The sequence below is a fragment of the Cibotium barometz genome, chromosome 5 (assembly GCF_041138505.1).
Source record: "Cibotium barometz isolate CiBa-2024 chromosome 5, ASM4113850v1, whole genome shotgun sequence".
NCBI lineage: Eukaryota > Viridiplantae > Streptophyta > Polypodiopsida > Cyatheales > Cibotiaceae > Cibotium > Cibotium barometz.
Window position 1 is genome coordinate 22,413,243 of NC_141050.1, and position 64,251 is coordinate 22,477,493.

A 64,251-nucleotide genomic window follows, 5' to 3' on the forward strand; every position below is an offset into this window, starting at 1 on the left:
TTGGATTAATTTTTTATTAGGAATGGACTAATAGGAAGAGGGCTGGGTGCACATTTTTGACTTCTTTGACCCTAGGGAGCATAAGCTGCTTTGGTTTGCTAATGGGACCTAATTACTACTCTTGTCTCCCTACCTCCTGGGCCCAAACTTAGAGGTCCCCCCAACGTAGAATCGCACAGATTAAAAACCCTAAAAATTGAAAAATTTTAATTTTTTTCCAGAAGTGTGTTTTCCCTCTCAAACATTCCCCCAACATACTCTAGGTTTGGAAAGCTCATTTTGAACCTCTTTCTTCCTCTTCCAAGCTCTCCATTGCTACAGAAACTCCATACCTCTCAAGCTCTCCCTCCTTCTCAAGCTCTCCCTCCCCCAACATACTCTAGGTTTGGAAAGCTCATTTTGAACCTCTTTCTTCCTCTTCCAAGCTCTCCATTGCTACAGAAACTCCATACCTCTCAAGCTCTCCCTCCTTCTCAAGCTCCCTCAGTCTCAAGCTCCCTCTCCCTCTTTCTTCCTTTTCTAAGCTCTCCATTGCTATAGAAACTCCATCCCTCTCAAGCTCTCCCTCCTTCTCAAGCTCCTCCCTCTCAATCTCCCTCTCTCTCTCTCTCAAGCTCCCTCCCTCTCCATTGCTACAGAAACTCTATCCCTTTTTAGTCTACTCTAGGTTCAGGAAGCCTATTCTCAAACTCTAACCCTCTTTTAAGCTTTCCATTGCTGCACTGAAAACTCTGAACTTCCTCTCCTCTCCACTCCTCTGTTGTAAAACAAGCTTTTCTTTTCCCTTCTTCTCTTTTCTTACCACTTTCTTACCACCATGGCCTCTTCCAGTAATGTGAGAAGACCTAGGGAGAAGGTGGAAGAGCTTGTGCTACATAACACAAGAGATGAGAATGGAGTTTGGGCTCCAACAAGATTCAGGGTTGGGAATTGGGTCTACATGTAGCCAAGCTCTAAAGGACCACATCGAGTGCGTGACAACTGGGGAATATGCTACATCATTGGAAGGGGCAGCACAAGGCTTCAACCATACTAAGCAGGAAGGACTAGTTGCCATAGTGCAACATGTGTATACCCTTGGAGACCTGTACATTCAAGGCCAACGACCAAGGTTTCCTTCAAATTGTCAGTGTAATATAAACAAAGCTTTAACAACATGCTAATATTGGATTTTTTGTTTCAAATTTTCTTATGATTCTCCATTTTCTTATGTCTCTATCTGCAGATATTTTCCCCTCTAATTATATTGAGGAACAACCACTCCAAAGCCTCACTGGAGTTTTCTATGCTATGTATGCATCCATTGGAGAGGCAATGTTTGTATCTTAAAGCCCAAGTGATCTTGTATAGAACAATATCTTTTTCATTTCTCACTCATATTTTGTAGATAAAAAACCAGGTTTATTTGGCAAGCTAGAAGAGATCCCCAACCCCTCTCTTAACAATCCCGAATGGCCCAAACCTGATGCTTGGACCATCTTATGCTTAAAGTTTAAGATGGTAAGTGATATCAAAACATCACTCAAGTTTTTACAGATTGGGAAGCGTAAGGAGGGAACAACCATGGTCTCAGAATCATGGCAAATAGGGGACCTTGAATTTTCAGCAGCAGCAGCAAGGTGCATAGCCCTACCAACACATAGTAGGCATGTGGAAGAGCTTGAAGATGAACTGGGTATATGGGAAAATAGCCTCTATTGTTCTGATGCACGTGAGGAGGGGTAAGAGTTTCAGGATCGAGGTGAAGGCAATGATGACGAGCTTTTAAGTCAACAAGGAGATGGAGATCAACATGAAGTAAATGTCACAAGAGAGGCAAAAAATGAAGACATTATAACAATTTTAGATTAGATGACATGCTTGTAATTTTGTAGCAGGCTCTTTTTTAACCAATCTTTATTTAATTGAAATCTTAATATTTTTGCAAACTGTGTTTTTTTTGTCTAGCGGTCTAGTGTGAAAAGGCCAAACTTTAAATTTTAACTATAAATAACCAAAGGTGCCTTCTTTCTCATTTTCACGCGATAGAAACCAAGCACAAGCTCACACTATCTCTTTGCATTCACATGGCTACCCACTTTGACAACTTCTGTGAGTTCCTGTCCACCACTCCGTGGGGCGGGCAAGAGCGAGCTCTTTGTCATGTTCCCTTGTGAAGTCGACTTTGAAAAGTCGCTCGCCCTTGCATCCCAACATTATGAGACGCAGATTACATACATGGAGCAATACTTGGCTCCCCACTTCATCTCCTTTCCCCATTACATACATGGAGCAATACTTGGCTCCCCACTTCATCTCCTTTCCCCATTGCCCCGATGATTGATGGGTGTCTATTGAGCTGCTTAACATTCAACAATATGCCTGCCCCTACATCAAGTGCCTTGAATACTTCATCGACATCTGCATCCCCGCAGCTTATTGTACCTTCAATAAGCAAGAGGTGAAGAGGTTGGGGAAGGGCAATTTAGGAACTAGGTTCCTCTCGTGGCTCGCCACTTTTGCATTCCTCAAATCAGCAATGAGGATTCGGATAAGGAGGTAGAGATGCCTGCATTACACTTGGCAGGGTATTTGAGGGATGACAAGGAAGTGAAGGCACTAGGTACAAGTGCTGGTGTGGAAGAGCAGCTTGCATCAAAGTACTTTCCAAAGGGTGCACAATCTACAGTTGAACAGCCAACTGTAGTAGAAGATGCGGGGCCATCTTCCCCACATGAGGAGAGCAAGGTGCTGCCAGAGCTTGAGATCAATCTCTTGAGCACCATTGTGGTGGAAGGTGAAGAATACTTATTTCTTCATGACCTTGAAAAGGCAGCTGGCTTGAGAATGGATGAATGCTTAGGCATTATATGCTTGCGATGTGAGGTGGACCTTGATACGTCCAACCTCGGTCCTCACCTAGATAGTATTATATTACCCCTTGGAGAATCTACTGCAGAGACAGTTGCTTTGGTCACAAGGAAACTGTGGTTGAGACCGCAGAGCAAGCCCTAGTTCCAGAGGAGGAATTCACAACCTTACAAGACAAGCTAGAGGCTGAAAAGGATACCCTTGCTGTGCTGGAGTGATGGAGGAGACCAAAGCACCTAAAAAGGATGAGGCTAAGTCCTCGATTGACCTCTTCACTCCCACCAGCACTTTGGCAAAAGTCTTTAAGACATTGAGCAAGAGGTAATAATCGACCATTTACAACTTAGAAACATTTGTAATTATGTATAGGAAAATATCTTGATTTTTTCTTTGATTACAGAGGGTGGTTGAAATTGACACAGTTGCTGAGAGAGGCGGCGGCGGCAGCAGAGACCAGGCCAAGGTCCATGGACATGATGCTGCGTTGGCGCACTATCTTGGTCGGGTTCCTGTGGTGGATGGCATCACCATTATCCACAGGGAGGACTACACCCCTCAATCTGTCTTCACTCTCTTCTTTTTGAAAGCCCTCTCTAAGGTGCTCTCTGTGTAGCCTCTATGGCGCAGAGCACAAATGTATAGTTCTGATTAAAAAGTCCATTGCCTTCGATGTTTTTGGTTGTGGATTTAGGGGGAAGCTTATTGCTCGTATAGGTATAGCCAAAAGCATAGGCATAGAGAATCCACAAGAAATAGCCCAATCATTTCTTGAGCACACTTTGCCCAATAACAAGAGAAGGGAGCTCAATATTGTAATTTGTAAGAAAGCTTTTGTAAAGATGATGTATCACTTCTTATTTATGAATACAATACAGTTTTTGCAAACTTATTTTCATCAAGTATATCATTGTTTTTTCTAGTTTGTACCATCAATTTTTTTGTAAATGCATCAGAAATGACCCTGGGAGCCTAACGGAGCAGTGCCAGAACAATGCGAATTTTGAGCCTGCAGCGTTGTTGTAGAGCCCAAATTCGCACTGTTTTGGCACAGCTTCCCCAGCCCTTCAAGAGCAATTCTGATGTATTGGATGACAAATAATGTATTTTTACACATGATTAAAGGTATTTTTATCTTGTAAATTACTGTTTTTCATAATCAATGTACTCAACTTCATTATAAATGCATCAGAAATAATCCTAAGTGTGGCTGGGGGAGCAGTGCTAGAACAATGCGAATTTTGAGCCTGCACCGCCGCTGCAAAGCCTAAATTCGCACTATTCTGGCATAGCTTCCCCAGTCCTCCAGGAGCAATTCTGATGCATTGGATGACAAACAATGCATTTTTACACATGATTAAAGGTGTTTTTATCTTGTAAACTACTATTTCTCACAGTTAGTGTACTCAACTTCATTCTAAATGCATCAGAAATGATCCTGAGTGGCTAGGGGAGAAGTGCCAGAACAGTGTGAATTTTGAGCCTGCACCGCCGCTGCAGAGCCTAAACTCGCACTGTTCTGGCATAGCTTCCCTAGTCCTCCAGGAGAAATTCTAATGCATTGGATGACAAACAATGTATTGTTACATATGATTAAAAGTGTTTTTATCTTGTAAACTACTATTTCTCACAATTAGTGTACTCAACTTCATTATAAATGTATAAAAAATGACCTGAGTGGCTAGGGGAGAAGTGCCAGAACAGTGCGAATTTTTAGCCTACATCGCCATTGCAGATGCCAAATTCGCACTGTTCTGGCACAGCTTGCTCAGTCCTCCAGGAGCATTTCTGATGCCTTGGTTGGGTGACAAATTGGCACATGATAGACACTCCATGTTAAACAAACATGATGACACTGAGACATTGTAAGAGAAACTTAAAATTTTAATTATCAGAAGGTTACAAATGAAAGCCAAATAGGCTTTGTTACAAAGGGGGGTTTAAAACAAAAAGAGTTGCTTCAAAAAGAAGGTTAATATCTAAGATATCTAGATCGTGCCTTGCTTGCCTCGAATACGCCGAGCTAGTTGCATGTCCTTGGCAGAAATTGTAATCCTCTTTGCATGTATTGTAAGGAGGTTGGTGTCTTTAAAAAGCCCAACAAGGTAAGCCTCGGAGGCTTCTTGCAATGCTTCAAGGGCAATCCCCTACACACGGAACTTTATTCTATATCGTTGGATAATCTCCTTCACTGTGCGAGCGAAAGGGGCTCTTCTTATCAACAACTCAGTGTTCATCTGATAAAACTTGATTTCTTGTAGAGCCCTGTGCCCTTGGCGCATCCTTCTCCTTGGAGCTCTCTGTGTTGTGTTGGCGCATCCTTCTCCTTGGAGCTCTCTGTGTTGTGTTGGTGCGTTGGTGAGGTTGGGACTTCCTTGGCTTGAAGAGCTTGACCTTTCTACGCTTGTGCGCACTTGCAGGAACCTCCTCTTGGTCTCTCTCATAGTCTGAATCCTCCTCCTCCTCCTGTTATAGTACCTGTGTGTATCAAGTTCCTCCCCCAGGTAGGTAGGGGACCATGTCCTGGTAGTAGGGTCTTGCCACCTATAGCGCTGCACAATGTAGGAATGTTTTCACCAACCCAGTCGAACTGCTCATCATCGGCCTCTCTGTCTTGATCTCTGGGGTGGTTGCATTGTGGGGTCTTCTTCATGTGCTTGCTCCCACTAGAAGGGCATGCATGTGTGTGTGTGTGTGTGTGTTGGTGTTGCTGTGGGAGGAGGGTTGGTGGACTCTGGTGATCCCATTGGGTGTGTCCTAGAATCCAAGGGGTCACTCTCTTCCGTGGTATCGCTAGTATGTGGTCGTTCGTGGGTGCCTTGCACTGTGTTTTGTGAAGGTATGGTAACACGTGCGATGTTCTTGGTGCGTGCCATATCCATGTACAACTATGCCTATTGTGCTAACGTGGTGATGTGCTGGTGTTCTTACGTGGGTGCCTACGTAGATCTTGAGCTCAAGCTCTCTAAAAAAGTAAAATGAAAATGAAGTGAGAGAAGGAACTATTAATAGTTTTTTTAAAGAGCAAAAAAAACCTAACTAAACTTATTTTCTTAGCCTTATTACATCTGGATTTGTGTTGGTGCGTGCACAACCCAATGCCTCCCTTGTGGATCTCCTCATTCATACACGCCAAGCACCATGCCTATGGGAAGCATTGGTCTGCAACCATTCAAGCCGAGCATGACTTTTTGCAGCCTTGCATGCCTCTTGCGCAAGCTTTGATTGTTGGGCCCGCTCCCTAACCAATACCCTTACAAAGGTTGTGCGATAAAACCAATTGAACATCTCTTGTAGATAGTTTGTACGTGTTCCTCCTACAGAAGCTCCACCTCCATGTCTTGTATTTTTGAAATAAACCCCTCTTGCTTTATAATGTGATTTCTCCATTCCTTGGGTACCCCACATGTTGAGCGATCCATACTTGTTCATGAAATATACACTATGCGCATAAACTCTGTGACAATAGAATTTAATTAGAAAATGTCCAGGTTAAAACACCAGTTTATTTTTTTATTGTACAACTTACCATATAGTGTGTTACTTTACTCTCTTCCCAAGCACCTAGCACACTTTTGGTGAATTCTACGATATGTTGTTGGAATGATGCTCGTTCTTGAGCAATTGTGCTACTTTGATTCATAATGCGAACCATGTTATCGAAATTTATCCAAAGCTGTTTGCGCATACTTACAAGAGCTGGCATTGGACAATCTACATTTGTGGTGATTGCACATAGGTCTCTCCAGAGTCCCCAAGTCTTCTTTGAATTCTCTATGTTTGCTGGCTTCTCCAAAAATCTCCTTGCCTTTGCTCCAGTCATGGAGACCTTTTGAGCAACCTTATATGACATACCAGAGGCCTACTTATTCACTTCAATTTTTACGTTTTTGCCATGGTAGCCCAAAGAATTCAAAAGATGCTCTAATTTACCAAGGGCTGCAACTTTCCTCTCTTGTTGTGTAGGCATTGTGAATGCATAATCGATATGGCACTTAAGCAACTTTCCTCTCTTGTGTAGGCATTGTGAATGCATAATCGATATGGCACTTAAGCAATCGATCGAAGATTCTCATGAATGCATGAAGTGTGCAAAAGTGAATATTCTTTAGTGAAAAATTAATGATGGGGCTCCAATCGAATTCCTGTTTGGTTCTCCTAGCATATCAGGAGACATGACACCTTCCACCCATCTTACATTTGGTTGTTTCTCATCTTTATCATCAGTTGACTCGGTTGGATCTACTGCATCTTCTTGTGGCTTCTTCCCTTTCTTGGGACCTTTCGAGGAATCCTTCCCAACAGAACCAACCTTTCGAGGAATCCTTCCCAACAGAACCAACCTTCTGCATACCTTTTCCATTTGTCTTTTTCTGCCTAGGAATATCAATCTAAGCATTGCAGTATAGACAGGCCATCTTGAATGTCGCGCCTTGAGCACAACCCATCATGCATTTAATTGTCTTCAAATCTCTCCCAAGATGCCAATCCACCTTGAACTTTCTTATGTTTTCTACATCTAAAAGTTGACCATCAATTTGCTTTTTGATTACATCTGTTATCCAGGGAGTCCTTTCAAACATCCATGTCAATACCTCATGTGTCTCCTTCGGTACCTCGAATGCACCAAGCCACTAGACCTCTTTCTCAAATTGCACACTAAAACTTGGTTTGATAGTCTTTTTCCATGCACATATCATGGCCTCATTCATGAGCGTAATGCTCATATATTCCAGCTTCCGACCTTTCACAATTTGGCACTCATCTAGCTTGAGCACAAATGAAAGTGTGCTCCCCAAAAATGCAAATAAACGGTAATTTACAATATTCATTTTCTACTGAAAAGCATGAATAGTAGCAATTGCAAGTTCTCACCTTCTGGTGAAAGACCATAGAACTTCACCATAGCTTGTTGTAGTCTCTCAATCGTAAATATGGCAGAACACAAATCATGACTATTTTCTTTAAATCACTGAGTGCATAATGAAAGTTTATGTTACTTACTTTGTTGTACGAATCCTTTTCTTCCGTGCTCCATCTTTAAACGCAATAGATTCTATACCAGCCAATGTCTTTTTGCGTTCACGAGCACCATTTGGCGTTGCTTTGAGTCGTTTGTTGATAAGTTCCTCTAGCCTTGAATCTTTGCATCCTTCTCCACATTCTCTGCAAGGATCTCTTTCATTTTATCTGATGATGTTTTAAGTCCTTCTTGACATTGTAAAAGGGTGAATTGTGATGATTGCAATTGAGATTGGAGAATATGGGTTTGCCAAGCTCCACTTGTAGTCAATCTTCTGTAGTATGCTAACAAGCCAAGCTCTCCTTCACCAACAAATTGCATAAAAGATGATAAATCACGGAAAGGAGGGTTTGCTCTTAATGGAGGGTCAATTAGATAGAGACGCCCACCATCAACCCAAAGATCTACATTTTTCTCCTTAGCTATCCTAGGAGCTTGGACAGATTGTGCATCAGGAGGATGGGTTTTTTCAGAGCTACCATACTCTTCAGGAATACGAATGTATAAATCAACCTTCCATTTTCTAGCTTCACAAGGGGCTACACACAACTTGGTGGACGTGTGCTCTCCTTTGGTGTGGTGGTTAGTCCTCCCTATGCATCCCTTTTTTCTTGTAGGCATGCCCTATCTCTTTCTCTGGCCGTGTTGAATGCTCAATGCTTATGCGATGGGAAAGGAGGGAGAGAGAGTGAGAGAGGGGGGCGTACCTTTGCATGGTTCTATAGTTGATAGCATGCTTCAATAGTCCACATGCATCAACAGTCGACGACATGCATGGTTCAACAATCCACATGCAACATGTTTGCTTTTAGCAAAGGTTGGCATTGGGCATTGGGCAAGTAAAAGTGATGGGAAAGGAGGGGGGAGAGAGAGAGGGGGGGTACCTTTAACAGTTGCAAATCATAATCTTTATGTGTTTTTTTCATTCTCTCAGTCTCTTTCTTCCTATTTTGGTAGGTTGTTTGCAAGCCATCGTCGGATAGGTAGCAGCTCCTTCTTTGTCATCTGTGTTGCTCTCTCGGAAGTAAGTCGCCTCCAGTGGTGCAATGGTTTTGTTTGTGGATGATGTTGTGTGTATTAGCATGTAGTGTGGTGTGAATTATGAAGACTCACATGCGTGTCTTGCTAGAGAGAGGAGAGAGGTTAGAGGTGGCGCTATTATCTAGAAAGAGAGGATCGACGATCGTCTCTATCCACACCACGATTGTGGTGTCCGACTCTTTGTCCACCACGACCGCAAAAAGTATTATTCAAAAAGTATTACATCCTTTTAGACTTACAACAGACTTACAACAACAGACTATTTATCGTTTAACCTCTATTAAGCAAGTTACAAATCAATTTGAGGTGTGATCTATATTAGCCTTTGGGTCACTCATTTTGAGAAAAGAGGTTTTGCATTTGTTTTGGAATACACCATTCAAAAGAGCATAATGAATATTTAAATCTCAAAAATTTGGAGAGTCACCGTTCAAAAAAGCATGAAGGATATTTAAATATTGATAAATTGGAAGGTACTAGAGGGATATAGCATTTTAAATTGTAAGGGTATTTAAATCTTGGTAAATTGGAACGGCATTTTTCTAAAATGCCGGTTGTAACACGGCAATTTTCTACTTTGCTGTGAGGTCTCAATAAAATGCATGTAATTAGGACAAAAATAAGGTTCAAAAAGGCTTAATCAAATGGTATGCCTCCTTTTTTAAACCGAGATCTCATAAGAGCAACCCAAAAAATAATTAAAGGCTCTCTTGACCCAATAATTATTTGCTCAACTAAGGATTTGGCCCTTTCTACCCCAATTGTCAATGTCTCTCACTCAATATCAGAACTTTGATTGAGCCTCTCTCCCCCCATAATACTACGAATAATAATAATAATAATATCTCTTAATTCTCTCCACATTCCATGTGGTGCTCGTCCTTAGATTTGACCACTTCAAAAGGTCCCAAGACAAATTATAGTGATTGATAAATGCATATTGAAACTTATTGGCCTTGTAATATGAAGACAAATTTTTAAAAAAACTTATTGGCCTTGTAACGTGAAGACGAACCTAGACCCCAAAAAAACGTGAAGACGAACCTAGACCCCAAAAAAAAACTCACGTGTAAGACTAAGTGGGATTTATTGACTTCATCACTATTGGAGCATGGTCTACATCATTCTTTCTTTTGCCTTCTTTATACCTCTATATATTATATAAAGGATGAGTTTCATTGGGCTCCTATGTGGTAGGAATTGGGAGGCTTGGGTACACAGTTTGGAGGTTCGAGGAAGAGTAGACACCTATGGGTGAGGTTACTCGTCCTTTCTAAAAGATAGACTTTCTTTCGAAAACTTTTTTTCCAAAAATACTTCTTCATTTTTATGAATGCCAAAAAATGATAAAAATAGTAGTACTTTTAACATTTTACACTTCTATTGTATTTTTTGTCAACCTACTCAATTCATTTTTTAGACGCTCTCAACCAACCTTTTTAAATTTCAATTGGTTGAAGAATAAGCTAAGGCTACTACCTTTTCTAGAACACTACTTAATATTTTCTTGGTAAAACACCGCAATAAGTTAGCAAAAAATGTAAATATATTTTTAACTGGTTAACACTACTTAAGGGGTATGTAATATTTGCTTGGTAAGCAACACAATAAGTTAGCAAAAAATGTAAATGTATTTTCAACAATTGGTTAACACTACTCAAGGGGTTATGTAGTATTTACTTGGTAAACAACACAATAAGTTAGCAAAAAATACAAATATATACTTACCAGAAATCTAAATACAAATCTTTGCACAATTGTCGTAGTGGATCAACATTTGCTACAATTTAAAAGTCTTGTTCTATCACCATAAGAAATAGGGGCTATAGCCTAGGTTTTGTTTACGTAAAAATCAAAGGGATCTAGAGATTAAAAAGTTCACATTTTATCGTTTGCGGTTGGTAAAGTCACACCTGGGCACGTTCTAATTGCATTTATAATTGTGCTAAATCATATGTTAATCATGTTTTAATCGTATATATAATTATATTTTAACCACAAAATGAAAAAAACCACAAAAAACTTGGGCTAGAATGGGAGAGCCCTCCCATTCTTACCTTTTTTTTAAATTAAATTTGATGACACATTATTAAGAGCACATTATGAAGATAAAAATCTCATATCATTTTACAGCATAGAAAGACATTACATTTAATATCCAAAGTACCAAAAGTATATTTATGATATATACAATATACACAAAAAGAGGAATCATATCCTGAACTATGAGTTCTCCTTATCTAACCTTGATTTTAATTCATGGTTGGATAAGAAAATTTCCTTTAAAAAAATACATCATCGTTATAAGCTTCGATATGAGTGTTAATATAAGGGCCATGCCATTAATCACTGCATGCCATCGATCACACGATTAAAAAAATAACTAAACATAAAATATATATCGTGACAAAAAGATATATTATCCAAAATTACCAAATGACGAATCCCAAAGTGGGAGATAAATTATGTTCATACTACTGATCACTATCTTCTAATTTTCATTCTCCACTCGTATGTGTGTGTGTGTGTGTGTGTGTGTGTGTGTGTGTGTGTGTGGGTGCATTCCTGCAACCATGTTTCTAACATTTGGTATCAGAGCACATGCTCCTCGGCCCTATATACCTACCCTTCACCCCGAGTCGCTTGTCTTCTTGAATTAAATCAAAGAGCCCTTCTGGGAAAAGAAAGAGGACCATGAAGTGTGTAATCTGTTGTACTAGTGTTTTGCGGTCATATTTATGTTCCAGGCGCATTTGGAGGGCCATTTGCATGATTTTCATTTTTCTGCAAACATCTTCACAATGACCAAATTTGCACTATTCTTCATCAGATTTTGGAGTAGTATTGTTAGATCTAATAACATATGGGTGTGCATATACACGTGAAAGCATCATCAGACACTCACCACACCAGATCTTCTCTACGAGCTACACTCACAGCAACATCAATCTCTACATCTTACAAGTAAAATTTCTACTCACTTTACTCTGCATTTATTTCATACACCTTGTAGGTCTCCATTGTGCTAGTGACCTTATTAAAGTTTAGCAACCACCTTGGCTACATTAAAGGATCACTTAGCACTTGCATGATGCATGATTACTTTCTTGGATATTATTAGAAATGGCAAACAATAATGTATTTTGGATCTTATTTGCTAAGGATAAGCTTGATGGGACCAACTACCCGTTATGGTGGTCCAATATGATGTGACATGTATTGGTAGCCAAAGGGCTATGGAATGTTGCGGTTGGTATTGAGAAACATCATGGTTTCTCTAATGAACATGACGTAGAAGGCACATCTACAGACACGGACTCAGTTTCACATGGTACATTACCACAAGATAGCATATGAATGAGGGAGACTCCATGGGCAGATTCCTTTACAAAAATCAAGGATTTTAAGGAGCAGTTGGCCAATGTTGATAAAGTGTATCCTAACAGTTCATTGGCGCCTGCTATCTTGAATGTGTTCCCGGACTCATATCAAAGTTTTGCTTCTACCATCAGACTCATGATGAAAGGCAATCCAAAATGCTTGAAGTTTGATGAGTTGGTTTCTATGCTCTTGCAAGAACCTATATTTAAGCCAACGTACTTGTAATACACGTGTTAAAAATAGCACCTCAAACTCCCTACTACTCCCCAAGCTTTATGGAAGCATGTCCTTGACCACCTTTCTCAAGGTCGATGTATGTGTTGTTAGTACATTCTCTTCTCGGAAACAAATGTTAACATCTCTACTATTTTTGGGACCAATGCCTACATCATCGTTGATTTTTTCAACAAACTAAGTAGATACAAATTAGATCCATGAGAAGGAATATCTTATTCATGGTGCCTTTTGATATGATCCTTAGTACATGAGTACTCTGTGCATACATACATTTTATGAGTACTCCGTGCATGCATACATTTCATCCACGGGCGAAGACCTCACAGAGATTGGTGAGAAAGGCAAAATTAGTGAATCTAATTGATCCAAGTATGGAAAGCCAAGATTCATGCTCCCAAGCACACTAGCAATGCATAGAAACATAAGTCTTACCTCTCTACCTCATCCAACATGTGCGACACAGACTAGAGTACTCAATAAAATTGGAAGAATATGTACAATGTGTAGAACCAAAAATACCTAAACCCTCTAGGCTCTTCACCACGTGACAAATTATTCTACCTCAATTCTTCCCTTTTTCCTTATTTTCAAGAAGGAAAGCTCCCAAGTGTAGTGGAGGAGCTCATTTAGTTACACAATCCAGCATTTCTTTACAAGACTTTGTGGGCATCTTCTTCTATAATAGGTGCAGCAGCAACTCAACGCTCAGCCAATCCATGAATTTGCATCAATGCATCATCATAGTAAGCTCTTAAGAAGGGGGGACATTGATCATTCTCTTTACTACACAATGAATCACTCGAATTCCTCCTAGGTGTGTGATGATCTTCAGTCAAGCAAGGTACATTTGAAGTTTCATGCTTAGTGGTGCAAAATTGGAGCAATACAAGTCGATTTCTCAGTCGCCTCTGTTTTTGGAGCTTATCCTAATTAGTAGAGAAATTAAGATAATAATGCAGATGCTATGGGGCATTGGTGTCTTTGCATCATCTGAAGAAAGCTCCCTAATTTTAAGGCCACATTCAACCTTTCAAAGCTGGTTATTCTCTACACACAAAATAGTGAGTTAATTTTTAATTAACTCTTATCAACACTAATCTTTGAACTTATGATTGAGTCTTGAAGTACAAATCTCAGCTAAAGGATTTGTTGATCATTCCCTCAAGTTGCTCATTACATCACTTTGGTTGATGCTTTGTCCATTCTATACCTCCAAGTTTGGTATCACCATATATATTGAAGTAAGGAGCTCATAATAATGGCTAGTGATGGAGAATCATCAAATGCAGAATATGTGAACATCATCCATAGGTTGAAAGGGAAAAAAACTCAAGAAGAAGGTCGATAGAAAACCTAAACATTACTAATCATATGCCAAAATCTTAGGGTTTTTAGAGCTCTTGTGCAACCACATAAAAGGGTATACACTACCTTAATTATAAGAGGCAAGACCCCCTTCTTTATCATTTGGTTCATCACAATGGAGTCCACAAAATTGATAGATTTGATGGCAAAAGTTTTCACACTTGGCAAATAAGCGTAAATTTTATTTTAATGAGAAAGGGATTGTGGAACATAGCCAATGGGAGAGAAAAATAAAAAAATACAAGAGAGGGAGAAGCTACTTGGAAAGCAAAATATGAAAAAGCTCTCTCTATTATAGCAATGGGGCTAAGGGATTAGTTGTTACATAGCCCGTAGTCGGGGAGCTCAACGGGACTCGAAGACTGCCACCACAGCGTGGGCAGTGAGGGAGCCAAGGTTCAAGGGGGGAGAGGGTGCCCGGGGTAGTTCCGTGGTGGGCGGTTGGGTATGTGTGGGTAGGCAAGCCACTATATATACCCGGTAGTGGGGAGCCTTACCCTCATTCCCTCTATGGTTGGGTGGTGATCTAGATCTCTCCTCCTCCGTCATCGAACGAGTTACCACAACTATAGTGTAGCATTGGTATCAAAGCCTTGGTTCTCATCTTGGTCGCGTCGTGAACGGGGGGGCTGAGCCTACTAAGGTTAATCAATTCCAAGAGATCACTCTTGAAGGTGATGAAATGTAACTCGTTCACCATTGGCATGCAACTCAGCACATCTTCTACTACGTTAAACTTACCTCTCTAGTAATGGAGTTTAATGTCATACTCTTATAGGAGCTCCACCCACCAAGCTTTTCTAACTTTGAACTCGCCCAAACTCGAAAGCCATTTCAGACTTTCATGGTCCATTTATACCTCAAAAGTAGTGCCATACAAGTAATGTTGCCACTTTTTAAGAGCATGAACATTTGCAAGTAACTCTCTCTTGTAAGCCAAGTAGTTACATTGGGCACAATCAAGTTTTTTGCTTTCAAATGCAACAGGGTGTCCCCTTTGTAATAAAACCACCCCAATGGCCTCCTCACTAGCGTTTGTCTACAAAACAAATTGCTCATTTTAGGGTCCACAATGCTCAATACTGGTGCCATCACGATGGCCACCTTGAGCTTCTCTCACAAAACTTCTTCATTGAGGATCCCACCAACAAATAGTTTTATCCTTTGTCCTGAACTCATCGATTGAGGGGACTGCGATCTTGGCATAGTCCTTTACATACTGTCGATAGAACCCCGACATACCTAAAAAGCCTTACGGTTCCTTCAAATTTCTAGGTTCATGCAATTTGACAATGGCATCCACCCTATAAGTATCCCATCTGTGGAGATAATATGACCTAAATAGTGGATTTCCTTAGCAAAAAATTCACACTTGGATTCCTTCCCAAATAGATTATTTTCCTTAAGGAGTTTCAACACTGAGCGCAAATGCTGTAAGTGTTCTTTTTTCAACTTATTATATATAAGTATGTCCTCAAGGAAAACTACTACGAATTTTCCCAAATATGGACATAAAACCTTGTCCATCAGTGTCATAAATTTTAGAAGAGAATTAGTTAAGCTGAACAGCATGACTAGGAACTCATAATGTCCAAAACAAGTCCTAAATGCGATCTTAGGAATATCATGTTCCCTTATCTTAACTTGGTGTTACCCTGACCTAAGATCAATCTTAGAAAAGTATTTCGCACCATTAAATTGATCAACAACTTGTCAATTCATGGCATTGGGTATTTGTTCTTAATCATAATTTGATTAAGAGCACGGTAGTCTATGCACATCCGCATAGACCCATCTTTCTTTTTTACCAAAAGAATGGGCGATGCCCATGGTGAAGAACTCGAGCGTATAAACCCTTTCTTCATATACTCAACTAATTGCCACTCCACTTCCTTTAATTCAGTGGCTTAACCTGTAATCAAGTTTTTTAATAGGTTTTGACCCTGGTACCACATCAATGCCATGGTCAAGCTCCCTAGATGGTGGAACACCATTTGTGAGATCATCAAGGGGTCTCGCAATAAATCACTCAAAGAAACTACGTACTTTTGTTTTATTATCTCAATTTCAACCTTGGTATTTACATTTTGTTCACAAGAAGACAAATTAGGTTTTGGAAAATAGTGGTCTCGACCAAGGCCATTAAAGTTATCACAACTTAAATTAGTTTCAACCACGAAAACTTTACCAATCACATTTATTTTATCTACAAAAATAAATTGATGCAAGAGAGTACAAATATATACCTACTGTATATCATCAACATCGATGACATGGCACAACTCATGGGTGTAGTTGGAACCTCAAGATCACCCTGTAGCCTCACCACTCTCCCCTCATGCACAAACTCTAGGCTATTTTCTTGGTAGCTACTATACAACTCAGGGTAGGGCCAAGGGTATACAACCACTCCTTGCCTAGATAAATATCTTCTCTAGCCAAATGCATGGCCCGAAAATCCAAACTGGCCTCATATCCCTATATAGCTAAAGGAACCCCCAAGACCACTTTGTCTCAAACAGTTTTTTCATGACCATTAGCTAACAACACCATATACTTGGTCAGATTTGGTCTCTCACAACCACAACTTCTTAACTAGCACATAATTAAGGAAATTGTGGGTGGCTCCATCATCTATCATGACGGTGACTCTATGGCCACCTATCCTACTATACGAATGGACCAAATCAAGTGGTCCCACTAATGGCTACCACATCATCTGGGTAATGCAGCAAGCATGGGTATTATCTGTATGTCTGACAGTTACCTCTCTCAACTCTACGGAACTAAGAGGTAACCGCTAGATAGAATGCAACTACCGAGAGGATTTACCATCCTTCTTAATGTCATTGGAACTACCTCCAGCTCCCAACTTGACATGCTGCTTTGCTATGTCCAGCCTCGAAACAGTTAAAGCATATATTTTCTTTCCTAGCTTTATTGTACTTCTCCTTTTTTGTGGATTTAGATTGGTTTTTCTCTTTGAAACGGCACAATTTCTTCAAGCAACGCCCACTCTATCCTCTAGATATGGCCCACTCTAGCCCCCTTACCCCATATCGCTCTAACAGAGATTCATTTTAAAGCTAGAGCCCTCTTTACCCTCAGCTGTCTTGGTAAGCCCAGATTTAGAGTGACATGAAATGTCATCATAAATCCGTGCATATTTTATAGCTTCACTGAAATCCGTTCCGCGGTGGCTGCTTAGGCTCTACAAAAACCTCATAATCTAGATGTAATCCTCTCATGAATCTATAGAAATTTTGGAACTCATCAATTCCCTTTAATTTTAACATAATCTCGTGGTACTTGGAGATGTACTGGGTGAGGGAAATGCCATGCATCAAGAACTTATCCCAGTCACGTGCCTAGACCTCTGCAACTCATTCACATGCAAAAACTCTTTTCGAAACAACGTTTTAAAATCTACCTAGGTGCTCTAAAGTCTGGCACTCTAGGCCAAACTCATCCACCATTTGTACGCCTTGCCTGTCTCAACAAGCTAGCCTCTACGAGCCTCACATCCTCCGACGAGGGCCACCTGAGGTTGTGAATATCTAACCACTTTTGCAGAAACAACATTTCAAAATCTACCCAGATGTTCGAAAGTCTGGCACTCTCGGCCAAGACAAAAGCTCTAAAATCACTCTATTTATTTAATTATCTGAGCTTAACCTAAAAGTGGGTGAATCTTTACTAGCACATTTAAATCACATGAAAATAATCACTCAATCACTTGGCATTAAAATGAACATTAAGGAAGACATTAGTATTGCTCTTTTTCTCAAAAGCATACCTCAGGATGACTATGGCAACATAGTAACTACTCTCAATCAGTAATCTCTTATCTCCTAAATTGGATATCATTGCCTCCTTATTGGAAGAAGAAAAGAAAATCAAACAAAAACAAGGGATCTTCAAGCATGATGAGGCTTACTTCACCAAGAAGACATTCAAAGGGTCTACATCAAAAGCTTCTTCAAGACCAACATGAAGTGTCACTTTTGTGGAAAACTAAGTCATTTTGAAAAATACTCATCTCAAAAACAAAATCTCAACAAATCTAGTAGAAGGAGAAAAGAAGAACAAAATCTCAACAAATCTAAAAAAGACTATCTCAAAAAGAAAACCTCAGTAAAGCTGGTATAGAAGGAGATGAAGAAGAAGATGACATCGACAAAGTTGAGATCTCCAATGAGGCTAATCTTGTTTGTGTAGATGATGATTGGGCCTTCTAAGTGTTTTGCTCATGTGAAATCCTAACGGGACATAGTTGTTGACACTAGGAGGTGGTCGAGCTATGTAGTTTCCCTTTGACTACTATTGAGGATGCGAGTCAATTTAAGGGAGGAACTGTTGGACAAATTGATGTATTTAGAAATTAGGGATATTTAGCAAATAACTTTTTAGTTAATTTGTCAAAGCTTGAACATCTATGTAATATCTTCCAGTAGAACTATAAAGAGTTACTAAAGAATCTCTACACATACAATTTGATAGTAGATACCTTGAATCTAGTAGTAACTGAACCACAATCAAGGAGAGGGAATAGTGGACTAGTACAAAGAATAATGGAGAAATCTGTGGAGAGCTGATTTGTCTTCTTTTATCCTTGTACTTGCCTATTCGAGAGGCTTCCTAAATGATGAACAACTTGTGGGACTATGCATCATTTTAAGCTCTTCATCTAAGACTCACTAATCTTGTTTTACATCTATGTTATGCTTTGTATTATCATTATGGTGATTATCATCTTTAATCCACCTTAATGCTTTCATCCTCATTATATTGTTAATACTCATTGTTCAACATTAATATCCATGAATTAAACCCTCTTAATCACCAAAAACCTACCTACGACCCTCTCATTATAGGGCACAAAGTGAATCCCTTTTTGGTGGGTATCATCAACCACAATGGCAAAAGCTTTCCCTAGCACATTCGTCTCGTGCCAATGGAAAGCTAATATGAATTCACACTCCCAATCATACTAGCAATGCATAGAAACATAAATCTTACCTCTCTTTTACCACATGGGGTTCAAGATCTCTAGCAATATCCTTGTGGGCAGCTTGTTAGTTGATGAAAACCTTCATTCCATTGTCACTATGGAGCACCTAAGGAAGAGTTGGTCCTCTTTACTCCATTGTCACTATGGAGTACCTAAAGAAGAGCTGGTCCTCTTTAGTGCAATCTAGTCCAAGGAAGCTCCAAGACAACAACACTCCATTTATGATCTCTCATAATGACTCCTCACTAGTACTAGTTATGAGAGGCTAGTAAAAACTCACACACACTAAACCACCAAAGAGAGACAGCAAGAGAGTGGAGGGCTAAATCATAAGAGAGCAAGAGCACAAGGACACAAAACTAGACCCAAGATAATGAACCTTTCTTATTAGTGAAACTTATATACATGCCACTTATTCTCCTCAGACATCCACACATAATAATAAGTTGGGAGCCTATTAACCACATTGGCTAACATTACTCCAACAGGCACGTCTATAACTTCTTCAAGCTATATTTTTGTACCGCATAAAATGTACTTCATGTAAAATGATTATGGTAAACCTCTTATCTTACGACTTGTGTAATGTCAGTGATGTACATTTAGGCTAGGAAATTAGCCTAGACTAGCTTATTGGGCCCCGAACATTAGTTGGTCAACGGACCGCATTGTACAAATGAGTATTATATATAAGACATTTTGACTAATGAGAAAATACATAATCCCATTCTCATAATTGAGTTTGAGTCTTCTTGATCTTGTGATAGAAGTAGCTTGTATTCTTTTCTCTTCTTGTTCTTATTGCATGCATGCTTAGGGATTATGTAGGTACGTGATGGTGTTAATGTATGCTCTCTTCTCCCTCCCTCCTTCTCTTGTCTACTCTCTCATGCTTTCCCTCACCATGGCATTGAAGTAGAGGTTGATATTTTCATAGCTCTCTCTCTTTGCTCCTCACCCATTTGCAAATCTCCTTTGTGGTGATAATAACAAAGGAGGTAAGGTTGAGGACACTAGCTCTCCACAGAGGAGGGGGTTACTCTACCAAGATTGGCTTGAGGTGTAAACTGGTATGACTCTTGCATTCTCCTCTCCTTCTCTCTACCTTGCAAGCTTGAGTGTTCTCTCCCGTGACCATATTTGGTGCAACAGTGCCAAGGAGGTGCCTTTGCTTAGGACTCCCTTGCTATACTTTACATTTGGAGTATTGACATAGCCCAGTTTTGGAGTGTAAATCCATCGATTTTAACTCCTGTTTTTTGTATTGTTTTATAGTTTATTTTTCTCACCTTGATGCAATGGAGCATGGAGAAACCCTTCAGGCTCGAGTATCATGGATACAAGTAAGTGTTTAATTTCATTTCCTTTGATTATAGTTGATTCCTTCTTGCATTTGTATTTTTTTAAGTTTTTTATCATTTTAGAACTTTAATCCTTGTCTAAAAACCATTAGGTTGCATTGTGCACATTATGAGATAGGTAAGGGAAAGCTGAATCATGTTATCAAATCAAAATTCCAAAAATATGCGCCATTAAGGATAAATCTCATAGGTCAAAATCATGATTTTTATACGAAAACTGAGAAACATGCTCCCTAGTTTGCCTACATATGTGTTCAACAGGGGCCTCGGTAGGCACATTCGCATGTCCAAACACATATTCACAAGTCTAACAAGGAAGATCTATATAATATTCTCATTAAGGACGGTCCAAAAAATATTCTTTACATAAATAGTCATAATGATAAAAGCAGTTCAAAACTGACTATTACGTGGCCCTGATTTCCACCTTTGCAAATGGCAGACCTGTCAGATTTATGTACGTGCGTGCTGAACATATGTTCATAAGTTCTGGCCATGTATGCTCCTAACTTTCTAGCCACGTACATTCCTATCTCAGAATGCACATTCACAAATTCTCAGATTTCACCTAGCCACACACATTCCATACATGTTCTAATGTTGTGAATGTAATCCAACCTAGCCACGCACATTTCCAACTCACTTACCCATGCATGTGCCTACTTGAAATGCACGTTCTCAACTTGTGAATGCACATTCACAAGTCCAACTGAGATAAAAACTTAAAAATTCAGCTAAATCTAAAATATCTAAGACCATTACTATACTTGTGTCGGTAGGGGGGAGTGCTCTAAGCTCATCACCCTTATATGAACACAAGGTTAGGTAACATTTAAGACTTAATCTCATGCTACAAGAGAGTTCCTCGAATGACACTGGATCAAGAAAACCTTCTTAAGAGGAATCTATGCATGCTTCACAATTCCTATGTCCTCCATAGGTGTGCCAAGTAACCTTAGAAACCAAGCATTTGAGCAATGAGGATGCTAGCTTGAGTGAGGCCTTATCCTGGGAATCTATCTCTTCCAGAGAAACATATGGACCAAGTAGTTGGAGTGCCTGAGCCCCCATAACTACTCAAAGAGGTTTTGTAAACATTATTATAAATATCATCACACAGGCGATCCAACTGAGAAGTGGGAGTCAAAGACTCATTAGACTATCTAGCAAGGGAGAGATTGTCCGCTAGAAAGGCCAAGCATAGAGAGGCATCCACTCCCGATATGAATCCTAACCAGTCTAGCGGCTCGAGAACGAGAAGCATCAACCCTATGGAGGAAGGAGTAATCCTTCCTAGAACCACAACTGGTATTTTTGCTGAGACAACGATTACATCTGTAGCTTTTGGCTCAGTCAGTTCACACAACACGAACCTCAGAGTGTTCAAAAAACAGCTTGAAGACCCACTATTCCTTCTCGCTTCATTGCATCATCAAACCTTTGTACGAGTAGTGTAAGGGGATTCAGGTTCAACGTGATGAGGCCACAACAATCTCTCAAGCCACTAGGGCCAATGAGTCAATCTAGGCATACAGAGTTATTCCATTTAGCCTGTCCAAATTCCCCAGGCACTTTCCCTGTGTATGGCTTATAAGGAATACCTTAGGGAGTTCTCCTTGAGGTTTTTATGGATAACTTGTGTGTCAATTCCAAATGGAAAGCATATCTTTGGTGCCTCAGAAAGGTACTAAAAAAATGTAGATTATACAGAATATCCCTTGACCCACTCAAATACCAATTTTGAGTGAGTCATAGAGTAATACTAGACTATATTATTTCTAGTGAAGCTAATTCTTGAGCTTCCACCAACCACTAACTTCAAGGGTGTCTAGTGTTTCATGGGACATGTCAAATACTATAGAAGATTTATAATTATGAATGTTGACATAGCGAGACCCTTGTATAGGCTACTTATCATCTTTGAGTGGATAGATGAGTGTCAAAAGGCCTATGACACTCTCAAGAAATCCCTAGCAAGTGCACCAATTGTAAGATCTTCCAATTGGGATATTATTTTCTATGTACACATAGATGCCTCGGCTTTCATTGGCTACATTTTAGTACAACTAGGAGAGGATAACATGGATTTCCCTATTAGCTTTGCTAACTCGATGAATGATGATGAACAAAACTACACCACCACAAAAAGATGTTGTAAAGAAGTTTTTCCATTATTTGTTGGTGAGAACAAAGTCATATTCTTTGTACACCATTCGCCACTTCTCTAATTGGTCAATAAGCCTTTCACCATTAGGCACTTCTCTATTTGTTCAATAAGCATTGCATCGTTAGGCACTTCTCTACCTAGTCACACATCCAATGGAGAACCGTCACAGTCAAAAATGAGGATGAACTACCTAATGAGCCTTGTCTTCAAACTCTCCATTTTTCTTAAATGGGACGAAGAGATAGCCCATTATTTGGCTAATGGTTTTCCCTAGGAAAACCCAATAAAGCACGGTGCCTTATCAAAAAGGTAGCCCCTTACCCATTAAGTTGTGGGATAATTGTACAAGCTAGGCCAAGGCAGGATCATGAGGTGTTGTCTTCAAGAATTTCAATACATCAACATCTTTGAGCAAGCCCACTCTAAGGAGATAGCTGGAGGATATTACTCACATCAGTAGACACCATCGCCGCCAAAAAAGTTCTACTTGCAGGCTTATGGGGTAGCCCACTTTAATTGGAGATGTAGCTGAATTTGTAGAAGGCTGCGACAATCGAAAAGTGATTCGCTGTTCACAATTGTAAAAATTTCCCTGCACTCTATAGTGTCTCTTTAACCATTTGAGAAGTGGAGGATTGACTTTGTTAGATCGATAAGTCCAGTAGCTTCTTGAGGAACTCAAGCATGATTCATTATCATTGCCACCACAGAGACTAGTGTACCAAATGGGTGACCAAAAAGACTGATGCAAGGGCAACATCCAAATTCCTTTACAAGAATATAATTACTAAATTTGGATATCCCTTTAAGGTGGTAGCTAATAGGGGAACCCACTTTATCAATGATGTAATCAAGTTCCTAGTGAGAGTGAATTCATGGTCATATATATCGTAAATCCTCCCCCTACTATCCCCAAGCCAACGGTCAGGCAAAAAGCACCAATAAGATTATCTGTGCTATCCTAACCAAGATTGTGGAAGCCTCATGCAATGACTAGGAACATAAGTTGTGAGCTGCTCTCTTTGGGCCTATAAAATAGCCCTACAAAGTAGCCATCCACATGAAACCTTTAAATTATTATATGGAACAAACATTATCATGCTCATGGAGTTATTAGGACCAAGCTTAAGAATTATCATCAAAGAAAGGTTAACTAGGAATGTACTAACCAATCGATTGTTTAAACTTAAATGCTCGGAAGAAGCCAGATTATTGTTTACGAAATGATAGTCGAAAACGTGGCACAAGGAATGGTCCAATAAAAATCTCAAAGACAAAGATATCAAAGTCAAGGACATGGTTCTCCTATATAGCACAAAAAACCAAAAGCATAAGCTCAAGTATAAGGAGTTGGGATCCTTCATTGTCTATGAACTCACCACACAAGGTGCAATGTGCATTGAAACACTTAGTGGTGTCAAAATGTAAGGATTCTTCAACAATAGAAAAATTTGACGCTACTATGGAACCTTGACTACAAATGCCTAGAAGGACATTCATCAGAAAAAAGAAGAGAAAATAAAAGAAGCTACACTGAAATGAGAGGCCTAGAAGATAAGGCTAGCAGTTGCATAACCACCACATTTCGGCTAACATGGCCCAAGTTGTTGACCTAGAAGAGGAGGACCGGGAGGTGAAGCCTACCAAACTCTAGCTAGGCGCATGACCACAAAGACTGGCCTAGAATAAAAGCTCATACTCATTGACATAGATGCTAGCCATAACCCAATGTACCATGCAACTTGGTGTGTGTTGCTCAACAACCATTGTTGACACCCACAAAGACTGGCTTAGAACACAAGCTCATACTCGTGTTGACACAAATGCAAACCATAATCTAATGTACCATGCAACTTGGTGTGCGCTGCAACAACCATTGTTGACACCCATAAATGTACGAATTGAAGAAGTAGACACATTAAAAACTTCATGCATCGGATCATTCACATAGCTATGCTTTACATTGGGAATAACCCCTTGGAAGGGAAGTTCCACGTTATTCTTGTTTGCAGATACCATGTGTGAAGTAGTGGTCATCAGACAAGTATGGATGGGACACATTCGATGCCAAATAGATTGGGACCCTTGAATAGCTACCTTGCAACGAATTGTCCTAATGATGGTGGATAAACTTGTAATTGTCCTAATGATGGTGGATAAGTAACCCAGTTCAAACTTCAACAACAAAAATCAACTCCCCCATCAAAGAAGTGCTCCAACGCATCGCACAAACACCAAAGCCACCCCATACTCTAGCCATTTTTCCTAAAAAGAGGTCTATCCTATGCTTGATTGTAGGGATGCATGACCAAACTCCATTACAAACTTTAGCTAAGCAACATCAATCTTTGATGTTGAGCATCTCCCGACACTAGTGGCCTCTCCAAAAACTAACCCAGCTAACATCAGTATTATTGCTAACATGTCTAGCCCAGCTAACATCAGTATTATCGCTAACATGTCCAACCTTGCAGAATCCTGACCACCCGCATATCAGTCCCGAAGTAACCCCAATATTTCTCCAAGTGTTGGGGTACCAAAAGTATTTCTCCAAGCACAAGATTACTATGAAGGGCAATGGAAAATCTGGGACCCCAAAAGAAAGTTCCAACATCATACGCCAGTAGTCAAGTGTTGGGTGTTGGGTACCAAAAGTATTTCTCCAAGACGAGGGTGACAAGTGTTGCTAGGTACCAAAAGTATTTCTCCAAGACGAGGGTGACAAGTGTTGCTGGGTACCAAAAGTATTTCTCCAAGCACAAGATTACTATGAAGGGCAACGGAAAATCCAGGACCCTAAAAGAAAGGTCCAACATCATACACCAGCAGTCAAAGCCGTGCCACTAACTAAACCACATACCAGAACACTGAACCTCAACCCTAAACCAAAAACATGCCTCATCAAAAGGAGTTGTTGGTAGCCCAGCACTCTCGCTACCCAGAGTAATGCAGTCTCCACAATGCCCCGTCGCGTAAGACAACCTCAATAAAAATGTGCTACCTGAAGATGATGAAAAGAGATCCCCTATAAATCTATGGAAAATTCTTTGGCAATATTTTCATGACACTTGCTCTTAACCGAACCCATATCACACCCAATGTAGCTCAGAGAAGAAGTAAATGTTGCCCAGGGTAACCAAGAAAAAAAAACACTACACACCCATAAAAAGAACGCAAGTAGGATTAAAACACAAACGACTGTCTCACAAGAAACTATGTCATGGAAGATATTCAAAAATTTCTTACATACCCTAGCTCTTGAAAAAAAAATGTTTTTTTTAAATTTATATGTTTATACAATAGCCGAAAAAGCACACCCACCCATGAGCAAAAATGCAATCAGATCAAAATGCAAACATCAAACAAATTCTAAGAAAAGAAAACCATGTGTGATCGACAATGAAGACTTTTGAAAATTTCTTACATGCCCTGGTGCTTGAAAAAAAAAAGTTTTCGAGTTTATAGACTCAAACAATAATTAAAAAAATGCACGGACGAGCAAGAATGCAAACACTAGACAAATGTAAAAGAAACAAAGCAATTTTTGACAACCATGAAAGATTTCCTACCTTGGTAGTTGAAAAAAAACAATTTTCTAATTTACAGCCACAACAACAATATCCACATGATGTGGAAGTAGAAAATTATATTCTTGAGCAAATAGGAAAGATGAATAATTTTGAAGAACAGGTATGGAGCATCACATTTATGGTGATAAGAAACATTCCTCTAGTATTAAGTTTTTTTTATTTTATACTTATAGTAAAAATTTTATTTCATTTTCAAATTCTAAAATTGTCAAAAATATTTAGAGCATTGTAGAATTGAAGTGACAGTTCAAAAATCTACTAATGATATTTATGTTCTAGCATGAAGCGCAAAAATGTATGCTTGTAATACTTTCTGCAAGAGTAATACTTTCTCCAACAAGTAATAAAGCACATTGAGTACTTGATATTGATTACAAAACATATGTAACTGTTACAAATCTAATGTATAATATTATCGTAACAAGTCTCTATATGTAAGTTGATGAAAGGGTTTAACAAGTCATATGCTGGCCTTAAGATGGCTATCTAATGTATAATACGATCATAACAAGTCTATATATGTAAGTTGATGAAAGGCTTTGACAAGTCATATGCTAGACTTAAGAGGGCTTGATGGTTACAGCTTTTTGAAGCTAGCTACATTTACTGAAATGGTAGGTGACTGGTCTACTCTTTTAATGAATCTGCCTGGTGCACATGTACCAAACCAAACCAAAGTGATGGAAAGTAATTTGTGAACATAGAATAGTTCATTCAGACAATGAAACAAATAATATTTCTAGGTATGTTTCTCAATGTAGGTTTGTTTGAGTTTTATGAGGTCTATATTTTTTAACTTGATCGTACATTGTGAGAATACACAAATAATATGTTTGTTAAGTTTTTTATTATTATAAATGTACTATACGTGATTGTAGAGAGTTGGCACACTTTTCTCCAAAAAAATTCTAAGATCCAAGGAAGGTCCTTTTCTAAGAAGATCAATTTTCTTAATGTAAACTTAATAGCATAGACTTTTGATTTTGGTTCTGATCTTGGGGGTAAGTACGCCATTACAACATGAAGTAAAAATAAAAGAAATTTTTAGGCATAAAAGTAAAAGAAACAGAGCATCTAAGTATATACTTTTATAAAATAAATATACCATGTATGATACAACCTCATGGTGGCAAATTCTTTCACTTGTTGTAACTAAGGGTTTATTATTGTCCACCTTATTGATTTTACACAATGTAAACCACCAACATTGAAAAGTAATAAGTACATTTACAACAATATTTTAATGATAACACAACTAAATGTTTCATTGGACTTTGTGAACAAAGTTATGTTCGATTTTTCTAAACTTTGAATTCTAGGTTCTCATAATTTTTCCATGCCACTCGCCTCATAGATTGTGAGGTGCATGTATTCATTCAAGAGGCCCAAGTTGGTTCACACAGTGGGCTCCTACATTATAACCCCTAGGCTTGAAGTGCAAATCATGCAATCCAATGGTGCAGATGCCATATGCTCCACATATACAATGATGTAGATTGCAAACATGCACTGCCCTCCCTGCCGTAGGACAAAGGATGTGGCAGTTGTTAAAGCTAGTGCATATGTGATTCTAAGACTTGCAAATATCATAAGAAGAGAGGTATAGACCTAAATTAGTAGAAAGAGGCCATGAGATTGCAAAATGACAAGATTATTTTATCTAACGAGATGTCGTTCTTGAGGATAAGCTGAATACAAAAGATTAGCCATTTGAGGTTTGTGTGCTTGTGGAAGTATATAGAGGCATCGTGATCAACGAGGCTTAGGTTATTCTTTTGGTACCTCTCTATCATGTTGAAGGCGCAGATGATGACTTTGTTGTTGTGACGATGATTTTGTGGTGGAGTTGTACATACACACACACACAAGAGTGACCAGATACGTGAATCAACGAAGAGGGAAATCAAGTCACCTATTAAAACAACTTGCTAGGAAAAGGGCACCACACTTGTAAGTGTAAGACTAAAGTAGATTAGGCCACATCAACCCTGTAGATTGTTCATCACTTGCGTGCCCCCAGTCATTACTTCCTCTTTGAGCATGTTTTCATATAGTAGCAAGTCACATTACACAATGCTTCTTCATGTTCTTGTACTAACCTATAGAAGGCATCACTACTCACTAACAAATTGTCATATGTCTAGGCTTGCCCAATCTCTTCCTCATGTGCGTGTACTAACCTACAGAAGTCATCACTACTCACTAACAAATTGTCGTATGTCCAGGCTTGCCCAATCTCTCCCTCTTGTATCACCTATCTACACATCCATCTGTCCACACTGTTATACACACTATTTTTGGGAACCTCCATGTCACTACGCAAGGGCTTGTGGTAGCTCCTCATGCTCCCCAACTAAAGCATGAAGGGAGCAGCACGAAGTGGGTCACTCACTAATATGCTTTATTCAACACATTCAAAAGAAAAATTTACCAACATGAAAGATGATCTTTACATTTTTAAAGAAAAAAACGCATAGAATGACCTATTTTATAACCAAAATTTCTACTAAAAGTGTTTCTCAATTTAAGCTGTGAAAATGACATTAGTTGGGGTGGTGGGTGCTTGACATGCTTCTAGTGTGGACCAAGGGTATTATGTAGGGAACATAAGAATTTGGGTCCCTAAGGTCACACCATCGGTTCCCCGACCTCTTTAATACAACAAAAAGCACCAAGGAGCGATGACAAATGGCAACCCGAAGTCCCCAACAACATGGAACCCCTTGACATAAACCTCACAGAGGGTAAGGAAAAAATTTACCAATTCATGGAGCCCTAGGACCATCTCTAAACATACGTGAGATATGATATTCCTTCCACCTCAAACTCAGCTACCTATAATGTAGTAGAGGGCCCTACACACCCCACTTCCCTATCGCCACTAGCCTCCCTCCCAAGTCTCACCCACCATTGGGCTTAGAATAGGTATCTCACCCATGCCAAATAAAGAAGGGTACCCATTAGAAAAACTCATGAAAAATCTCAAAGAAAGCATTAAAAAAGTCAAGGAAAGAAATTTTGTTGGGCAGCAAAAAAAAAAAGAGCAGCAGCAGGAAGGAGACTTGTGAAGGAGAGTTCGTAAGGATACCACCACTATTGATGTAACATGGTTCTCTAAGCACTAACCAGTCTATGTACATCTGAGGATGGGGGGGGCATGGTGGGTGAAAACCTGGCCCATGGTATGGCCCATCACCTAGTGTGATTAGAATACCACTAACTAAGGCACTACAAAAATAATAATAATAAATTTACAAAAATCTCTTTCTATGCAAGATATGCATGTACGTTCACATCTGTGCACACATGTTTCCATCTGTGCATGCACGTTCACATCTCTCCAATGTATATTTAGAGTTCTGAATGCATGTATGGCATTCTACATATGCACATTCTTGAGAATGTCTGCAAGCGTACTACCCTTGCATCATGCATACGTTCCCAAGTAAAATTCTATAAAAAACAAAGGTCCTCCCCTCTCATTTTCCACTATTCCCTCTACAGCTAGCCAAACTATTGTCATTTTTTTTAAGAATCCTCCCTGCCTTCTAGCTCTTTGCATCATCTGCAACAGTTATCATCTACACTGGGGTGTCGAAGAACTCTTTTGACATTGTACTCCTCACTCCCACTCAAAAGAGTAAGGCCACAAGGTCACTTACCATACCCGAGAGTGCTACCAAATTCTAATAAACCCAAAGGTCATGGAGAACCTCCTTAGGCATAGGCTCAAAGGCTTGGCTACTCTTCCCACTTGGGGCCCCGACGTCACCACCTGTTTTCACTTTATCTCCTCTTATGATGCCCATCAAAGAATAGGCACAATCCTGATGCTACAGGTGCCAACCTGACCTTCACACTCATCGTCGATGTGGTCCAAGAGACCTTGCACTTGCCCCGGGCTACTACAAACCATACCAAAAACTGAGTGGCACACAAAGGGCATGGTTTGTGACATTATCAGGGGTGGCCCTGCCAACAGACAACATCAAGTGGAAGAATGTCATCTGCCACTAGGACTTGCACACCCCTATCCGTATCGTGTTAGCAATCTCCATTGGGGGGCAGATACGTACAGTAGAGGTGCAACCTATCCTTTCTTGCCGGCCTCAAGCAGGGTCAGGCAGTCAGCTGGATCGACCACTTTCGCCATGAGCTCCATAGTATGTGTGTGCCAACCCAGCCGACAATTTTGGAGCCACCATGATCCTTACCAAAGTCCTCTACTACACCATAACTAGAAAGAGCTCCTCGAACTATACAACTACCAAAGCATTGCCACCCCTAGCAGACCTCCTGCGCACCCTACCCCCATCAATCCCTCCCTAGTCGATTCTCCAAACCACAAGAACAAGAGGCTGGATCAGAGGCCATTACCAGTGAGACATTTTACAATTTTTTTGGAAACCAACCTCGTGGATACCCCCACACGGCCATCATCCCCACAGGCCCCAACATCAACTAGGACCGTGTGGAGCTTGCTTCCCATAGCCTAGACCCTCTTGCCGCGCGAACATCCTCGAAAGTACTAAAAGGGTAGTCCACTTTGAAAGTGACCCATTTTTTGCATCTCATGAAGACCCACCACTAGATCAACGAAATGAAACATCTTTGCTCACCCGAAAGCTTCTCGGAAGTCCTTTTCCACTCACACAGCTACCTTCTAGATTTCCCAACTTCGCCTGTTTGGAGACCCCAAAAAAAATGTCCCCATCACCCTCAATGATAGGTTGCACGTCTAGGCTCTAAAGATTGCCGCTTGCATACAAGTGCGAGCTAGAAGTCCTTCGCACACGGAGGTCAAAGGGCCCTATTCCACTAGAGTCCAAACCCAAGAAGAGTTCACCTGAGCCACTGCCGCAATTTAGAGAGGTGAGAAATGGCATGCAACTGCCACAGCTCGTGGGAAAAGTCCACAACCAGATTTTCAAGCATCGCAAGGACTTTTGGAGGGTAATCGATGCCAAGGGCGCAACCATTGCTCAACTCAAGCAACTTTTACCAGAGCCAACCTGATCAAGTCGCTAGAGCCACAGAGAAGAAGGCGGGTTATTAGATGGATGCAGCCACCAACCCCCCAAACCTCGCCATCCCTCCCCAGCCACCATCAGGACTCGGGGGGGTCACTATATGTAGAATACCCCTATCGCGTGCGTTCAAGGCCTATATTTTAAATCCTTTATCTGTGAAATTTTTTATCCATATAATATTCCCTTTTCTTTATGAATCTGTAAATTTTTTTGAAAAAATTTTAAATCATACCCTTATGTAAATATATTTATGTAAGTTTCATAAATTAAAAATATGCTTATGTTGAACGCACGTGATATTTACATTTTTTTGTGAGTGACCCCCCGAGCATCAGGACTCCTCAAGCTATAGCACTGCAGGCTCCAACTCAACCTCCTCCAACACAACATCTTCCTCAATGAGGAAATCCCCACCACCACATTTTCCACCATCCTCTCCAAATTCCCTTACGCCTCCCACACCACCCTCATCATGCTTTTCTTCTAAAATACCATCTCTTTTACCGCGCCCTCCACCATCTTCTGCTTCCCCCACCACACCCTCTACCTCAACCTCTAGTTCTGTTGCAAAGTCCTCACTTTCTCTAACCACTACCTCGATGAGGGGGATTTTATCAACCTCTTCATTCCCATGGAGTTATGCCCGTAGCCCATCTCCATCGACATCATAGTCGCGTAATTCAATGATGGATGCACAACCATGCCATGGATGAAGTGTATCGTTATCTCACTATCACAACATTGCACACACCCATTGGCATCCTAGTATTATACCATCATAGTTGATGCGCACCACCAAATGCCACCTCTTTGACACGGTCCATGTGACTTACCCCCAGGATATCTCTAACAAAGAATTAGAGAGACCCTTGAGTTTTATCAATCCATGAAGCTAGCACATTCAATGAGGAAGAGGACACCACGGACACTACCAACAAGGACCAAGATGGTGATGATGCATCTAGCAACAAAGACCACTCTGAAGAAGTCCCTCACCACAGGAATAGCAAGTGGTCCCACCTTACCTTCCCATGGCCCTTCACCATTAGGAGGCCCCTCTTCGGCTACACCTACTTATGGCACTTCCACCACACGTAAGGCAAAGAGAAAGAACACATCTCGACACCTTTTCGAACCCTCTACATCAACTACACCTATCCTTGTCTCCACTTCACCACCAGCCACTCCTTCCTAGGATATCCCTACCTACCTCTCCAACTCCACTCTCACCCCCCTCATCTCCCAAGCAAGTCCCCACCACCACCAACCTATCTCGAGGACATCCTCAATGGACACACCAACCTTACAAGCCAACTACCCCTTTCTCCCACCATAGGTCTTGGAAGAAGGTGAGATCCCCAAAGCCCCTATCGTAGCAGCAAAATGCATCCCCCCTCACCACCCATTCAATTGGGGTGATACTCAATGAGATAGATATTGATCGAGCACTCAAAATAATGGCCCAACAGTAAGACCGCACCCTACCCCCTCGACACTAACAGGATCATTGATCACCTATACATAAGCCTCATCAAGTTTTATCTGGATCACAAGTTCCATCAGTGGTCATGAAGAAACAAGCAGAATATAAACGAACACAAGCCAGTGCAGCCTTAATCACGCATGATCTTATGGGGAAGTAACATGTGTGGTGGTGTTCATATCTTCTAAACGCCAGGTGAGTACTGTTATGCCCCAAGGTACCTCAGGATCAGTCCCCTTTATTTCCCAATCGAATGTAGAAGGGCTTGAGATCTTTTTGAGTAGGAGCTAGAGAAGAACCTAAGCTATAGTTTAACTTCCCATGGATCCCTCTTCCTTGACCACCCCTCATCCTCCATAAGAATGGATGCTTCATACTATGCATAAGTTTATCCAAGATTACGATGGTATGTCAGATCCAGATATGGTCACCACCATCTGCTTTTTCACGCTCATCATTGTCGTTTTAGTGGAATCCCCTGATTGGCATGCATTTTACGAAGGTCAATACGGCATGGCCTTAGACATCAATAAGGGTCCCACACTTTGCCAAATACTCGGCTACTACAAGCTAGTACAATGGATGCAAGGTTGGCATATGCTCACTTTTGAACATATGTTCGAAACCGCCTTTTAGACATCCTACAAAATCATTCCATCACACCACCCAATACACAAAGTCCCACTTTGACTTGAATTGGAACTTCCGTGGCTTCTACCACTAGCCTCCCATGCCAATTTCGAGAATGGAACCGTGATTAGGGAGGGGGTTATGGTAACCACATTAGCTAACATTATTCCAAAACTTGGCACAGCAACTTCTTCAAGCTATATTTTTTAACCGCGTATTGGGCTTCATGTAAAATGATTATGGGAAATCTCCAAGCTTACGACGTGTGTAATAAACATAGTCAAACACCGAGCTTATGACTTGTGTAATACCGGTGGTGTACATTTAGGCTAGGAAATTAGCCTAGACTAGCTTATTGGGCCCTGGACATTAGTTGGGTAATTGGGCATTATACAAATGAGTATTGTATATAAGATATTTTGACTAATGAGAAAACAATACTCCTATTCTCACAATTGAGTTTAAGTCTTATTGCTCTTGTGATAGAAGAAGCTTGTATTTCTTCTTCTTGTTGCATGCATGCTTAGGGATTGTGTGGGTGAGTGATGGTGTTGAGGTATACTCTCTTCTCCCTCTCTCCTTCTCTTGTGTACTCTCTCATGCTTTCCCTCACCATGGTATCAAAGTAGAGGTTGAGTTTTCCATAGGTCTCTCTCTCTCTCTTTGCTCCCCATCCGTTTGCAAAGCTCCTTTGTGGTGAGACAACAAATGAGGCAAGTTTGAGGACCCTAGCTCTCCACAAGAGAGAGTTACTATACCAAGAGTGACTTGAGGTACAAACCGGTATACCCCTTGCATTCTCCTCTCCTTCTCTCTATCTTGCAAGGCTTGAGTGTTCTCTCCTGTGAATATCGGCCATCACTTAAAAGTGAACTACTGAGAAATAACTAATGATATTATATGAAGTGCATGATGCCAGCATTTACATGGGCATGCCAGCCCTTGGTTATATCATGTACATTTATGTGGGCTAAGACTAATATGACCCCACGCCTGCAAGGGTTGCCAATCCCAATCCTGGGTGGCCAAAGCATGTTCTATTGGTTTTGTGATCGTGTCCTTAAGACCATTGGTGTCTCGCTCCCTTGTAGCTCTCGTAAGTTGGATATCTATGTAGAATATAGTCTTTACTGCTTGTCTCCAATAAATGTCGATGAGATGATCGTGATGACAAGGAAGAGGTAAACTAGGTAAATGGCATCAGGATCACACATATGTAGCTATGGAGGATGAAAAATATCCATGATAGGTATGTAGGAGTACAGTGCAAGAAGAGACATGAGATGGAAGCTCAAGTCATGTCAATGGTGCACATGGGGAGAGAGAGGGAGAGAGTAAGAGAGAGATAGAGGGAGCACAATGGAGAGAGATTGCAAAACACAATGATGAATGAAATATTATTATAATTTTATCATGTACATTGCTTTTATAGGCATTAAGCCTCATCTTTTGACCTAGACCTTAACAAGGGTTGTTCACACCCTAAAGGATTGTTCACATGTAGTTGGATTATGCATGTTAATGACACACATTTAGTATTGCTTCTATTTTGGATAATTACTTCTTTGCAACAAGAAGTTTATTTCGTATGTAAGTTAGAGTAATGATAAATACTTCTTTAAAAGAAGTTTCTTTCGCTTAAAATTTCTAAATGTTTCTTTTATATGTTTAAATTTAAAGTTAGTGTGTATGAAAATTTAGTAATTTCTTTATTAAGGTCTTTTGTAATGGCTTCATCACTTCTGTTGAAAGGAAGCAAAATTTTGTTAATCTGTGAATTTTTTCTAAATATTCCATTAGTAAAGATAGAGGTAAATTGTCCTCTTTTCTTTAAAAGTTAAAACAGTAAAAATAGTGATTGAGAACACATGTAACTCTCCCTCACCGCCGTTGTCACCTTTACCGTGCCTCACCAACCCATGCCAAATCTTGCCAATCTCTCAAGCCTTTGTCGCATGGGCAAGAAACAAGTATAAAACCCTTATTAAGTAGAGAGGGGTGCCGCAAAAGCGTCATAGCCTTGATTCCAAAAAAAAAAAAGGGATGAGAGGTAAATGTCAAAGAAAGCAACAAGAGTGTTGGAGACATGAGGAAAGTAGTAAAAAGAAGAAAGTAGTTGTGTATAAGAAACTAAGAAATGGAGAAGTCCCCAGACCATGAGCCAATAATTCGATCTCGACTCTCCTCCTTGAAAAGGGATAAATGACAAGGAAAATGTCAAGGAAACCAGGAAAGAGAGTTGAAGGCATTTTTTAATGAAAATCAATGCTCCACCCTCGTTATTATTAGTGCACGAGTAAGAGGTTGCTCTATTTTGCCTTATATTTTAGCATGCTCAAAAGCTTGTTCGTGCCTCATTTAGCCTATGGGGTTGGCTAGATGGTTAGGATACTGCTTATGTAGATTTGACATTATGTCAAACAGGGATGCATATATTATAGGTGTGGGCTATTAGACCGTACTCATGGCTACAAGAAGATCTTCCCGAGACACCTAGTCCTCATGTCACTAGGCTCAAACAGGCGCCCAAAATACCTTCGATGAGCCTCAAATATGCATGCAGATTGTCAATCTCATGTTTAGACTAATGTTACACCAATCCAATGATGTGGCCAATTTGGTCCAAATATGTGGTCAATTTGGACTAGTCATAAGGTGACTAGGAACTGAGATTCAATCAACCTAGGAACTATATATAGATGAGTTTGGCATCCTCCTCTATCATATTAAGATCATCAATTTTCATTACATTGTCTATCATATTAAGAAGATCAATCTTCATTACATTGTCTATCATATTAAGAAGATCAATCTTCATTACATTGTGCATCCTTGGGGTCACCTACAACCCTCGTCTTTTGACTAAATGAAAAGGCTAGCATGTCCAGTGCAGGATCATCGGAAGCATACTAGGAAGTGAATTACAAACAAAGAAGTCTGTTCACTCTTATTCTAAACTCGTACTTCCTGCCTATTGGATTGTACTACACAAAGGACCTTGGGACTCCATTAAACAAACACAAATAATGCAATGCAATGGATGAAACATAATGACATTTATTCCCCTTATGCTCTAGGCAAAAGGACAACTTGTCCATCCATCATGGCATAGCTATTAGATTATCCACACTCAAAATGGACACTGTTTCTAAATATTTGAACATGGCTATTATAAAACAATTCCATGCCTTTGTTCTGTCACATATAATATAATGTTGTATGAAGAAATGGGTGTTTTCTTGTGTGGATATTGGTAGATCACCAAGCCTCAACAATCCGAATTCAATGCTCATGTTACCCACATGGAATATTTTGCTCTGTTCATCAACAGTAAACTCCATGCTCGACCATGTAAGAAAATTCAGTCATCATCCTCGCGTGATAAGTCGGTATGTCAGTTCTAAGCTTAAACATGGCTGAAATTTCACATTTATAGGCCATATATACATCCATGTGATGTAGACTTGCCAATGTCTTTGTTCTAGTTCAAATGGCAACATGAATACATTTATCCAATGGGTTAAAGTTAGTATCCCAATAAGTAAATTGATCCAGACCAACTATGTTTTGTTGGGTAGTGTTTCTTTATGTAGTACATGTAGTATTGCCTGTTTGAATCTCTATAAATATTCAATTAGCTAGAAGATATGCATATCATTTTCTATTCAATAACATGACATTTAGTCATGTTCAATAGTGTTTCATTATGAAGTACATGTAATATTTGCTGTTTGAATCTCTTCAAATATTCAATTGGCTAGAAGACATACATCATTGTCTAATCAATAACATGACATTTTGTAAATGGCATCTCCATGTCAAAGTGATGTACTAAATCCCAAAAACAAGAAGTAGAGGTTATAAGCACTATCAACCAATGTCACAATGATGAGCTTTCAAGACTTCTGGAAAATGTCAACATTGAAATTTGAATCTAGAAAGTCATGATTTTCCATCCCTTGCCTACTAAGAGGGGTCTACAGAGAGGCATATTGCCTTAAAATTTGTGACACGCGCCGCTAATAATTACATGTAAGAATCAAGGGATAGAAGACTAAGGCTGGACTTGGCGCTCCACCTTTGTGAAAATGCATCACAACCGGTATCTTAAAGAACAAGACTTAGAACACCATGAATGTGGAATGAGGTAAGACGGTCTTTAAACTTCTTTTGGAAACGCCTGATTGGCATACCGAGCATGAGACAATACAAATAAATCAAACCTGCATCTAATATCATCAGGATAATTAATACATGGTTTAATAAGTGTTAAGAATGAACAAAAAAACAAGAAAACTGCAATAAGCTGTTAGGTATGCATGATTCACATATTGACACCAGTTGTTATCTGTGTCACCATGTAAGATGGGCACTTATTTTTACAAGCATGTATAAATGGTAGAACATTGAGAGTCTTTATAACGGATTGTAAAATAGTTACATATACCAAGTGTCATAGGCTTCCATAAAAAAATGCATCAAAAATACCAGAAGTGTGTGTGTGTGTGTGTGTGTGTGGATCATCATCAAAAAGCCCATCTTTATTACCCATCTCGTCTCTGAAAGACCATGGAAAGTGTGCTTCAAAACCATTCACATTGAGACAACGAAAGAGAAATGACATTGGAACTTTCAAAGCTACTCAATATACCAAGTACAGGACATGCAAGGGGCAAAAACAATGCAGAATTACTAGGCCCCACACAGAAAAGGACCAGAGGCAGATCCAAATACTTGATCTAATGCACCGATGAGGTGCCCGTTATGACGAACAGGTGAGAACAGATATGAAGGCTTTATTGCTAAATTTCATTCAATAAATGAAATCTATTACAACATGGAATTTTTGAGGAAATTGTCATGGGCTTAGCAACATAGTACGCAATGCCCATATTGATATGGAAATTTCCGTCTTTAACCTGTTAGGCTCCTGTTTCCAGACCTGGAAACTTGAAAAGGGTTATCATAGAGCACATCAGGTCCATCATCATCCGTCCCAAAGTACCTGTCACCAAACTCTCCCATGCCAGGAACTACACGGTACTCCTCATTCAAGGCGGCGTCAATCTCAGACGTAACAATTTTCAACAGAGGAAAGTGCTTGCAAACCACATGGATGCCTTCTGGCGCCTGCACCATATCACCACATAAGAGAAGCAAAAATAGATTTTGTTTACAGACGAACCCTTCAAAACTTGAGGGAAACTTACAGAGATAAGGTTTAGAAAAATGATGTGAGCCTCAGGCACCCCCTTCTGGACTAACAGTTCGATCGCTTGAACAGCTGAATTCCCTAATGTGAAAAAAATATATTCCAGTAAGTTCAATCTGATGTAAGCAGGTACGTGCACGCCCACCTGTAGCGAGTGTGCGTGCATCTGTGGGTGCATGCAAAAGTACCAAACCTGTTGCCAGAACAGGGTCCAACAGCAACACGTGGCGATCCGCAATATCCCGTGGCAGTTTCTCATAAATCAACTGCAGTAAGTAAAATATGTAGCAAAAAACACAGGATCACCCATGGTATTAATGTGTACATTAATGTGGTAATTTAAACTAATGTGTACTATTACTGCCCTAGTGCGTTTCCATATGGGACAGGAAAGCACACCCATGCAAACATTGTTACATGAATGTATTTACAGGATTATAGAATTCCTCCAAGGATGGGGTACATAATAGGGAATCTCGAGGGCTCTACCAGTGGGTGAGGTTTTTCGATTAGAGGAGAAATGCCCACCACCTTCAGACCTACAAATGCCTAGGGCCTCTTGCATATCTCCTCTGATTAGCCACTTCACCCACTGGAATACCTCTCTAGATTCCATAATGTACCCATCCTTAAAGAATCCAATAAACACACGTGATGTAACACGTCACAAGACTAACCTTACCTTTTCTCTGGAAAAAAAAACAAGCAGACTCCCAACAACAGTGTCCACACCTGCTTGCCATTATCTCCATCACGATGGATCAGAATTTTTCCTATTTTGATCCCCTTGCAACAAGCCCGCAAAGCATTCTCCATGCTTTCACCGCTGTCATAATGCAAAAATTTTGATCTCAAACTTTAGCACGTTTTTTGTTAAAGACAGGCTGAACTTTTCAAACGAGAAGCAAGCAACAAAAAAAAGAGGAAGGATGCTCCTCTCCTCCGGCTGGCCGCTTTAAGAGGATGAGGCTCTCTCATACAATGGGGGGAGGGGGGAACAACCACATACATAGTCCATAGTGCCAAGTGGACTCACCACCACTGTCAGAAACAGACCGTGATGCCAAATCCTCGGGAAGGCCTCACGGCGCTTCTGCATATGGTAGGAGCCACCTTGAAGTTTCCCCAACTGTCCACGGAGGGTATGAATGATATCAAGCCAGATAATCCAGATGGACTCCGTTAGTGGGGTGAGGGTGCCCTCGATGGCCTCACTACATCGAGCTCTCCAAATGTGCCATGCAGCAATATTTCTGCAAATCTCCCATCTCAGGCTAGAACCTGGAGTTCAATGATCAGTGGATGGAGCTGGGACTAGCATTGCAAAAATACAGAGATGAGAGACATGCAGGGCAAGTCTCCCACCCTCCTCATATGCCATGGTGGCAACCTCAGTCTCAGTGGGAGAAACTGTGCCCCAAGTGACTGTGGGAGGGGGCCCGGTCCATAGTGAAAATGCGAAAAATCCATTGCCAAACTTGCTAAGCCTTCCAGCAATCCCAAAGGCAATGATGTTGTGACTCCTAGAGATAGCCACACCTCCAACAGACTCTTGGCCTACCTCCTATGGCCAGCCAAGTGCGAACGGCCAGGCTCCAATGTGCTAGCTGCCACAGAAAGAGAGTGATCTTTTGGAGCCGAAAACTCTCCCACAGCCTCTTCCAGAAATCTGAGAGAAACTGAGGAGGGAGGCCTTGAGACTTCCAATGCCCTGCTGCTGTTGGAGTGCCCTTGATCTGAATCCTGTGGCCCAGCCATGCGGTGTAAGGAAAGAAGGGGAGCCTCCTCACTGTCATAGGAATCATGCCAAGTCCACTCCCCTAGGTCCCACCGGAATCATGTGAGGGCAACCCTCCCAAATCCACAAACGCTAGAATCTCTCTCTGGCCACCTTGGCCAGTGGAGGATGTGTGCCACTCATGTACATGGAAACCAATCACCCTCACCCTCGCAAGGTACATCCACTGAAATCCTCCAAAGGGGGCTCTGCTCTCTTGAATCTGCCATAGAGAAGGTGAGTAAGGGGGAGCTCTCCGATAACACCACCTCACCAAGAGGAGGGGAAGGTATCCCTTCCTGAGACCAGGAAGGCAAACTGCCATAGGAAAGCCTGAGACGCCAACCAGAGGGTTGGACACTGGGTCGAAGGCATCTTGCCACCTCGCAAAGAAGGCTCGGGCCGTACGGAATGCGACAGGGCTCATCTGCATGACTGAACAGAGGGCAGCAGACTGGAAGGAGAGGGAAGGCGGGAACTCAACAGGACGGAGGAGGCGGCGCGGGCAAAAGTCAGCGAAGGAAGAGGCGGGCTGAAGTGCAGAGCAGGAAGGCTAAGGCGGGGGACTCAGCAAGCGGAAGAGGAGAAGGCAGAGGACGGGAACTGGGGGCAAAACCAGTCAGAGAGAGGGAGCTGGGCGAGGGCGAGGGCGGAGAGAGGGAGCAGGGCAAGGCAAAGGCAACAAATGCGCTAATGGGGGAAGCTCCAGCCTCTATTGATATACAATTTTCATTAAGAAAAAAGATAGATGTACCAATATCCTGTTCCTAAAAGCTGGTCAAAACTCCATAACCATAGAGATAAACAATACAAGCAGAAGAATAAAACAAATCACTTCAATAAATATCAGTCACGTATATCATACCTCCGTATGATTGACACACCACAGAGTTGTTTGCAGAAGTCTACTCCAGTATAGACCGACCCTGAAAATTTTATAAAGACCGTTAATCCTTGACTAGACTAGCATCAAAGTACTCTACTGAACATGGAGACAGACATTTTTGGCTACCTTGGAGGCAGCAGAATTGCACAAAAAAACGTTCAGGATATGTTATAGGAAGGGTTCTACACGAATGTGCCTTTTAGAAACAGATTAGCTTTATGAACATGATGAATTTCACAGACTTGTCAGTCTCTACCAATATCTACAAGGCCTACATGTTTATGTCCAACATAAGGGAAAAGGTCCACCCCAAACAAATTCAGAGATTCACAACACAAAGCTCAAAGCTCACCAGTAGGAGTGATGACCTGCTTTTCAGTAAAGGGAAGATGCCCAAGGCCATGCTCCACAACCTGAACAAAAAACAACATGCATCCACTTGCATTGTAAGTATGATGTGATTCATCCAGACAGAAGAGAGACAACAAATACTGATTTGTATGAACATAAGTGTGAATACAAGCTGTGTCAATCATAATTAAGATTGGAAACGGAATCTGAGGGGGGGACGAAACGGGCAACACCAAGGAAACACCTAAAACGGCAGGGGGGAAGCGAGCGAAACAAGCCAGGTCAGAACTGCCAATTTGGCTGAAGGGATATGAATGAAATGGCTGAAACATATTTCGGGCCCAGCAACCCCCAGAAATGGAAACCTAACTACAGTGCCAACATGCCATCCATGTCAAAAACAAAACCTTCTAGGTCTAGTGAGTTTGTTGCTTTTGAGACCGCATAACAATCACACTCATGAGCCCCCTGATAACAAGAATTTTCATCACTTTAAAATTAATGATGTAAGTATTTTAATTCTCTTAAAATCCACTGACCTAATTACAGTATTCAAAGAGGTTTCATTTGACCCAAGCCCACTGATTAACCATGCAGAATACAACTTATTGGCCTAGAAAATGGGTGAAAAAAATACCAATCGTATGAGCCGATCAGCATAGAACACAAAGTTGTGTTTTGTTGTCTCTTGATCTCGAATTAAAGTGTGCATTCCTCTAATCTGATCATAAATCCAAACATTTTTCATGCTTAGCATCTTAATTAAACGCTTTTCAGATCATATGCAAATAAGACTATCCTCAAAAATGCAAAAGTGAGCTTGAGTAGAAGATGCCTGAAAGGTGGATTGGATAACATAAACATTTGAATAGATTTTACAAAGATCATGTTGCCCTAGCTTTGTCCGTATATGTTGCACTATTAGATCAATTGCAACATGATTATCTCCCCCGCGAGGGATGATGACATCCGCATATTTCTTGGTGGGAAGCACAAAATCATCAAAAGCAGGCTTTACAAATTTCGCATACTGCATCAAGGTCAAAAAAAACAATCAAATCATTTGTCAAATCATCAATAGGTATGCAGGTATGTACAAACCTACATGCATACATCCATATGTAAAACAACTCCATGTTTTCTTTTCTTTCTTTCTTTTTCGTTGCTGTCAGTTTGATATTAGGTATTTACACGTCCAGGTTAGAACTCATGCCCCCTTCTGGGCAGCATGGTGCTATAGCCACTTGAACAAGCGACTGCTGATACAACTCCATGCTTTCAAACTACATTTTCCACTATTGACAATGAAGACACAACACAAATACATTTGATGTGAGAGAGAGAGAGAGAGAGAGAGAGAGAGATGGCTTCCGGCCCCATATTCACCTGTTCAAGGACATTGTTGACATCCCTCCCCCTTTCCACCGTATCGCGCCTTATTCTTCTTGCCAGTCTGACATCTGCATCTGCACCGAACACATGTTTTGCTGGCTCAAGTAAAATAAAAAAAATGTTAACATGCAGATTAATGAAATGATTTTTTTATTCACTGGCTAAATAGTACTTTGGATACTCTTTCCATAAATGTCGGCCGTCGACATCTTGTAGCATACTTTAACACTATGAAGCTCACCTGGCCAGAAACACAAGCTGAGAAACGGGAATGGTGTTCATGAGAAACGGGAATCGTGGTCATCAAGGCAACGGGCACAGTACCAGGGAAACGGCAAGGGGATACGCAATGTGGTTGCATCTCAAGAATACCTGATGAAGATAAAGTTATTCCAGATAGGATGAATGGCCTTGAAGCCGGATGTAAGCCGAGCTACTCTTGGCACCAATCTGGGTCTCCTGGCCACGGTTCCCATCTGGAAACACTGCCCAGCATGAGGTATAGATTGCCCCAAGTCCACCCTACCACAGAAATAGGCCTTGGTCTGTATCACCAAGATATACCCTATGCCGAGCTACTCTTGGCACTAAGGATCCACACTACATCTCTGCCAGTATTTTGTACAAGCTTTGGGGCACCTCACCCGGTTGCCACATTTCCAACTACAACTTTCAAAAGGTGAACAAATACAATGATAAAAATAATGAATACCTCTCAAGGGGAAAGTGGGGCTAGGTTAACAGGATTTCTCCCACGAGTCAAGTCACAAGGTGTTTCTCCACTAGGGAAACACCTTGGTTCTCTTCCTACATAACCGGGCACACTCGACCGGTTGCACTCCATAGGTCTGTCTCCACTTGGCCGCCATAATCTACGGAGGAGAGCCGGGCTCAAGCCAATAGTCGTGCCGATTTACAAAGGTCTTCAATGTGCCAGTTAATAGAATGAAGTAAAATATCTGTGCTTATGCACCACCCAGGGGCAAATCTGCCAATCAGGACAACAAGGGGAAAAGCTATGCCAAGAGATGCTTGTAAACAGCTGAGAGGAGTCTGCACAGCAGCATGCAGGACGGGACAAGGCAGCAAAAGGATCTGCACAGAAGCAGGGAGAAGCAGGGTGTGATGGTTGAGGAACAGTGTGGAGCCATCAAAGAGGTTGGGTGGCAGCTCAGGGGGGGCGCAAACGGGCAGAACATGATGAAATCTGGTTCACTGCAAGGCGGAGCAGCCAGCAAGAGATCGGCGGCACCTAGCAGAGTTGAGCTGCAGGAGACCATCCAGGCAATGCTGAGGTTCAGAGGCAGCTTGTTACGTCACAACAAGCCTAGGATTCGGGCGAGGGGCATATGCTAACTCAAGATAAGGTTTACGGTTGACCCAAGATTAGGGCTAAGGCTGAGCTGGGGTGTCGAGACCTAGAGGGTTCACACGTGGGCTAAGGGCGCTAGCAAGATGAGGTCTAGATTGGCTAAGAGCTTAAAATTAATAGACTAGGGCTAATAATGGCTAAAAGCTTATAAATAAAGCAAGAAAGCTAATAAATAAAGCAAGTTATTACTATATGAGTGACCTTGGGGTCACTTATAGGTCAAGTAGTCACGTGGTGGCCTGGGGCTACCAAGGAAGCATGCAAGATCTCGTGGCCATGGAGCTGCTGGCCCAATGGGGTCATCGGACCAAGCAGGCTCGCGGTAATTCGATCTCAGGCTCGGGGGTGGTTCAAGGCACCGAACCTCCAGTTGGGTGGTGAGTTGCTACCCACAATACATCGAGGTCCTGTGATGCATATGACGATGTCGGGTCTCTGAAACCTCGTTAGGGTTTCGGTTCTAGCTGCAAGGTTAAGGTAGGTACTAGGTGGTTTGGCCTGATGGTTTGGAACGCTAGGTTGGGGCCATCGGTACCAAGCAGGCTCACAGTAATTAGACCTCAAGCTCGGGGGTGGTTCGAGGCACTGAACCTGCGGTTTGGTGGTGAGTTTCTAGCCACAATCCATCGCGGTCATGCGATGCGTACGACGATCTCGGGTCTATGAAACCACGTTAGGGTTCCAATTTGTGGAGACCTTACATTGGTATCAGAGCCTATATCTCACCCGAGGCACGGAGGATGTACAAGATAGTACCCTCATGAGATTTGTTTTGACAAGAAAGCCATGGTTTCTCCGCATGGATGTGTGGGGAAGCAAGAAAGGGATAAATCCCTCGTGCAGATGCACAAGAAACAGAGAGAAGCAGAAAAAGCACAAGATGTGTGGGCTGGACAGCAGAAAAAGCACCGGATGTGCAGGCTGGACAGCAGGTTGTTGAGACCATTTCGCTCCTAGGCAATTGCGGTTTCTGGTCATACAAGCCAAAGGGCGATGGTACAGCGCTTGGGCAAGCTGTGTGTGGTCCCGTGGCAGCCCTGAAGCATGGCGCCCAGGGCTGGTCCTAACTGTAGAGAGCGGCCAGAACTGGGGCAGTAGCCAAGGCTTATGGGCGGCCAAGAGTGGAGCATGTGGGTGACCAGTAGAGGGGTCGCCAGCAGGGCATACAGCTAGCCAAAAGGGGGTCCGGTCAAGGCACCTAAACCAGGCCCATGCAGGGTGGCAGATGGCCTGTGCAAAGACCAGGCATGAGAGCAGCCAGCAGCGCAGCCAAAGAGGCGGAAAGGCATGCCCATAGACATGCGCACGTGTGGGCTGGGCAGTCGTGCAGAAGGATAGCAAGCAGAGGAGGCCGTGTACAGGCTGTGATGGGCACATAGAGTTGTAGGGCATAGTCACCAGAAACGAGAAACGGGAACGAAAACATTCGAGGAATGGAAACAAGGAAATGAGTTTTTAGGGGTGGAAACGGCCGTTTCTTGGGACAAGATCACTTGAAACGGCCATGGAAACGAATGGGGTCCTGAAACGGAGAAACATGTTTCTAGCGTCTGAAACGGCCGTTTCCTGTGACTATGTTGTAGGGGGCCGTGTGGGAGAAGGAAAGCTAAATTAGAGGCATGGACGTTAAAATGGGAAAAAGCGTCAGTAAAAGAAAAGCATAAGTGAGCTTTTTTTTGTGCTAAAGCAGGAGGGGGCTTATTTTTAAGCTTCAGCTTTTAAAAAGCACAAAACTAAAGCAAGTGTGCTTTGTTAAACTCGTTCCCCCTATAAATTCAGCCTCTTCCTTCTTATTGGCTCATACATACAACTTGTGCAAGATCTCTTGATCTCCGAAGTTGCAAACTTCGCTTTAGCCCTCTCATCCACCCTAAAAGCTTTTCTCCTAACCTTTCACTTCTTTCCAGCCTATAACCCACCACCTTTCTGTGACTATTTTTCTCCAAGTTGACACACGTTTAATGTGCACTACAGATATATGGAGTCAATGGGCCATGACTCTGTGAAGTCATCCGACGATAACGACGTGGTCGGCGATGATGACATTGAACGAGTGAAGCCACCAAGATGGCTAGGCTTTTACCCACCACCACCAGTAAGGCTGGAAGATAAACAGGAGCATGTTATGGATCTCTCGAGGGAGGATCGCATTGGGCCCAAGCTTGATGGGTGCTCCATGCCTTGGCCAAATGATGACCATGGGATTATTAAGTGGTGTCAGGAGGCTTTGACTCAATGGGATTCAAGTTTGAATTCAGACACAATAGTCTTGACTTCACAGACCCTAAGTCATGACGCTTGTTCTAACTTTTCGCATACTTTTTTGTACAACCCCTAATTAATAATTCTTTAATTATTCAGGGTCTTTGTGGAACTGTGATGGAATCTAGTTTGTTGCATGCTCTTACACTTCCACATGAGTGAATAGTTCTTTTTGAAACGGTAAAGAGATCATAACTAGTTTTACCATGAATCCTTCATGTTATCTGGAAAGCCACTAGGTGGCAAGTGGCAGGCAATCTTGTTGGAAATTGGCAAAACCCTAGATAGGGTGCCGAGTTAGGGAGTCTTGTGGTGATGGTCATAATCCAAGATGCTTAGGCAAAGATTTCCAGAAGGCTTACAATCAACCAATTGCGCTAACTACGGAAGCCAGGGAGAAGGATTCAGGTGTGAACATGCTGGTATCTTTCATCCTTGACTTTGCGTGGATTAGGTTGACCCTCCAGCTGACCTAAGGTTTGACCTTGGTGTTTAGAGGGGAATTCGATTGCTTCAAGGCTGGATTGTAAGGGGGAAAGTTGGCCATTCCACCTATGATCATGCTTAATGGGGGTTTTATGTGGGGTGTGCTCTGGTGGTATGGGACGCTGATGGCTTCGGGAGATACTGCCTCTATAGCTTCGGGAGATTGAGCAGATGAATGAAAACAACAACAAAGCAAAAGAACTCTCACACAAGTAACCACAAAAGAAACCATATGTTCTCTACTCCAACAAGATCATCAACAACTATATAATCTGCAGCAACTGCTTGCAGCCTTATACTGGCTAATACAACAGATTTGAGCAATCCTCAAATCTGGTCCAAGTTCCAACAGTATTGCACTATGAGAGGTTCTAGGACAATCTCCCACACAAAACCCTCTCCCACTCCTGCAATTCCCTGCTCTGGATAGATCTTAGTCTTCTCTCGCAAACCCCACGTCACCTTTCACACAGAACAAACCCTCAGATAACCAGCTTCACAGCAATCTCACAACCCAGATCTAGCTCTCTTAGCAACCACTTCTTCAACACCAATGCTCTCACAATGCTCTTACAAAACAACTACTCATTCTACCCCTCCTTGCGTAACTACACTCTATCCCCTCCATGCCCTCACCTACTCTACCTGATCCTGTCGGCTATTCGCCATGCAACAATCCTAACAACAGCTTATTACATCTAGTTACAAGTGCACAACTATCCATGCAAGAATCCTACATTCCTAAGTCTTTAACCATATCCAATGTATTATTTTCTTCTCTTGGGGTTGGGATGAGCATCTCCATTGATCATGTCCTCTTGACCACAAAAAATCCTATCATCTTTTACCAAACCCCCCATGGTTAGAGCATTTATGCTCAACCAGATGCTATGGATTCCTTGAAACAATCCTCTGCAAAAAAAATACATTTAGGAACAAACTTCAACCTATTCTTCTGCAGCAGCTTCATCAGCAAGCAAGTCTTTATCCACTGTCTCTGAATCCTTTTGAACTGTCATGATTCTGCACCAATATGGCTTTAATCTGTCGCCATTAACTCTCTTTGAATGGAGTTGATCATCTAAATCTACAAGCTGATAAGAACCATTCTCATAGATGAGCACAACTTTGAAGGGACCTTCCCACTTGATTTGGAATTTAGTCTAGAAAGTATTGTCCAATTTGCTATTGTACCTAAGCACCAAATTCCCTCCTTGATGCCTTTATCCTCCTTTATTGTTTCATCAGTGCCTCTCTTCATACTCGTCTATGTCCCTGTCCTGATGTTTAACAATCTAGCCCATTACAGTGTGGATAGTAAGGGGTTGAAAACCTGTGTGTTATATGCAACTTTTGCATAAGCTCTTGTACAATCTGGCCTCTAAAACCAGGTCCTTGATCTGTCAGCAACTCTAATGGCATATCAAATCTTACACAGATATCCTCAAAGACAAACCTGGCCACTTCCTTAGCAGTAATGCTCTTGACACATCTAGCCTAAGCCCATCTAGTTAAGTAATCCACTCCACTTAAGATGTAGGTCTTACCCCTAGCAGTTATGGGTAGAGGACCAATTGCATCTAAACCCCACTTTTCAAAAGCTCCATATGAAACAATGGTTTTCCTTAACTCATGATGCAACACCCTTCTTCCTTGCTTTTGACATGGTTCCCAACTTCTGCACTCCTCAAACTAGGCCACACATAACCTCCGGTCAAAATCTTTCTCAAAGTGAACTTCAAGGCAAAGTACCCTCCACATACCCCTTCATGACATGAAGCCATTATGGCAAAGATCTCTTCTCTAGTTGGAACCCTTCTCAGAACCAAATCCTTGCTCTTCATGTAAAGTTGATCATTCACAACGCTGTACTGCAAAGCTCTCCTTATGAAACCATATCTCTGTTTCCTGGACAAACTTGAAGACACCAGACGTGTGTGCAAAAATTCTTCAATTTCTTGTAAACTCTCCCTTCCAACATAACTAGGATGAGTTACAGTCATAGCATATGCATCCAAATCCTTGCCTAACCCCCCTTTTGCTAATGTATCTACAACCTAGTTTTGTTTCCTCTTCACATATTGAATCTGGACCTCTTGAAATTTCTGCAGCATCCTTTTGAATTGAAAGCACCACTCCTTCAACTTTGGATTCTTGGCCTTCCAAACATTTTGAAGTTGTCTAATGGCCAGTAAGCTATCTCCTTTGATGATTAGTCTGCTAATCTCTCTCAAGACACTGTTGAAGCACATACTCTAAAGTGGCATACTCAGCTTCATTGCTGGTCTACACTTGCACTTGCTGGTTTGTACCTTCTAGATTCAACAAAACCACACCTCCACTGGCTACCCCTGAGCTTCTCTTAAAGGCTCCATCAAAAAACAGAGTAAAAGCATTGGACAAGTCTCCTTCAGGGTCTTTCCACCTGGGTACTTTCTTCTTCATCACGGTCTCCTCTCTTAATACCAAAGGATTCTGTGTATATTAAAATATCTACCAATGGGACCCTTGTACTATCCTCCACTATACAAGTGAATTGAAACTCTTGCAACTCAACCAACAATTTAGACAGTCTCTTGGATGGAAGAGCAAATTGAATCAAATGGGGAAGTAAAGAGTAATGGGTCAATATAGTGAAAGGTTTTGAAAGTAAGTAAGACCTTAATTAAGGCAAAAACCACAGCCACCATCACTAACTCTGATTCAGAATAAGTCCTTTTCCCAACTGTCTTTGTTTTGCTAGCAAAATATACTGGCCTCATATAGGAATGCTCTCTTCCTTACTGTAATAGTACTGCACCTATGGCATCTTCTCCCACACTAGGATTTACAAAGAACTCCTTACTCCAGTCAAGGGGCATAACAACTAGCAAAGTGCTTACAATTTCCTTAACCTACAGAAAAGCTTCCTCTTCCTTGTCTCGCCACACAAAGGGATCTCTTTGGGATGCTTGTTGCAATGAGTATAAAGCTTGAGACAACAGATAGATGAATCTAGCCAAGTATATTCTGTCACCATTTGGCCACCCAATTGGTCCACCCGTGTTCTCTGACGTCCATGGCAGTTGCCTATGCCACGGATTGATGCTACGCATGTGATACTGTGGACTTGACTTTCCGCTAGGACTTGTGCATGTGTGTACATGCCAGGAAATGCCTGGAGGATTGGTGTTCCATTGGGTCTGGTACCTCGTATACTTGCCTGGAGCACGTCTATTTTGGTATAGTTTCATCAACGGCGGGGATTGTCCATATCAATGCCGCATTGCATGGCATCTTTATGTGCTTGCTTGCAATTAAAATTGCATGTTGTTTTCATGCTTGCCTGACCAATGTGTAGTTCCGAGTAAGGAGATGCCCGTCCGTGAACCGTGCATGTAACTGTCTGCTGACATGGTTATGTGGCATGTGACAGGTGGTAAGTATTGCTCATAAACCTAGCTTTAGGAATTAGCACTAAGTTATAAGTGAGTGTGTACACACTTCAAAACTCACTTATAAGTTTTGACCAGCCCTGTGTTCGCACACATTGATGTCCCGAGGTAGACAAAACGCAATGCCCACTACCCATACCTTATCCCCTTTGTACAAAGGGAGCAACCAGCCATGTGTCCGCCCGCTCTAGCATGCACAACAAGCCACTTGCCCTCTCTACCTGACACATAGAGTAGACAGCTCACTCTCTCTTCCCTCTCTCTCTAAAAGTAGGTGCACCCTTCATGAGGCCTCTTTGGCTGTACTTTCTACACTTTCTCTTTCCCAACTCCATATCCAAGTTTGCTAGCGTGTTTTCCAAGCTTCCAAGAGTGTTTCCAGGTGGTGTACACTCTTCCACACACTACCAATGACTGAAATTCAGCAAAACAACTCTTATTTTTGCTGCAATTTCTGGTCTTTTGCTGAAAACGCTGATTTCAGCCCTCCTTTCTCAAGTTGAACCAAAGAGGAAGCTTTCCCAGGGTTCCCTTCATCCTCTTAAAGACTTTTGTCTTCACGAAGGATCGCGACAAATGGAAGATTTCAACACACAAAACGCTTCCATTTTGAAGACTTCCACTGTCAACAACTCTACTTGCAATTTAGTAAGCTTTGATGCTTAAATATGGAAGCAAGTAGCAGGAGGGAGGAACCGGACTCCATGTTCACATACCCTGTGTAGTGTTCTCTTATCCTATGCGCTCTCTTGCAAATTGTTGCTACCATGTGTTGGTGGAACAATAGAGAGCAGATGGTAGGGAACATGGGCACTTGAGAGCGTAGTGTGAGTTGCAAGTCTACACCGATAGCTACATTGTTTGCAATACTGTTTTCATATGCATTGGTGTGAAAATCTGGTCGGAAATGCCCATGACACTATGTACTTGATTCAGAACACTATGGACAGCCATACAGTGAATGTTGGAGATGCTTACACAAGAGGCAGGGACAATGAAATGCATGCTTCCATATGAGCAAACTCATGTGGTGCATATTAGGGAACAGGAACATGTGGGATAGCCATCCCATGGCAAAGAGAAAATGCAGGAAGAAAAGTCCATAGCCTTAAGGGCTAAACTTACTTCTATGCAAGCTCTTCTTTATGCACGACGACAAGAATTGAAGCTCTACCACCAGGAGGATCCATTGGAACATGATGGTTTGAAGGCCAAGAAAGTTGAATCTTATATGGATCATGCAATGGCAATGATTGCTCAAGAGTTGCACATGCAACCGAGGAATGCAGCACGTGCATGCTTGGCTCATACCAAGGATACCTATGCAGAAAAGGCAACCATCCCACATGCCTCCAGCCAATAATAGCCACGTTAATACTATATAGACAAGTGACCTTGGAGTCACTTATTGGACAAGAGGTCAAGTAGTTATGCGGTGGCGTGTGGCTACCAAGGAAGTATGTAGTATCTCGTGGCCAAGGAGCTGCAAGGTGGGAGGTTCATCCTAGTGGCATGGGACGCTAGGTTGGGGCCATCGGTACCAAGCAAGCTCGCGGTAATTAGACCTCAAGCTCGGGGGTGGTTCGAGGCACTAAACCTACGGTTGGGTGGTGAGTTGCTAGCCACAATCCATCGCAGTCATGCGATGCATATACAACAATGTCGGGTCTATGAAACCTCGTCAAGGTTTTGGATAATCCTTGGGCATGGTCTGTGGAGACCTTACATAGCAGCTCATGGAAATGGGAAACCTCACTTCATGGGGCCAAGGCAAGGCTCTCGAGCTCCTCAAATGAATGGGGTGCACATGCAACCATCCTCCACCTTGTAGGTGAGAGGGTGCCAAGTGTCGGGTGGCACACCAAACTTGGTAGGGTATCCCCCAACACTCGTTGGGATCATGCATGTGTGCATTCCCCACCCTTCAAACTCACATTAATGATTTAGGTGCCCTCTAGGATAAAGTGCACGCCCACTCAATTAAGTGGATGTGAACCTCCATTACAATTTATACACAAAACAGACTCGTTTTTACAATGAAGGATTTAAAGCATACCTACCACCTGTTCACATGTACAAATACAAGTCAGATTCAAGCATTGGAGATATACTAGTCCACGGGATTAGTTCCAGGAGTCCCAAGACCCGATGACCATTACACTCCTGATCAAAACAGACTAAACTAATCTTAAGGCAATGCATACATTTTACCAATCAACAAGATAAAGAACGCAGTGCACAAATTGCATTGGATGATCTCCCATTCTCATAAGCTTGTACATTCACATCACTCGGCTCAAGCACCGGCACCAAGCCCCTATGTGCCTCACGAAGTCCATCCAAACTCATCAATGATTATGTCCAGCTGGTGACAGTTCTAGCCCTCCACATGGGCGCCACAGATAGAGACAAGGCTAAGAAAGAAGAAAGAACTGTGGGTTCAAATCAATTGCGAATAATTTGAAAAGGACACAAAGAATCAATTTCTACTTCCAAAAAGGTGCAATGATGCAACGTGCTAAGGTCAAGCAATTGAGACATGGACTGTGAAGGAATACATGGCCAAAATCTGGAAATTTTAAACTCCTTATTGGACAACTGGAGAAATACATAGACAAACTCTGAAAAGTATACTTAAGGTCACTCCTCTTCCTCCTCAAGGTGAAGCAGCTTCGAGATTGATGATTTCTATAGAGGCCACTCATAACTCATCACCTCTTTCTTCAGAAATGCAAAGAATAACAAGCACCACGGTAAGGATTGAAGCAACGGTTCCCCTAGGAAATTTCCAGGTTGCTCCCATTAGAGAATTTTTGCAAGAACAGCTCCTAAGCCACTTTGCTGAAGGATAGGTGATGCCACTTGAGGGATAAAGTCACAAGACACACCATGTCCGAAACCCCATACCAAGCAAAAACAAGCAGCTTTGGTCCAAATCGACAAGTTACTATTCCACAGCCTACTTAAGAACTTATTGCTGAGGCTCCTGACCCAAGGATGTGTAGTTGTATCTAGGACATATCTCTTACTCATGCACATACTGTACATGCTGTATGTCATAATTATCATACAAGCTTGTTGAAAGCTTTCTAAAACATGTAGAAACATGACCTTTTCAGATTAACTCTAATTCCAAAAAAGCTTGCTAAACACTTCATCTCCCCCCCATGGACAAGGGCCTCCATCCAAGTGTCTGCAAGACGGGGATGGTCTATAAAGTCCCTTAGTCCTGTTACAAGTTCATCAAATAGAGTCTTCTAAACAAAGACAATGGTAAATCACATTACAGCACGCTTGAGGGAATCGCCTAGTGCACAAAAAAATTACTCTTTATCATTCAACATGTAGACTTTGAAGGTAAGTCAAACCTGTGTCTACAAAGATTTTCATGTTCATCGTTACACGGACTCGTGGATCGTGGAAAATCAAGATCCCTTCCATTATCACAACATCAGCTGCATTCACCTACAGAAAAAAACATTAAAAGTTGCACTGAAAAAGTGTTAAATATTGTAAGTGGCATTAAAATATTTCCATCAGTGGGCCTTTTCCTGAATGGATATTGTATCACACTGCCCAGCAGGGGGAGTAAGCTCAAACCCCAATACTTTAAAAATATTTATTTGGTTATTATTTATTTATTCGTTCATTTGTATTGTTATCTATCTTTATCTTTATATTGATAACTCTCAAAAAAATGTCCTTTATGGCATTCATACCTGTTACATGCACTGGACTTCAAGTGGGTTAAGAGGACTGACACTTGACTGACCTCTAAGGCTCAAAGACTAACCTACGTAGCTCGTGCCTGACTGTCCCTAGACTGAGGGCTCACAATGGGGTCATGGCGTACGACTAATGTTCCTATAAAAAGGTGCTCCTTCTGTACAAATGTTGCACTGATGATCATGCCAGTGTGTCACTATGTGAAACCGAGGTGGGTAGTACAATCCAAATTTCTAAGAATATTAAACTTCACATTAAATACACGAAGTACAGATAGCTTCACCAGTAACAACCACACTCACTTAATGAGTATAAAATACTTACAGAAGTTGACAACACAATGGGTCCGAAACGGGCCACGCCCAACGCCCCCCCCCCCCCCCCCCCCCCCCCCCCCCCCCTCCTAGATAAACCTTTATTACAAGGAGTATTTGCAAATACATGTAGAGAGTGCTCTTGCACCAGATTTCCAAGTATCAAGAATGAAAACAAAGTAGAACAAACTCCATTGCCCAAGCCCAAGGCAAGGGGTGTTTCCAGCTTCACACCAACCTAGTGTGGATCTCACAAGAGAAGCTCAGTCTCACATAGTCTACTATGTGGACCTCACATGCACTCCCAGTCTCACACTAAACTAGATGCTCTTACAGAACCTTGGCCACTTGGTCGTCAATCCAAATAGAATCACTTGTTGCAACATCAATCACAATGCACATACCTTCCGTTTGTTGATCTTTCAAGACACCTGTGGCGGACTACTTGGAAGCCACGAACCTGCTGCCAAGCTAAGCAGGAGGAAATGTCACATGCACTCTGCACTGTAGTGCATGGTAACAAGATGTCTCATCATCATCAGTGCAACATTGTACATTATTAGTACCTTTTGGGATGATATTAGTCGTATGCTGTGACCCCATTGTAATCCTCAGTCCAGGATAAGTCAAGCACGAGCTACGTAGGTCATTCTCAGCCTTAGACAGTCAGTCAGTCAGTCAGTCCAAGTCCCTTAACCCACTTGAAGAGATGCATTCATGCATGTAGAGTCGGTAGAAGCCTTAGGGTTTGCATTAGAAAGCACTCTGCATACTACATAGCATTCATCCACTGCATTTAGACCATGGCAGAAGCCTTCAGATACCATCTAGCATTCATCAGAATTTATCCAGTATTATTCCCATAATTTACATCATTTATATATTTTAGCCAGGACAGATACAGTCAGTCAGCTCTATAGCCAGCCGACCAGCATCACAAGTCCATATAAATAGCTGAGCATATAATCTATTCATTCATTCATATCATAATCAGCATTGAAGAACTCAACGCTTGGAGCCTTCAGCACAAGGAGCATAAGCGATTGCAAAATTCAGCACATCAACCTTCAGCGTTTTCCTCATCAGCATATAGGAGCATCAACGCTTGAGCAATTCAGCCTTCCTTCCGTAAAATGCAGCATCTACAGCATTCAACCTACACTACCCCTTGCGTTTTCAGCATTCATACAGTTTTCAGCATCCTCATATGCATCGTTTTGCTACAGCCACTTGGTGAAGGTAAAACTCAGCATTCATACATAGTCTAGAACAGTCCCAATCAGCCCCTTTTCTCAGTCTCAGATTTGCAGCCTTCCTACATCCATTGGGAAGAGTGCATAGACTCAAGATTGGTCATCATTGGTGCTTCTACAGCCGTGTACAGTTCAGCCTGACTCTTGGTCCTCCGAGATCTTGCGTTTGGCTTATCGTTAGTCTCTTCAAAGAAATAAAGCCCGGTAACAGGATAGAGGGCCCTTCAGTAGGTAATTCGGGACCCCATATGGTCTACAGCTTCTATCTCTTTCTCTCTCAAATCTCTTAAAGTTTTGAAGTCTTAAAGTGGATTGCTAAACTCGCGAAACTCAAGATACAGAAGACGGTGTGAGCATTTGTGTGACAGGATCCTCAATTACGAATACTTCCGCTACATGTTACATCGGGTGCAGGGAAGAATGAGAGAGAGAGAGAGCCCTTTCGCTTCAGTGCAGAGGGTGGTTCTCTTTGCTTTTATTACGAATACTTCCGCTACATGTTACATCGGGTGCAGGGAAGAATGAGATCCTCAATTACGAATACTTCCGCTACATGTTACAGCAGGTGCAGGGAAGAATGAGAGAGAGAGAGAGAGCCCTTTCGCTTCAGTGCAGAGGGTGGTTCTCTTTGCTTTTATTTTCTTGTGTGAGAGAGAACATCGACACTTGAATCGTCTTGCCTGCGGGAGAGAGAAAAGGGCATCGAAACTACCTGGTCGCTTCAGCCCGTCGATGAAGAAAAGGAAATTCTGCACTTAGGTTGTCGATGTGTGGGCAAGAATCCGAGTCCTTCGCCAGCCAGCCATCCCTCCCCCCCCCCCCACGTCGACCACCATGCTATATGCGTGAGAGGGCTCCAGATGTTCTTACGTGGCCATCGATGCCCTTCTAATTTGTTTTATTTCAAAATGCCATCAGCCTTCGTAAATGACTTAGAAAACTTGGGTGTCCCTTGGGGTGTTCACACCCATTATTAATGTGGGTGTGAACACTCCACCTTATAAAATGTAACTAAACCTTAGACATGGGTTTTGAACCTTTTCGACGACTAGTTTTGGTGCCTGCAAAAAGCCAATCACAAATTAACAAAGCAAAGGCATCCACACAGTCTCGTAGCCAGTAGTTCTCGGCGTCCCCAGTGCTACGAGACCGAACATAGGCAAGCATGCAGGACACGAAAACAAGTCATGCATCTAATAAATCTTTCATCTTCGCACATACATAAAATGAAGTGCATATGCAAATATACATTGGAAATCCCCCATTCTCAAGCCATGTATCTCACTCAGGGGTCTAGTCATACTAGATGACCCCGAGTTCCAGTGTTCCCAGTCATACTGGTCACACCTCCAGGCCTACTAGTCACACTGGCACTGCCATGCGAACTACTGATCATATCAGCAAAGTTCTCATCCCTCTGGAAATATCAATCCATCTCATAAGACTACTGATCATATTAGCAAAGCCCAAATACTAGACATCCTGAGGGTGATTCACCAGTCAAACTGGTGTCCAAATGCATAGAAAGATCCGGAGAGAATCTATCTTTGCATTTATTTGAGGATACCTTGTTGTTCAGGGAGCCAAATGGTGACATTGTGTACCCCATTGCAGGGTGCACGTGACAATACCAATACAAAACCCCCTGATTCATACAATACTTGTACCGTACAGAACATTCCATGTGCAGTACCAAACACAAAAGCTTTTGGCCCTGTACGTTATTTCCCAACCCATAAGCCTCATCCATGCAACATGTAGATGCTTCCTCCGTGCACAATTCTTACAGTATATTTTATATTCAAACTTTTTCAAATGGACGCACCTTGCGGAAAGTATCAGAGCGACGTTGATGTCTCTTGAAGTCATACACGGGTATCTGCACGGCTTCTCCTTGGCTCAGTGTTCGAATGCAATCCAGAAGTTGCTCTGTATCAAATGCATCTGAAAGAGTCCATCAACAAAGCATAGCACAAATCAAATGGTCGTACATTCAAGCTGTCCACAGCTTGCATCAAAAAATTAGCATGTCTTCATTACCCAATTTTTGCTTCAGAGCTATGTTCTGTGCATATGTGTAGGAATCTGCTTACAGATAACAAATCAAACAAATACGAAAGATCTCGATAAAACAGCAATGCCCCAGACAAACAGGAACCTGAAATGTGAGCCACTAGGATATACAAGAGGAGCAGGCCTGTGACAAACCTCTCACAAATGGTCCAGATTAGAGGGTTTGCTGGTATCTTGTCCCGTACAGGCAACTCCAACATAATCACACACGCAGATCAGAGCAGGTTCATGCTACTTATGCCAAGACTTGCAGCTTTGGTCAATCAGGCACTGGCTAGCTCATTTACCGGAGTCATCAATGCAAGGAGATTTGTGTTCGAAGTGGTGGCTTGACCGTCAACACAAATCAAAAAAAGAAGATCATGCCAACATGAAAAAGCCAACTTAGCAATAAACGGTATGCATTGAAGGGGGCAACTAAAAGCAGTTCAGCTTGAGAAACACCAGACTCATCCAGCCCAGTCAAAATGTGCCAAAATCTCTCTCTCTCTCTCTCTCTCTCTCTCTCTCTCTCTCTCTCTCTCTCTCCCATGTCAGCGCTTGATAGGATGTTGTCGTTGAAAGTTGGGCATTCCTGTTTTTGAAGTAAACAAGGTTAAGGGCTAACAGTACCTGGGTGATCAAAGTTGTACTCTTGGACATGTGCTAGCTCCTCCGGAGTCAGTCCACGGTAAAATGAGTCCTGCAATGCTTCCAGGGACGTGAATACAAGGAATAATAAGCTTGTGTTTCATTTGTTTTCTGTCAGAAACAGAACATCATAACACATCAGAAAAAAGAGGGACAGCCTTATGCATTCATAACCAAGAGACATGAAAGTTTACCTGGTTGACAAGGACTACACGATGATCGTGCAGCTGCTGAATGATCATATCACACACAGTTGTTTTCCCTGATGCAGTACCTCCAGCTACACCTACAAAGTTCAAATGCAGCCATATATTTGTCCCAGAGGTGATAATTCATCTGCTTCTTACTGGCACAGTCCAATATTGCTCTTAAGCTCTCAAGAACTAATCATTCCGCCCCTGATTAACACAAGTGTCCCCCAGTGGCAAAGTTACATCCCTAATCAGCACAGTTAGGCTACACCCTTGATTGGCACTGTTGAACAGCCCCTAACTGTCTGATCAAGCAGCCGTGAATATCACTTTTAAAGCACACACAGCTAAACATCCCCTATTAGCACAACCTAGGCATCCCTTAACTGGCACAGTTCAACATCCCAGATTAACCCAATGATAATCTGTCTCTGATTAACACTGTAATTCGACACAAATAAGCATCCCATTAACACTGTAAGGCCTCCCTGATTAACACTGTTCAGCATCCCTGATTATCAACGTTAGGCATCCCTGATCACACAGTTGATAAACACTGCTAAGCATCCTTGATTAACACTCCTACTCATACCTCGTTCACATTATAAGCATACACTCAATTTAGCACTGCAGCAACACGAATGGAGAAAGAGCACACCTATGACAAAGGGCTGCTTGTGGACGGACTTTGTTGTGGCCAGATGCCCAGCAACATCCAGCCGCAAACCGGAAAAATGTGCATTTGTCGCAGCCTCCATGACACTGTGTCCACCTCCAGCTTCACTTCCAAACTTTTCCAGATGAGAGAAATTCTCCACTAATTCATTGCTCCTGAAGCCACAAAATGTGGGAAGGTGAATACCACTGTTTCGGTCTCCCAGGTCCATGAAACCCTAGACTTTGCTTAATTTCTGCACGGAAACTAAGTGCCATAATGCTCTCGTGTGTGTAAAAACACAAAACCCTAGATTTTGCTTACTCTGATATATCAAAAAGCATGGAAACCATGAGTGCTCCCAAGTATGTGAGACCACAAAACCTTAAATTCTGCCTACTCTGATGCATCAAACAATATGGCACAACTCCTTTCCATTTTTTAAAAGGAAATCTTCTCCACTGTTACCATACGTGTATGTAAAACCCTAGATTTTGTTTTGTCTGGAATATCCAAGTGCCTTTTCGACTGACGTTGTCGGATTGCCAAGCAGGAAACCAGAACAGAGATCGACCCAAGGAGGAGAAATCAAAGCTTTGAAACAGTTGGCTATGGTGGAAGCCTACCTGTTGAGAAGAATAAGGATCAGAACTGATGATGAGCACCAGCTCTCCAGTCTCAACTGGAGAACTCAAATGGCATCTTGATGTCTGAAATTGCTTTTACAAAATTGGCTTAAATCCCAAAACAAGAGAATATTGTACGTGAAAGAAAAAGAGAGGTGTGTGTGTGAGAGAGAGAGAGAGAGAGTGTGCGTGCGTGTGAGAGAGAGAGAGAGAGAGAGGGGGACGGCGCTTGAGCACCTTAGGCTTATAATTGTGCATCTTGTGCTTTACTTGAAGAAAGAATCATATAGTAAGAATTTTTGTCTTGAAAAGTCATTGTATATCTTAGCCTACATAGTAAGATTTTTTTTGTCTAAACAATAATTATGTACTAGTATTGGACCCGCGCGTTGCTGCGGCCGACAGGTAGAGTTCTAGAAAAAATAAACTCAGTTTCTCCAATTTAGGTCATGTTTTAAGTAAACACAATACATTATTTCAAGTGACTTTATATATATATATCTCAAAATAACATCCATGTCTCGTAGATTTATGGCGAAAACAAAAATATCATAGTAATGTAGCATACGAAGATGCAAAAAAGGACCAATATTACATATTCTCAAAATGCACCACAAAATACGTATTCTCAGTCAGTAATGTCAGAATCAACAAATTGAATTCTTCTCTTGTGAGAAGAATCATTCAATTGTCTCCTCATCACAATACGCTCTCTATTGTAAAGCGGTGATCCATTCCGCACATGCTGTACTATCGATGAATGCAAAGGACCTGCACAAACGAAACAATGATAAATCAAATCTGCACATAACGACACATCGATAAATAAAATCTCAAAAAAATCTTATAATAGAAAAACATAATCAAAATTACCTCGTACAATAGAACATCGAGTGGATGGTACATGAGGAGCTCTAGTATAAAACGCATAACAAATACCAATGGTCATGATGGATGTAAGAAACAACCACTCATCGGGTACTGAATACCCCTCAAATGATGCAAAGCATCTGTCCATCTCTCTCCAAAACAAATAGACACCCCACTCCTCATCAGGAACACCAATCCCGTACATCTCGATGCCTTCGTCAACAACTCTTACCATAAACGTATCAATGTCATGTAATATCCTAAAATCAAAGCATAACAAATAGGTTATACAATTATTTATATATAGGTTCAAAAAATATTTATACAATGCCTAACAATTACACTTATACTTACCCATCCCTATAAGCATCAATCATAATCCCTGCTACGTGACCTGCAGTAATAGGAGCTGACCATAGCGGTGGCTCTGTACAGATAGACATTAGTATAGAATGTCATGTTCCATACTTTGTAATCAAGAAAAGTTAAGCAAATATAGAGAAAAACTCACGTACTATCCTCGACAAAGGCATGTCCAATGTAAAGGTAATCTTAGACATGTCTGTCAAAACATAAACAACAAAAATAGGTACTTTTACCATGGACAAATATGTATAAAAAAAGAAATCACAACAAAATTAATCAAATTGCAGAACTTAAATAAGAAACCTGACTTGTCACTCTGAAGTCATCAAGATCTCCTTATAAACAATATTGTTTATTGTAGGTGTATAACTTTGAAGATCATCAAATGAACACTCCACATTAGCGTTATCCTCAAGTAACACCTTCACAGCATGAGGAGACCATGCTCGTGATAACGCGACATACAGTTGTCCATGAGTAAACACTGGAGTCACCAAATACAACCCCAAGACATTTAGGGTTTGGCCTTGTGATTTGTTTATTGACATGCCAAATGCCAGCGGCACGGGAAACTGTCTCCTCCTCATGGTGAATGGTAGTTGGGCCTCGCTGCATATAAAGGTAATCCGTGGAAGAAATACTCTTTCACCAACTTTAGTACCAGTGATGATTTCAGTCTCCAAGACTTTAGAGTGAAAGGCCTTACATATCATCCGTGTACCATTACAGAGTCCACGTCTTGGATCCAAGTTACGAAGCAAAATAACAGGAGCTTCTAACTTTAAAACCAAGCAGTGAGGTGGATATCCGCCCCGAAGGTCGATTGTGTTCAAAAATTCTGTGGAATATAGGAATGAATTTTCATCATTTTCAAGAATTGAATCTGCACTGAAATATTGCTTAGGCTCACCAGGCATTGCATCCAAAGCTGTCTTATTCACAATATCCACTTGACTGTTTATCGGAGCAAGAATAGCACGCTCACTAAAGTATGAAGCATATGTCGTAGTGATAGCCAATTCAGAGTATACCCAATGTACCAAGTCTTTAAGACTCGATCTTTGCAAGACCATATTACTTGGTAGTGTCACCATCGTATTATCATCGCTACAATCCACTCCATTCCCAATATTCATGACCCACTGTTTAAACTCATTGCATCCATTAGTATTGCTTGATTGAATACGCATATTTCCAGTTAACTTTAGAACTTTGATAGAGTTCCATAGAAAGGAACGACACAATGCTACATTAACAATATCCTCACGTCTTCCCTTCATAATAACAGGCAAGATTTGTCTAAAATCTCCTCCCATTAATACAACCTTTCCACCAAATGGCTTATCTGAGAATAATACATCTTGTAAGCTCCTATCCAATGCTTCAAAAGCATAACGATGAATCATTGGAGCCTCATCCCAAATAATGAGCTTACAAACTCTCAAAACCTCAGCAAGTTGTCCATGTACAGGGATTTTGCAAGTTGAAGAATTGTTTAGCTCCAGAGGTATCTTGAATCTAGAATGTGCAGTACGTCCATTCGCCAAGAGTAGAGAAGCAATACCTGACGATGCAGTGGCCAAAGCAACATACCCTTGTCCACGTACTCGCGCAAGCAAGCAATTATACAAATAGGTCTTGCCCGATCCCCCCGGACCATCCAGGAAAAAAATGTCACCTGCATCTGTCGCAATTACATGCATTACAGCATCGAAAGCAACACGCTGGCTATCTGTTAATGTTGACTCCATAGCACTTGACAGGTTATATTGTTCCACAGTATCAAAAGATCTCTCTTCCAAAAGCAATGTATTTTCACCCAAGACTTCCAAATCAGTTCTGTTTAGTTCAGGCATTCCTTCAAAATCTGCCAATGTCCGTCTCTGAGCACGAAGAATTTCTTCTAAATGTAGTAGTGCATGAGTTTCAGCTAATTGTTCAATACTAATAAACTGACCCCTGCTTCTCGATAACTGGTATAGAAAATCTTCTATCATTTCTTCTCGAAATCTCTTCCACAATATTCCTGGACAGGAAGGCTCACAAAATAGCAATATAGTACCAAAAAGACATCTCGATTGCAAGGCATTTTGCATAGATGATGCTTCCTCCATACATGCAACCCATTCAGAATCATCTTCCAGTATCCCTCTGGCAATGCAAGCTGCCTTGAAAGAAGGATAGATGTGACCATTGAGCAAACGCAAATCTTCAAATGACTTAGATCCTTTACATATTGTAAGAAGTAGGCGAACATAGTATGCCTCACCTGCCAAAGGAGCTACAAAGTACATGCGCCCTATAGTGTTTCCAATCTTTCTTTTGGTCCATTTCTTCAACCTGGAGTTCCAAACCCATTGTTGAGGGAAATCACTATACAATGTATTGTTTGCTTCAGGATGTTGTTGATTACAGGTAAACCATTCAGTCATAGTAGTCTTGCCTACATTTTCCCTCTGAAAAACATCTGCAATATTATCACCATCTTTGAAGATAACATTATGACCCCCATCTAAGTGTACCTGCAACCGTTGCACATCAGGCTTCTCATTGTGTAAATCATACTCAAAGAGTCTCCAACATGCCTCTGATGCAGAGACATAACGTGCATCCAAATACCTCTGAATCTCATTGACTACGCGCAGCATTAACATCCCCACCTTGTACAATGCTAAATCTTATTGTTACTCTGTCATGCCCCTTGTATATGTACTTGTAAAGATATTTCACTGCTGCTATTGTTGAGCATATTTCCACATTTACATGAGCATTATATGTGACTGAAAGATAAGGGTTATATGGCACAACCCATCTATTATCAACATTACACTTTTTCAATGCCACAGTTCTTCCATCATTTCGACGCATATACACGGGGTAACCACTCTCATCCACAGTAGTCTCTTGTGCAAAAGCTCGTGGATAGTTCCTTGTGCATTTCCCTTTATCCATACAAATTGCACTTGGATTGAATGGCCCACAGGGCCCATGGATATTGCAATGCAACACGACATCATGCAGAACAGGAAACATTTGCTTGTCAGGCAATTCGGCACATACTAATCTGTCATAGTCTTGGAGAGTCTTAGGTTTATGGGCACTATCCAAGATCAATAACATGTGTGAATGAGGCAATCCTCTTTTTTGGAACTCAATGACAGTCACATATCCAATCACCTTACCAAAGAGCTCCTTCTTCACGATATTTT

General features: G+C 41.5%; 1 protein-coding gene across 4 annotated transcripts; it reads right to left on the minus strand.

Moving 5' to 3' along the window:
- Positions 1-37,942: 37,942 nt before the first annotated feature.
- Positions 37,943-60,097, minus strand: LOC147638208 (uridine/cytidine kinase UKL1, chloroplastic-like). Of its 4 annotated transcripts, none has more exons than XM_086798123.1 (15): positions 59,807-60,097; positions 59,184-59,356; positions 58,529-59,059; positions 58,317-58,386; positions 57,457-57,575; positions 53,707-53,803; positions 42,779-42,858; positions 42,228-42,422; positions 42,030-42,113; positions 41,394-41,454; positions 41,021-41,081; positions 39,111-39,204; positions 38,572-38,644; positions 38,377-38,459; positions 37,943-38,296 (listed from the first exon to the last, which is right to left on the minus strand). In XM_086798123.1, exons 3-15 carry the CDS (start codon positions 58,574-58,576, stop codon positions 38,081-38,083), a joined length of 1,281 nt encoding a protein of 426 aa, XP_086654249.1. In that variant the 5' UTR covers positions 58,577-59,059; positions 59,184-59,356; positions 59,807-60,097; the 3' UTR covers positions 37,943-38,080. The 4 variants fall into 4 exon arrangements, with proteins under 4 accessions (XP_086654249.1, XP_086654247.1, XP_086654248.1 ...); XM_086798121.1 differs by having other exon boundaries at positions 58,529-58,620; positions 59,807-60,084; XM_086798122.1 differs by having other exon boundaries at positions 58,529-58,620; positions 59,654-60,062.
- Positions 60,098-64,251: the final 4,154 nt, after the last annotated feature.

What these genes read in the sequence shown, in the direction of transcription:
- LOC147638208 (XM_086798120.1), bottom strand. Translation starts at nt 59,590, where the DNA reads ATGCATCAGAGTAGGCAGAATTTAAGGTTTTGTGGTCTCACATACTTG. An exon ending in TTATCCAATCCACCTTTCAG is followed by an intron (nt 42,114 to 42,227) that starts GCATCTTCTACT and finishes ATTTATGATCAG; the next exon opens with ATTAGAGGAATGCACACTTT. An exon ending in GGACCCTGTTCTGGCAACAG is followed by an intron (nt 38,460 to 38,571) that starts GTTTGGTACTTT and finishes TTTTCACATTAG; the next exon opens with GGAATTCAGCTGTTCAAGCG.